Raw genomic sequence first — 64835 nt, 5'->3', positions numbered from 1 at the left:
CTCGTAGGTGACCCATGATTATTCGCACAGTCTTCACGTGATCGTAGCACTTGAGTGTATTTATTTACACCCAGTCTTGTCGTATAGACCACCTTAGGTGGTTCCGACTCATGTGCAGGTATACTTGATGAGATATGGATAAGTCATACAGGTCACTAGAGGTGACTCCCGACTTCTGAGCTATCATATGTGATGAGATATGGATAAGTCGTACAGGTCACTAAAGGTGACTCCCGACTCATGAGCTAGCATATGTGATGAAATATGTTATGAGTTAGCATATGTGATGAGATATGTGATGAGCTATGGATAAGTCATATAGGTCACGTGAGGTGACTCCGTCTGGCATACCATTTCATATTGATTTATTTCACATGGATTACTTATTCTTGTTGAGATATTTGACACGGCAAAACCGTGAGACTGTTATTTTGGTTATGGTTTTGAGTTATAGTCACGCCTATTATTTTCTGGGAAATTATATAGGTGTTATGGCAAGGGGCTACTGACTTTGGTAATTGAAATTGGTTTGAAGAGTTTTGTTTCACTCACTCACATTTTCTATTTTTGCACCCTTCCAGGTTCTAGCAGCAGAGTTCTGTATCGACGAGGATTCGTGACATTTTTCAGCACATAAGTTTTCTTATGATGGCATAACCATTATCTTACTTTACTGTACTATACCTATGCTCTGTATCACGTGTGAAATGGGTCCAGACCCGCTCACCGCGCACTCTTGTATTTAGGCACTTTTAGGTTTCAAATTATTCATCTTTTTCCACATCATCATACTTTATGACTTCGTCACCTTCTAGATGTCAGCCAACACAACTCGATTCGGAGTCCTAGTGGACATTTCGAGTCGAGATGTGTCAGGTGAAATTGCTCTTACAATCACTAAAATACAATGTTTATGTAGCAAGCGAGATATAATTCCACAATGTGAGACGGCTTAAAAGGTCGATTTAGACATGTCATTTCACAAACTTTTACACAACTTAATGAAAATACAAACTTTGGCAAAAAAAAATAATAAATAAATACAAAATAGTCTACTATCTCATTCGGAATTTGACAATTTTTCCGAGTCAAATTATAGTTTTATACATATTAAGGTTGCTCTGCTGAGTCAACTTGTAGTGTTTTAAATTCTTGGCAAGTGAGTTTCTTAATGAATTAAATTAAGAACAAGAAAAAGTTTATTGAGAAGTGATTTTTTAATTAATTGGAGATAACTTTTATTTGCCACTTACCCAAGCAAGATTTGTGAATATGAATCTTTTCCTGCAATGTCGAAAAGTAATCATGTATATGCATTATGGTACGGATTTGATCTCCACTAATTCTCTTATTCCTTAACAATTAACTATTTAAATCAAGGTAATACTAGGGATGTCAAATTCCTAAATCAAATGATGTGGATGTTAGTGATTGGATTATTGTTTAAGTATTGATGAAAATGCTTATTTTCTATTAGGAACACATAATTTGATTTTCCTAACATTATCCTTTAATCCACTAACGCTATCATTTGTCACTATTTAGAAATAATTTTTTGAATTTTTGAAGAAATAAATAAAAGTGGTCCTTGATTAAATTTTGTTACAAGTGAACAAAAAAATATAACTCATAGATTGTATAAGCAGTGGATTTTATTTTAAAGGTTGTGGGAGTGCTTTTTGGTTTGTTATCTACCTTTAGAGAGTGAGGTGCCTTACTAACTCGAGTAATATAGGGCGTGCTTAATACGACCTCACATCCCATGCAATGGTTTGTAAACCGATTTCAAACACATTTATCCACCTGGCTCATATTCCATTACCATCAATCACCTTAATGTCATGCTTAGTTACAAGTCCACCTACTAGACTCAGCCTATGGGAGTGCTTTTGCCACAAGAAGTTTTGATAGGTTAATGAAGGAAAGCTTTGCGCACCTGCTGCTTTGTAGTATTTAAATTACTAGTATGGTGATTTGGTGAATGTACAGTCATTGTGTTCCAACACATAACCTAATACATTAATTATCTTGTGTTATATTGTCTTTACCTCACAACCTTGCATGCCTGCCACATTTTATATCATTTGGAAATTTGGGAACGTTTTCTTGCTTCCTACTTATTCTGAATGATAGCTTTGATCTTATTGGTAGTAAAGTGATTTCATAAATCTAACTTTTTGATCGGTTTTCATGTTTATTCATATTTTTCTTTTTCAATTAACCTCATCATTTTACATGTCTCACTTCTTTTAGCTATAATTTAACTTTCAACGCATGCATAGCATGTGACATTTTAGTATAACTAATAATTAATTTAGTGATGTTTAATATTAAATTAATTTAAATTATAAGAAGAGAGCTTCGAATTCAGGTGCATAGAGAAAATACTAACACATTCGTTCTAACCACTGTAATTACGCATGTCCAATGGTGGATGCATTGAGGGGCATGGAGGGTCAGCTGATCCCCCCCCCCCCCGAACTTTGGTGAACATCCATGGATACCTTGGGTGCTGACCCTCCGAACTTCGGTGAATGTCCATGGATACCTTAGGTGTTGGCCTTTTGAATATTAGAGTTGGCTTCATACATGCCCTCCAACTGTTTGATAAATTGTATGAAAGAAGAGTGAATGAAATGGTGATCTCAGTGAATAACAAAGTATCATCATTCTTGGACAAACATATTGATAGGATGCAATGATATCAAACATTGTTAGTGTGTTCAAGATAAGTGTGTTTCTTTGTTAAGCATCCATATGGGAGCAGCCTTGGAACATGTTAGTTACCCTCGCAAATGAATTATTAGCAGGTGTGCCTTTCCAAATGACTTCAGGTGAATGACGATATACATGCTATTTTTGGTATAAAAAAATTGCGCAATGTGCGCACTATTCTTACTAACCCCCTAATATTATTTCCTGGATACATTGTAAAACAAGTAAGAATATGATTGAGTGATTAGAAAGAAGGTAACAAAAGGAAGGCATCGATTCCTCCTTTGAACTACATAACAAGTAAGAATATGATTGAGTGATTAGAAAGAAGGTAACAAAAGGAAGGCATCGATTCCTCCTTTGAACTACATAAACTATATAGTAAATAATAATATTATCATATGTTTCATGTGATTTGCATGATGCCTACTCTTTCCATGATAAGCACATGCACCAACTAATAATAGTGAACGATGTCGTGTTTGTGGAGAAGAAAGATTTTCCATTAAGATGATCATAAAAACGGTTCTAGTTACATACAACGTTTGAACGGTCAACTCGATGTCATGTTAGTGGAGAAGAAAAACTTTCATCCTTGCTGAAAATGAAGTAGTATCCCCGGATCTGAGATGACCAGACAACTAAAAACAAAAGTAGTCGCGTGGATATACAAGTCTGTATAATGTATAAATTTGGAAGAGACAAGGTAGTATGGTCAAGTACTGAAAAAAAATACTCATTTTCTGATGACTATGAAATTGTTCGTCGTCGGTTTCCCACTAAAATTTGGGTTTCTATTACTTGGCCTCCTTTCATTCCACCTAGCTACTCTATTTTAGTGTGGAGGTTTCTTTTCAATAAGCTTCCAACGGAGGATTAACTTTAGCGAATGGGCATTCTTCTAGTTCCAATTTGCCAACTATGTTGCAATAATTCTAAATCTATTGAGCACTTATTTTTTAAGTTGTTTGCACAATGTGCTTGGTTTTGGCTTGCTACTAAATTTGGCACTATTCTTCCACTTCCGGACTCATTCTCAGATTTATGGCTTGCATTTGGAAGATGTGTAATAAACTGAAGTTTGAGCCTCTTTCCTTTTCACGCTTTTGTCGTTCTCCTTTGACTTGGATTAGGAATGTTGGAGTTTTCACTCTTGGCCATGTATGTGGTATTTAGGGTAAGCAACTTTTAGTTTCTCTTGAAATCTTGGTTGAGTCTTGTAATCTCCTTTTATAGTTCATGCTCATTGGCATCCTCCATTTCCTTGGGTCAAATTGAATATGGATAACTTTGCTAAAGGTAATTGGTTCTCGCCGCTTCTGGTGGGATTTTCCGAGATTATGTGGGTTATTTTTTTGGTGGTTTCTCTTAAAGCTTGGTACTTCTTTCTGTGCGAAATTTCAACCCAAAGCTTGGGACATCATACTTCTTTCTATGTGGAATTTCATGTTGTCATCATTGTTGTGGAGTTGGCCCATGGGCGAGATTTGCAAAATTTATGGCTTGAAAGTGACTCTCCAAATGGATATCTTGCTTTGGTTTTCGTTTTTTCTCCTCCTTGGTCGCTTCAACTTGTTGAAAAAATTGTATTTCTCGATTGTAGCACATGGTTTTTCATTGTTCTCATATATTTTGAGAAGAGAATGCACTTACTGACAAATTAGCCAATTTAGGGATTCTCTCGTCTTCACTTGTTTGGCATGCTGCTTCTCCTATAGAGATTCATCCTTTTATGCATTCAGAATTCTTAGGCATACTGACCTACAAGGTTTATCTCCCCTTCTTTGTGTGGGATTTTCTTTTTCACCTAATCCTTTAGATTTTCTTTTTTTTGGTTTGTAGCTTGTCTTGCAGGTTCTTACCTTTCATGTTTTATTTTGGAGGGGCTTAGTCCTATGTCCCTCCTCTTTTTCTTGTATTATCTTTTTCAAGAAGGGTATGATTTATGTCCTCCCCATCTCTTTACTTTATTTTGTTTTTCTTGTTTTATGAGAGGTAAGATTTATGTCCTCCTCTCTTTCTAGGACCATCGAGATTCTAAACTAAAAACGAAAGAAAAAAGCAGGGTCAAGTACTGAAAAATGTGAGAAAAGTGAACAAATTTACATGTGAAAAATGCATGACTGGAGGAGGGTTGAGGTTCAACGTACGCCAGCTACGAGCTAGCTAGCTATATGTGGAGAGAGCGGAAAGACCAAAGTCCCTTTCGTGGGGAGCACGAAGAAATTAGATATGCTAATTGCTAACCATATATTCCAATGTATCATCCAGAAGTTTACCAAATTCAATGACTTTCCATGAGCCAATACTTTATACATGCTCATGCATGCATGGACAAGTAAGTTCGTAGGGTTTAGGGTCTGGTCTGCTGCAAGCCTGCATATCCACAGCTTACTTAGCAGCCATGCTCAATACTAGGTATATATTTGATAAGAGAGCTTATTTATTTTACGAAATTATTATTAGCAGTCCAAAATATTGTTTTTGTTTTAACTTAATACGTAAGAGAGAGCTTTTGCTTAATTAAAAGTCAAATTATAATAAAAAAAAGGATTAACTGGGAGGACTCGGCATTGCCGTCATGTAGTTGATGCCTGCAAAACTATGTTAAAAAAGGCTTAGCTCGCAACAACAATAACATGGATATATGGCTGCTGCTAAATATGTGCTCATATGAACGACTAGGTTTGAAAAGTTGCGAACTATTATTCTTATGTTTTGATTCTTAGTGTTCAACCATATATTTAAATATTTGCCACTTAGTACTACTATCTTCTTCACTTATAAGTTTAAAGTTTTAAATTCAAATTTTGTGAATAACGAGTTTGATGTTAATTTATTTCTCCATTCTTAATGTACGTATATCTTTGTATTAAAAACTATATACTTATTACAATCATCATCAATCGGTCATATATAATTTATGGGGATATATATATGTAATACATTCATCATCTGACCATTTAGGTAGTGATTGTATTGTAGCCAAATGCTATGTTAATGTTTGACTTTATAATATTTTTTGGCAAAATGTTTGACTTGTATTTCTGTTAGCAGACCTTTTTTCTTTTCAAAACTCATTAGTTAAATACATTTATATTAGATTGCTTTGGTAGAAAATTTCTCTCTTCAAATATATTGGTTTAAGAAATACATGGGTGGTTTGTTTCTTCTGCAGCAACTTGTTTCAAATAATATTTGGGGTTTCCTAGTTTCCCTTATAGAAATCTTATATAAAAAGTTTGAAATTTTTAGTGGAAAGTGAGTTTGAACATCTAAGTACTCATAATATAAACTTGACCATTATTTTATTACTCGTAAACAAATAAACAAGGTTGTTGACATGGCTACAAACTGTGAGTTACATCTTGACTGACTTGTTATTATAAATAAATATAAGTACTCCTATACATAGTGAACTAAATCTTACTCTTAACAGACAAGTTTCGAACAATAAAAAAACTTAAAATACTATTATTTTCCCAACATAGGTTTGGAATTTTCAATCAAAGTTCAAACTCTCAAGTAGGCATTCTTATGACCATAAGCTCTGTTTTGCTGTACTGTTTGACCTTATGGCTAAAAGTACGCTAACGCCTCATGTGGTACCACGACTGTATAAGAGAAAAAATTTTCGTCTGTCATTACATGTGTGATAAAAAAAATTATAAAAGGTTATATATGAAGTAGAAGGATTTGTATTTACCACCCCTCATTTGCTCGCACCACCTTTCTAATATATTTTTTGAATTCGGCACAATACACACATGATACATATGTTTAGAAAAATCAACATCTCAACTGTCATATGGTGAAAATAACCACAAGTATTTTTCTTTGCAACAGTGTAGTATTGACAAATTCTTTATGTTTTTACAATATATTTGATGAAATCAAACCCTTCGCCCAATTTCTTTACCCACCCTTAGTGAATAATGTTTACACGAGTGACTTACCACATTTTCTATTGAAAAGATACAAGATGCCATTCATTGAATAAAGCGCAGAGATTCGTGAATGAAAAATTCAACCCCGAAAGAATTTGCAAACTAGATCCAAAATATACAATAATAAAGCATGACTAATTGCAAAGTAATAAACAGACTTCAAACACTTTGTTGAAAGCTTAGGTCTTAGAAAAATCAATGGAATTGATAAATCTCATATTACATGAAGATCATGTGAGAACGAACTCTCAAATTGTATCGAAATAAGAAATGCGATGCCCATAGGCCTTAAAGCATCTCTAAAAGAGATGTCAAATGTTAAAAATAAATTTTAAATTTGACAGTCTATGTGGCACTTTGCTTTCCACATGATATGTCAAATTAAGTTATTATTTTACTACATGATATTATTATAATAAATGTTTTAAAATAAATAAAATAAAAAAATAAAATGCATTTAATAATTAATTAAAAAAGATTTGAAGTTGCTGCCAATTTGGCAACAAGAGTGATGGCTGATAATTATGTCATATTACATCAGATTTGACTTTTTGATTGGAAAATATTGTTGCCGCCTTTTTTTACTGCTCTGTTATTGATGATTTGAACATTTTGACATTTCTTTTGAAGATGCTCTCATCGCATCCCTCAACCACTGCCATGACCTCATATAACACCAAATGAAGTAGATCCAAGAAAACAAAAGGTCATTCGAGTTAGAACGTTAGATCTCAACGATATTTCTAAAAGATGAGATGTCTACTGTACGTTGTCATTTTTCCTTTTACGATGATAAAAAAAAAGTAAAATAAGTGATAATAATAAATACACTCAATTTTTTTCTCTCATGGGACACATGATACATGCAAATAATCTACAAACGTTATATATATATATAAGAAATAAATTAGCCTTAAATTTACCAAAAGAAGAGGGTAGTAGAGTGCACAAATTACAAAACAAAATGAAGACCAAAGGAGATCAAGCAAAAGTCATCAAAATCAACGGCTAGTATAGCATTGGGCCCACTTCGAAGTGGGATACGGCGCCGCATAGGTAATGTGTAAAACCATACAGTGGAGGTGTTTCCCCAATAAGTATATAAGGAGGAATGAACGGGAGGGACAAGCCACAGACACAGAGTGATCTTCTTCCCATCGTGTTAGATCAAACATTTCATTACCAAATCTCCACGATTTTACTTCTCATTAAATTTTGTTTTTTGAGCAAATTTCTCACTACCCATTTCTCAAAATTTCAAATTTTGCAGCCAGAAATTCAGAAAAAAGAAGAAGTTAAAAAATAGAAAAAGAAGGTGAAAATCTTCATCTTCCCAATTTACAGACTATATATATTCCTCACCAGACCCTCCAAACACCTTATCTTTCTCTCTCTACAGCCTCTGTTTCTCTCTCTAGAAATATACATTTTTTTAATCTCTCACCCATCTGTTTGGTAACTGGATTAGTATTTGGTAATCAAATACCACCATTGAAAGAACAAATACAAAGGTTGGAGGGGGCATATATAGAGAGGAGGTTGAACATGCCCTCTGTTCTTATTCCTAGAGTGCCTCCTCTCAGATCTTGGTTTTCTTCAAGGTTTGGCATCTGGGTTTTTGTTTAATCGGTGGGTATGATGAAAATCTGATTTGGGTTTTTTATTTTTGATCTTTTTCTGAATTGGGTATGTGGATTTGGATCCAGCTGAATTTTTCTGATTGATATTTTCTTTTGGGTTTTCTTCTAGGTGTGCTAAATTGCGGTTCAGTATTTGATCGGTGCAGGATCGGCTGTTTCTGAATTGAATCCGGGATTACTTGTTTTTGAATCGGATTACAATCTGCTCGTTTGAAATATTTCATAGAAGGGTACTGGTCTTTCTACTTTGGATTGTTGTTTATATTAATCCGCATTTGATTTTGATTAAGTGGGTGTTTATTGTGGATAAAGGAGAGATTTTTATTTGAGCTGCTGGTGTTGCTTTGAGATTGGATAATTGTTTGCATCTCATTGTGCTGGAATACCTTCAGCTTCTGTTTCTGATATAGAATTCTATTGGATCATCTGTTAAATGCTCCTTCATTTCCAATTGGGTTTGAGATTGCGATAAAGTTCGATTTCTTTTGAGGTGGATTAAGTGTGATTTGCGTTTGTGGATTTTCTCAAAGCTTGAATTGATGTTGTACTTTTGGCTTGTAGGAAAAAATGCAATCCGATAGTGGTAAGTTATTTATTGGCGGCATATCTTGGGATACAAATGAAGAGCGTCTGAAAGAGTATTTCAGTAGTTTTGGGGACGTGGTAGAAGCAGTGATCATGAAAGATCGGACCACAGGCCGTGCTCGTGGTTTCGGTTTTGTAGTTTTTTCTGACCCAGCAGTTGCGGACAGCGTCATAATGGAGAAGCACAACATTGATGGAAGGATGGTAAGCAAACTACTTCCGTTTGGTTGAAACGAGTAGCCGTCAGTTACATTCTTATGTTCACAGTGTATTATCATGTATCATTATGCTTTTTGTTTTGAATCACTCAAAATGTAAAGGAAAATTCATTTTCTTATAGGAGTTACGGGTCTGAAATTGTAATTGCAGGAATTCATTTTTACTGTGGTTCTGTGTACAACTATATTTCAAATTCAGCAAGAGTAAATCATGCTTCTCATTCTTTTATCTTTCCTTCTATCAGTTTTATTAATGCATTGCTGTATTATTCTAAGCTGATCAATTCATTTGTAGTGCTTGTATCATTTGATCTTCATTTTTAGCGTTGTGTTCTCTATTATCAGGTTGAGGCCAAAAAGGCTGTTCCTAGGGATGACCAAAACATATTGGGTAGAAGCAGTGGCAGCATCCATGGTTCTCCAGGTCCTGGCCGCACAAGAAAGATTTTCGTTGGAGGTTTAGCGTCCACTGTCACAGAGAGTGACTTCAAGAAGTATTTTGAGCAGTTTGGGACAATCACAGATGTTGTAGTGATGTATGATCACAACACCCAGAGACCAAGAGGCTTTGGATTCATCACTTATGATTCAGAAGAGGCAGTGGACAAGGTTTTGCTTAAAACATTTCATGAACTGAACGGGAAGATGGTTGAAGTCAAGCGTGCAGTTCCCAAAGAGTTATCACCTGGCCCCAGTCGTAGCCCTATTGGTGGATACAACTATGGTCTGAGTAGGGTCAATAGCTTCCTTAATGGCTACACTCAGGGGTATACTCCAAATACAGGTGGAGGCTATGGACTTGGTAGATTCAGTCCAGTTGCTGGTGGTCGTAGTGGATTTCCTCCATTTGGTTCTGGTTATGGAATTGGTATGAATTATGAGCCAGGCTTGAGCCCAGGTTTTGGAGGGAATGCAAATTATAATAATAATAATAATAATAATATGAACTATGGACGGGGTGGATTGAGTCCTTATTATATCAATAATTCAAATAGGTTTAGCAATCCCATTGGGTATGATGGTGGTAATGGAGGAAACACATCTTCGTTTTTCAGCTCAATGTCTCGGAACTTGTGGGGGAATGGGGGTGGTGGACCTGATGGTCTTAACTCCACAAATTCTAATGCTTACATCGGATCAGGAAGTGGGACCATTGGAGGAAGTACATTTGGAAATACTGGAGCTAATTGGCCATCTTCAGCAATGTCAGCTCAAGGCGGAGGAAATAATGTTTCTAATAATAGCAGGAATCTTGGTTATGGAGTTGGGGATAACAGTTACGGTCTGGGAACTGGAGGTTATGGAAGAAACAGTGGTGCAAGTGTGCCCCCTGCATCTTCATTTGCTGCATCAAATGGTGGTTTCGATGGGTCCTTGGCTGACTTTTACAGCAGTAATTCAATTTATGGAGACCCTACTTGGAGATCATCAAATTCCGAGCGAGATGGGTCTGTTCCTTTCGGTTATGAGCTTGGCGGCACAGCTTCGGATGTTTCAGCTAAGAGTTCTCCTGGTTATGTGGGTGGTTATAGTGTTAATAAGAGACAGTCAAACACAGGTTAGCGCCACTGAATTAATATCTTAAGCAACTTCTGTTTTTTTATCTATTTTTTGGTATGTTTCTTAGTTTTATTTATTTTATTTTATTTTTGTAAGATAGGGAACTTAATTGTAATTTATTTGAAATTAACTACTTAGGATTTGATCCTAAATTTGTAGGTTTTCTGTGTTATGGTCTATGTTAGGCTTATTAGCTGAAAAAATATGAATAGGAAAAGCTCTTGTTAAGCTCATGGTTGCACTGCAAAATCTGATTGAATTTTGTGACTGGTCTAGTTAGTACGAGTGAAACTTGATATTGCTTGTCTGATTGTTATACTCATCCCAGTTCATCAAGCTGAACTTATGAACTCCTTTATCCTGTTCGTTACATTGAGCGCAATGCCTTCTGTCCTTTAGTGGCTGTTCACATGATACCACATTGCTAGGTTGTGATTCTTACACTAAGTAGAAGTGTCTAGATGGTCCCTTGCTTCATGTTAGTCCCCTAGCTTATTTTCCTCGGAATTCTTCATTTATATCCTTGATTGTTGATACTGGCTGATAAGTTTGTTACCACAGAGATGGCAGCTTTGACTTTCCTATATTATATCATCTATAAAGACTCCTTTGGAGCCAGTTAGGACAAAGAGTAGTGCTTTGGAGTCCTAGGCTTATTCAATTTTATGCGAGTTCAGTTTAGTTAAGGAATAGAAAATTTGGGACTTTGAGATAAAAGGAAAAGGCTTTGAATGTTGGAGTACTGGTGTAATAATTTAAGTTAGCTTTTGTTTGGTGTTGGTAGAAGTTGTAGCTGGGCAATGAGGCTACTTAACTAGATACGACCATCAACCTCATGGTAATTAGGGGGACAATTGTCCCAGATGGGTATTGACTGTGCAGGGTTGAGGAGTCAATCAGCTATATTTTATTTTGTGTTATAGTGTTGGTAGGGCATTTCATCGATTTCTCTTCCTGCTTATGTGATTCTAATGAAACTTCTACTTTTTTGTTTCTGATAAGAAGATTAGGCAGCTTTCATCAATTTCTCATCTGTTCTTGAAGGAAAGGCACTATGACTTTTCCGAGGGGAAGGAGCTCTCATTTCCTTGGATCGTGTTTGTTTGCTTCATATTTTGTTTGACAGATTTTAGTGTTGCTTCTTGTTTATTGGCCGATCTGGATTTTTGAATGAGCTTTCTCATTAATCTGTTGGCGCATGTGTTCTGGGGTCATAAAAAAGTAAAGTGTATGAATTCTTTTTGTTCTGCTAGACCATAGATCTCTCTATCACATTCCCTTGATGATTGAAATATCACGTTGATTCTTTAATTCTCTCATCTAGTATATCTTTACACTTAACTAGTGAAATTGGGTTTTCATAATTTTATCTCTGTGTACTGTTTTCTGTCTCATGGATGCATTAGGATAGCTAACAAAGATACTTAACAACTAACAGATACATAGAGGGATAGAGAATTTAGTCAATCATTGGAATCTCATTTCGCGATCCACGTAGTCTCTTCAAATTTGAGGCAAGATTTGTTATACTTTCCTGCCATCGTTGAACAATCGCAGTTTAGATTATAATGGTGGCATATTGCTTGTTTATCGGAACTTGTTAGCATAAGCTCTCAGTTGGCATCTCATTCTAACTTTACTTTTACCCATTAGTTGGCTAATGGCTACTCACCTCACAGCTTTGTAATCAGTGTCTGAGTAGGAAGTGGTTTGCATGAATTTGATCTTAAATTAAAGTTGTTGGTTGATTCTACATTGTATGCCTTGATTCTAAATTGTATTCTCCGGTGGATGATATTTCGTATAAAATGAAATCTATTTTGCATATATGTATATATAACTGAGAACGTGTTGCTCGTTTGATTAATCTCTGATATTTTGATACCTAAAAGCTCCTCTCCATCTGTTTTTTTCTTCAGGAATTGCTGCCTAGGAGCATCGTTCGTTTCTGATATCACGACATTGTAGGTGAAGATAATCTGGTGAAGCAGGTGAATTGTGAATTTTGCACACCGCCCTCGTTTATACATCTCAGTAAAAGAAATTTGGTTAGTAAGAAGAGCTAACTGGAGTGCCTGTTTGCAGAAGTAAAAGTAGAGAGATAGAAGTTAAGATGGATTTTGTGTTAATGCTTTTGAGTTTTGCGTTACCGATTTTAGGTTTTTTTGTTTTGGTCTTTGAGTGAGATGTAAAATCAGATTGCGGGATGTAGTCAGAAGTGTATCATGCATCTCCGGTGAGGCGACGATACCCGAAAGGCGAAAAGAAAAAAAAAAAAAACGAAAAATGATAGACTGATATATATATTCTTCTTCTTTCCTAGAGTTTTTATCTGTAACATCTCTGGCAATTGGTTATGGTCAGGGAATGCTTTTTTTATATTCTTTTATTTTCCATTTTTCTGTTATTTTCTTTTTGTACCTGAAATTAATGTCGATTTATTAGTGTGAAACGTTTAAGGGTTGCCCAGCTAGGGGACCCCATTAATAAGTCATCGCATATTCTGATTCTTTCTTTGTCTTTGATGACTTGGTATGCAAGCAATTTTTTAAGATTATTTTGTTTTAGTATGTGGTTATGTTTATTGTCTTAGGTTCTTGTTGACAAGTTGATCAACTTTGTTATAAAATCGACGGTGTGTGCAGTAGAATAAATATAAACAAGACACAAAATTTACGAGGTTCCTTTACAGTCAGTGTGATTGGAGTACGTCCTCGGGGTAGCAGTGGTGCTTTCATTATAATCTGAAATAATAGGAGTACAAAGATAACTCTCTTCATTATCTCCTCTCCTCTTCCTCTCCTTTCTCTCTTCCTCTCTTTTTCTTCTTCCTTTCTTTTCTCTCCTTTTTCTTCCTTCCTATCTCTCCCGTGAGTCTTCCCACTTTGATGTTGTGTGGGGTTTGTATTTATATAGAAAATGGGAGTGTGTGTAGCAAGCTTCAGCAACCAAAAGGAAGGGTCAATTATTTAATTATTTGAGTGGACATCCACTGTTCTACAACAAACTTGTCATTTTCTAGCTTTGTTGGGTGGAACAATGTTGCATTGCATTCTAAGGTTATGAAATAGTATCGATTTACAACTTACGTTTGACTATGTGATTGTTTAATTGATGACGTGGTAAATGTGGGATTCGTTTTTGGGTAGATTTAGAAGTCGCATTTGCACAATTGAGATGAAATTGTATGATGTGGAACGTAATTAGCTCTAACACTCTTTTTACCTCTCACACATCCACTGGTAATTTTTGTCCTTTAATTTTTTCATTCCGTTCGCCAATGGTCAGAATAAGTAAAAGGGTAAAAAGATGTGTGTGGAGCGCATCACTCTAATTTATATATATTTGGTGCAAATGTAGCTTCTATGTCAATCTAAAATTATCAATCACATCTTCAATTATTATAGTACTAGACGACCAAATAACTAAATGGCATAAATCAATGCAATCTCATAATCTCAAGGTGCAATAGAAGGGATAAAATGTGGTTAGCCCAAATAATAATGCTTGGTTGTAAGCAGTGTTCTAAAAGGTCTTGTCTAGGGCCGCCTAGGCGTTACGGGGCTTAGACATTGCTACATTAATCCTTAGGCGTTTAATAAATAAGAAAAGATGCCTATACTCGCCTAAACGTCTGTCTAGCTCACCTTTTTGCATTTGTTCTCAATGTTTTCAACATGTTCTACTACTTTATAATTTATATATCATTCTATATTGTAACTTATGTTTCTCAATACAATTATGTGTTTTTTAAATATAAATAGCATTTATTTATATGATAAATAATAAGTTTAAATAAAACAAAAAAAAGGGCCTAGGCCCCGCCCCCTAAGCGCTAGACTCATATCCACGGCCCAACTAACACTTAACAATTTTTAGAACATTGGTAGTAAGAAGTCATTTCTTCTAATTGCAAATGGCAATACCTGTATGCAAAATGTAGCTCATTAAAAACGCAAAAAGAAAAATTTTACATATTATTAAATCGAGACAATACGGTAACGTGTACTGACTCTATCTAAATTAATCTACATGACATTATATTATTGAATCGAGACACTATGATACCATGTAACATGTATTGAATTCATCTAAGTTGCTCTCTCCTCTGCACCGAGAGAAGAATGTGATGGTGGTTCCTGATCAGGCAAAGAGTGCGACATGCATGATAAAAGAAAGGCACTATTTAAGTTTGAAAATCTTTGAAAGTAAAAAAAGGAAAGAGAAAATCCTGAATGATAGAGGACCCCTAAAAGAGAGACCAACATTCCTTCCACTCTCGTTTGCTTCCCTCTACTTTTTATCTCACTCTCTGAGTCTGGATCCTCGTCGGATCTTTTTATGAGAATTCCGAGAATTTGTGAATTATGTTCATTTATGGTACATCAGATATTCATAAATTATTTTAAATATTTTTAGTCAAAAATAAATATAAACAGTACTTGATAAAAACTGTTTGTATAATGTACGATGAACGAACATAATTTACGAATTTTCAGAATCATCGCAAAGAAAATCCGGCAAGATCCTGTTGGCACTCTTCCATGTCTCTCGTGGGAATTTCTGACAGACTCGGAATATTAACAGCCGAAAAGTTCAAAGCACAAAATGTAAAAAGAAAGTAAGAGGATTGGGTAATTGCCACCTTTTACCTTTTTGACTTTCTACTGCCAGATCGATCTCTTTCAACTTTTTACTGACTGCAGTTACTATTCAAGAAGCAAATTCGAGGAACTGGATCCCCTCTTGAGCATAGGGTGGGGATCCTCTTAACTGGATCATTTGAACTATTAAAATTTAATCCAACCACTACAAACAGAAAGATCCTCTAAAAGTTATAATTATTGTAGCCGTTATATCAAATTTCAATGATTCAGATGATCCGGTTAAGAAGATCCCCACCCTATGCTCATGCAGAGATCCGGTTCCGAATTCGACACCAGCAAACAGTGATATGAAAAGTTCATGGGTGGGCAATAATGCTGGATACCCAACTTTTATTTGGAAGTGATATAAATTAAACTCATAGAACACTTGCATCAAGATGCTGCTCTTGAATATTTATGATAAGAGTTTGATTCTCGTCCCTTTATATATATCAAGCCCTATTTTAAAACAAAATATATGAGAGAGTTACTCATGAATTCACTAGACAAACTCAAAAAATATATGAGAGAGTTACCCATGAATTCACTAGACAAACTCACTCCAAGTTGTTTTGATAACAAGTGAATATGATAACGATTATTTCAAAGTTTTACCTAGTAATTGGCTGGAAAAAAATCTTTTGTTAAGTGTGAGATACAGGTTGCCATTCACCCAAGTAGTTGTTCTATCATCAAGTATATCTAAAAGATTGAAAAATTAATCAATTAATGTCAAGATGGCCGAGTTGGTCTAAGGCGCCAGTTTCAGGTACTGGTCCGAAAGGGCATGGGTTCGAATCCCATTCTTGACAAATCTTTTATTTATCTATACAATAGACAAATCTCGCTAAATTATTTTGATGTATTTTTTTTACCATTAATATATTATAGGTTAGAAAAGTAGTTACTTACCCCTTATCTGCTCATTATAACACTTAGATCAATAATATCACGGGCACGCTTAAATATTTCTACTTGAAAAAGTAGTAAAATCATGTAGAATCGATAATATATTAAGATTATTTTTTGTTTATGTATAGCGCATGGCTTAGTAACACCATATGATGGTTTATGTAAAAACAACACTAGATATTTATTCAAGATTACAAAAAGAAATCATGATATTAATTCAAGATTACGAAAGGAAAATCATGTAAAAATGACAAAAAAACAACACTAGATATTTATTCAAGATTACAAAAGGAAAACATGTAAAAATGACAAAAAAAATTTGGACCATTTCTCGATTTATGCGTGTCATCCTTGCGCAGGGGCCATGCTAATCTTCTCTGTATCGTTCCAATTTTATCGGATGTCCCCGAAGGGACAAGCCTTACCTTCAAGTAAGAGTATATAAAGTCGTTTAGAAACCTTGTTTTGGCCGATGTGGGACGCTGGATTCCGTCCTTTTGATGGTCAACTTTTTTTCCCACCTTGGGCTTTCCTCTGTGGACTGAGTATCCTCAATCATAAATAGGGATGGGCAAATACCCATTGGTTATGGGTAACCGCGGTTACCCGCCCATTTAAATTAAATGGTTACGGTTATGGGTAACCGTTTAGATAAATAAACGATTATGGGTATAACAATTTACCCGCAAAATTTAAATGGGCGGTTATAGGTATTAACCGCGATTATAAACAGGTAACTGTTTACCCATTTATTTTATATATGTAAAACTAACACAAACCATGTTCTCGATCCAATAATACTTAGCACCCAATAAGTTAGCAAGGAATTCATCGGTTATTCTCTTAATAACACTGCTACAGGAATGATGATTCTCATCATCAAGGAATTGGCCATATTAACTTAAATTCTTTGCGGGTAACCGTGAAATTGACAGAAATGCTTTGACATAAATGTCTTCTAAACAATTTTTGTAACCCAATAATACTTAGCAAATATTATATTTATCTTCATTGGTAACAGTTAAAAATATCGTTCGTAAACTGTTATTTCAATTATTGGAATGGTATAAGGACTTAAAAAATTAAATATGGAAATGTACGATGAATGTACCTATAACGTTGTTTAATTGTCAAAAAAAAATTATGACAATTTTTTTTAAAATTTTCAAGTTGTTAAAAAACATGTAGATGGGTGAAAAAGGGATAATGGTAAAAAAGAAAAGAAAAGATAAACGGGTTAAAAAGGATAAATGGGTAAACGGGTATTAAATGGTTACGGTTAAATGGATATGCGGTTATGGGTATGGCTAACCGTTTATAAACGGTTATGGGATGAGTATAACCGTTTAAGCAATTACCCAACGGGTAAACGGTTATGCGGGTATGAGCATAAACGGTTATGGGTAAATAACTGCGGTTACCCGTCCGTCATAACCGTTGTCCATCCCTAGTCATAAACCCAATGAAGCAATCGAGTAAAACTGTGAAAGGTAGACAAGTTTTGTACCTAAACAACCTAAGAATCTAAGATTTCAATTCTTCCTTAAAAGATTAAGTAAATTGAGTTAGATAGTTGTTAACCCAGATCGAAAGAATTGGATGGTACCAAGAGTAAAAAACCCGACTTGTAAAGTAGTTGATTGAAACTGTGGTAATGGAACAACATCAACAACAACTTTGTCTATGATCTCACATCTTTACAAAAATATGAAGAAAAAAAAAGAGCAAACCAAAATTGCAGCTATAAATATGATTCTTGAAATTATGATCAAAACAAGAACAAAAAATTATCCTCACACATTAATTAATTAAAAGCAAAAAAAAAAAAAAAAAAAAAAAAAAAAATCCTCAAAGTCGACCTTCGGACAAACAACTTATGTTCGAGGATTGATAAATTTCCATGGGAGAAGCATTGTTTAATACTGTGATGCCTCTGATCATCTGAAGATTCCGCTGCCTTTATCCGACGCTCCAAATATACCTTCCCTCCTCATCTTCTCCTCCTTTGATTTTCTACAAAAAACCACCCAAGAATTCACCTCCAAAGCAATGCAAACCCCAATCAGTGTAGACAATCCCAAGCAATAAACCAGCTTGGCAAAAGACCTCCCTTCTCCCATCACCTCAAAACCTTGGAAAACATTCACCACACCCAGCACCACACATGCATACCCAACTAAATGGTGGTAAGATTTCCAGTACTTCCTGTACTTGTTTGTAGTTTTAGGTCGAAACAGTAGTGCTAGGGTTTGAAGCGCTCCCAAGCAAAATGCTGCGAACCCTAGCTTCCTGTGGAGCCCATACTGGACCCCAGGTGACATATCCCCAAGCCTAATCCCAATAGCAAACCCTACAGTCCCTAGGAAAAAGGCAAACAGTTGGACCCCAGCGTGCACATAGAACCATGTGGGACCTAATGATTGTATGTGCCTGAGGTAGCGTGCAAGCACTGCTCCAATGGGAAGCATGATGCCCCATGCAATGGCGTTCATGATGCCATGCACTGTTCTGAGTGTGCCAATGTTGGAGTGGTGCGTGGCCGTAGTGCCTGACATGACATCGAATGTTGTTATGGATGAAAGGTCGTTAGCGGTGGTTGGGTGTATGGTCGGCGAGTAGCCTTGGACGTAGAGACCACGGTTCCACACGTGGTGGAGCTTTGTCTTGTTCGGCGTGAGTTTCAATGTAGCGAATATTTGGATGGAAGCGCCGCCGTGGACGGTGGCTAATTTTCCGCCGTATAGGGTGGCAGACGAGGCGAGAATGTGGATGTCAAGAGGGCGAGAGAGGAGAGGGCGTTTTTGGAGCTTTGTGGTTGGGTCTAAGAGGTAAGGGAGGACGACTATTTGACCGGTGCTAGGGTCCGGAAAGGCGATCAGAGCACGCGTGCCAGTCATTTCCGCAGAGGTCGGATTGATGCCCCACCCGACCCACCCGGAAGGGGATATGAAAGTACCAAAGAAAACAAGGTCTAGGGTGGCATTGTGGGGATGGAAAGTCCATGCTATGGAGGCTTGTTGGGTAGGGAGTGTGATGCATTTTTGAAAGGTTTTAGTGGGGGTGGTGGTGGTGCAGTGGGCGGAAAATGTGACATAGGGAAAGGAAAAGAGAAGGAAAAGGGACAAGAGGAAGAGCATATTGATGGCTGGGAAGAAGGATTGAATATCAAAGAGAGTGGAAGCTAGGGATGTAGAATTGGTTGGCAAGCTTTTGTTAACATTTATGTGTTTGGTATTGAGGTTGATGTAATTGATCATCATGGCTGTGGAGGACTTAAGTGTTTACTAAGCACTGCTTAGCTTTGAGGTTAAGGCAACCAAAGTATTTGTTTGGTGGAGTAGAAAATGATGCTTCAAGTGGAAGTGGAGGTGTCTTTTTGTGATGAATTATGATGGCTAAAAATATTTCAAGGATTGTGCTTGGCTTTGAAGCAAGGGAATTTTTATTGGCTTATCCTAGAGAGCATCATTATATAGAAAGTAGAAGCTTGAGCACAATTATATATTTCATTTGCTTAACTCAATTAATCAGATCATTAACCAAAGGCCCAAAGACGTTTTCTTTTGGCTAATTCCTTGCCAAAGTTAATCCCTTTTGTATAATTGCCAATTGGTTCTCATTTTCTTTCCTTGAGTGAAAATTACTTGCAATTTATATGCTACTCATACTGCATGTGGTCCAATACTCTAGTGGATAAAATGTTGGGTGGTTTCTACTAATGCGTCTCAGGTTCGAAACTTCCCCCTCTTCTCAATTATTGTATTAATCCTAAGTAGAAGCAGGACAGGCGAGGCTAAGGCTACCTTCCGTCCCCGACCAATCGGACATTCGGGAGCGAGGCATCGTGATCTTGAGATTTTTTAAGGGTTACTTTGATCTAGGAAAATTTGAGTTGTTATTGGAGTGGGGCCTTGGTGGTTACGTGGTGGTGGCTGACAGTCTTCCCAGCTGCCCGCTCTCCATTCCTTTTCTTTTGTCAAAATTTGTAATCACTACCTACCTATTAATAAAATCTTTTTGTTAACCAAACAAAGTAAAAGATAATTTAGTCGTATATTACAAAAAAATAATTGAAGTAATGTAATTTTGCTGCATATTTTTTCTTCCTTCACTAACATATCATGATGTCATATCTTCAAACCTCTATTTACTCCCTCTCTCTTTCACATTTATCTCCAACTCTCTCTTCCATATATTTTCCAAAGAAAAAAAAAACAAATAAAAAAAAATCTAAAGTCAACTTCATTTGGTTGAGAGAATGAACTTTGACTTGTTATTAGTCTTGGTAACCAAACGGCGTCGTCAGGGGTTAATTGATCTCTGACATTGTGACGGTCAGTTTGTAGGTGCGAGTGTGAGAGAAAGGAAGGGAAACCAGCGATGGAGCGAGAGAAAGAGAAAGTGAGCTTGGAGGGAGGGAGAGTGATACTGGTCCCGTACATGAAGGAACACGTCCCTAAATACCACGACTGGATGAAAGACCCAGCTCTCCTCCAAGCCACCGGCTCCGAGCCCCTCACCCTCGACCAGGAATACCAGATGCAGCTCACCTGGACCCAAGACCCCAACAGTACTCTCTCTCTCTCTCTCTCTCTCTGGTGTTTTTGTTGGTTTTTATGTATTTCCTTGCTTTTTCATAACAAAAACTGAACTGGGTTTTGACTAATTGTGGATTTGCAGTTAAAGGTTTGATCTTTTGGGGAAGAAAAAAAGTGTTGAATTTAGTTTTGATAAACGATTGGGGGTTTTTTTGTGTAGTTGTATTACTGGTTTGGTGAATGATTGAAAAGTTGGAACTTGATTTGGGTTTTGCAGAGCAGACTTTCATTGTATTGGATAAGCAATTGGTTGTGGGAGAGTTCAGCCATGGAGAACCCCATGTGGAAGGTTAGCTAAATTTACAGTCTTTCTTCACAAATTACTTTCTGATTGGTTGCTGAGAAAATTAAGGAGAAATTAGAATGATTACTTATCTTAAGGAGAATTAGAATGATTACTTATCTTAAGGAGAAATTAGAATGATTACTTACCTTAGGTATGCAAAGTACATATTTTTAAGAACAGTTGGTTATTAAAAAAGAGTGATGTAAGCCCACCCAGTGTCTTATTTCCACACCCACTATAAAATGATACTCTTATTGACAAATATCCTAGTATAAAATAACCTTTAAAGACCTAAAAACCAATCAATCATATATAAAAAAAACCTAAAATATCATAAATAAGAAAAAGAAAAAAATATAATGAACCCCACAAGCTTTCCTGGGAAAGGAAGTTCAAAAATTAAACTTATCAGGAAGAGGGTGAATTCGGACTTGACAAAGCAAAGCGTCGAGGCTCGCAATAAAGCGCATGTTGTGGAAGGTGTGATCAAGCTTCACCAGATAGTAGAGCAAGTTAGTCTTCAAGACTATTATAATGTTGAGATAGATGAGGAGAGAAGCTCATAGTCCATATTACATTAGGGGACTCACGGATCCGACACTCGTTGAACTCCGATCGTGTTTGGTGTTTTGGAACAATTTGGATGCCTACCATATACTGAATTTAGAGGAATTTGATGTTAGGGAAAGCCAGTACAGCACCAAACTATGAGTGAAGCTCTTCCAATTTAACCACACTCTCTCTTGTGTGGTCTGAATTCAAATTGGAAACGATAGAAATTGGGTACTGGAGCGGTTTTCGAGACATGGTGGTGCCGTGATGGTTGGCGATAGAGGAGGGGCGCTTGGTGTTGGGGATTTGGGGAGTCGGTAGTGACGGTTCTGCAAATTTTCTGGGAAGAGGGTTGCTGCTGGTGATACTTGGAGCTCTTGGGTATTTTCATTTAGTGATAATTGTTTTTTTTTAATTTGTAATAATTTTTTTAAAGCAAGAAAAAATTGAAAAAGAAATATGTAGGGTTATTTTGGAAATAATGGTGGGTGGGAAAAGAGTTGATGTATTTTTTCACTTTTTATGGTGGGTGTAAATATAAGGTGGGTGGGGAAATAAGACATTGGGTTGGGCATATCACCACTCTTAAAAAAATGAACAGTTGGTTGGATGGTTTTGATTGAAATTCCTGAGAAGGTTGTTACTTTTTCTAGTTTTCAGCAAGTAAACTCGGGAATTGTTAAGTTGTATCAGTTTACATGATATTGCTCGTGTTTTTATGATCAGTTTCTTTTTACTAGAAATCGAGGAGGAAACAACGAAAAATATCATATTTTCAAAGGATTTTGTTTTGTGTTATGATTAATGAGTGAGTAACGGTATGATTAATGGTTTGCAGCCATGATTGGTGATGTGAACTTATATATGAATGACCTGGACGATCCCCACATGGGAGAGATTGAAATAATGATTGCTGAACAGAAAAGGTACCTTCCTTTACTTCCTTCTGATGGTAAAAAACAGAAGTGATTGCGTTCGAGTCAATCTGGTTTCCCTTTGTATTCCAGCACCAAATATTTATGCTTCTTCCTCACTTAGTTTTCACTTTAGGGACTATTATATCTATGCTATAATGTAATTTTTCAGTATTTTCTCTTGCTAGTTTAGTCGTGGTAAAGGACTTGGGAAGGAATCGGCCTTGATGATGATGGCCTTTGCAATTGAAAATTTGGCAATCCACATCTTCCGTGCTAAAATTGGGGAACAAAATGGAGCATCTCTTAGCTTGTTTCGGAAATTGGTCTGTCTGTCTGTCTTTCTCCCTCCCTTTCTGATTTTCTCTTATCACAAACTCATGCAATTTATCATGCGATGTTGGCCTCTCATATTCGACTTGCATTTAATTTGCACTTGTTTTCCCTTGTGGCTCACTAAACTCTCATATGGTTGATGTAGGGCTTTAAGGAGATCTCTCGTAGTGAAATCTTCAAAGAGGTGAGTCCAATTATCTTTATGAAATCTGCATATGTGCACAGGCTTTGGATGGTCTATGCAGTCTACATCCCGACTCTTGGGATTCTTAATGGAAATACTCTTTCTAATCTTCTGATACTCTGTATGATCTTGGAGTGGCTCAGACTATCGTTATTACTTATAACAGATGTCTATTTACAATTTATATGCACTGCCCAGCTTCACATCATAAAAGTTTCCAATAGTTTCATGTTCTTAAAAGGGCCCTGATACCTGTATTGTAAAGAATAGGAACCGTTTTTTCTTTGATGATTTCGAGAATTATCTTTTGAATAATTTCTTCAAAATCCACAAACAGTGGAAATTTAAACGTTCTACTGGAGAAAAAAGTTCAAGTTGCTTGGTTAATTTTATACTACATTCAGTGTTGGAGCATCATCCGTCCATTTTAACAAATTTCTTGTCATATATGACAGGTGACATTGGAGTTACATGTAACAAAGGACAAGCATGAGGAGTTGCTGCAGATAGGTAGCTTCGTGACTCATACCTAGCCGTCAAGGGCCTATGATCATGCTAATTCTCCACTTCACAATCAACTTTCAACACTTTTGCTAGTGCTTGGTATGCAGAAAAGCTACAATGTTGTTTAGACTCGACCGTATCATAGAACTTAACCTTACTGAACAGGGCTATGTCAAAATGTTCGGGCTAGAATTCACATTCAATCCTATTTTGAAGATGATTCATGCTGGTTTACTAATTTTCTATCCATTTTTCACCCTTCTTTATCTTACTTATTTCTTTTCACCAGCTGGTTTATTAGTAAACTGTTGCTGTAAACAAATACAGAGAAAACAAGGGGAGAGGGGAAGCAAGCAAAGCGCATGACTTTAGAATGTACAAATGTGGTCGAATTATTGGTAGTAAAGACGAGTAGAGTAGTTCATCCCGACGGTTTGAATATTTGGCCCAGGAGTTGGGTGAGTCTGAGGGGGTATTCTTTGAAACTGAATCCCCAGCTTGCCATATAAGATTGAAAGTGGTGTGTAACTGCTGTTAGCTAGTCTGCAGAGATGTTTGAAACTTGAAAGCAAGAGCTCCTGTTTGATACATGGGCTGTAACTGGTTGTAGGTGTTGTATAAACTGCCATACTCCCGATACAACTGCGCAAAGAGCGATGATAGCCTTCCGGTTGGATCGACTGCCAAATGCAATCCATCCTGTCGAAGCTTGAGTAGTTCTGCTAGCAAAATTTGGACGCGTCTGGTGGATGGGATGAAGTTCCTATGAGGGTAGGGTTGTAGTACCTGGACGTCACTGCAAGAACCGAAGATTCAGTTGGTCGAAAAGGTCAAAATCAGAGCAGGTTTTAGTTTTAGCAGACGAAGTAAGCACAAGAAAATGGTGAAACTGAAAATTTTCAAAAAATACAAAAATAAAAAGGTCTTGCAGTTATTGCCATGGATGAATGGATATTGAGCTTGAAGTACAACATTAATCAATGAAGATAATGCGTGATTAAGTTATTAATTTGAAGTATAGAATCAAGGGGACAACAACAGCTAGGTATATGCATTCCTCTTTCAAGTACAAAACTAGAATATGTAGGTGTATGCTTACAGGGAATGGGTCCTCGTTCCTTTTTTTTTTAAACGAATTAGTTGTGGGGCCTCTACTACGTTACGATATGAATCGTTTATTTTTTTAAGTTGCATCTCAAAGATATCCTTGCAAATTATTAGCTAAATAAAAAATATTTGAGACATCTAATTGAGTTCAAAAAAATTGACGAGCACTATGTTAAGAAAAACATTCAAATTTCATCATGACAATTAAATGGGTAAAAAGTTTTAGATTTAATTGAATTTTCATAAGGATGATGTGTGAATCAAGAATTACAAAACAAACGGATCGGATCCCTAAAGTTCGATGCAAAGCGGGTTCAATAACTAATCTCCATTTTTATCAAAAAATGGGAATCCCTTTCCTTTTGCCCTGAGACAGAGGCTTATGGCAAAAGAGGTAGAGAAAGACTTTGAAAGAGACTCTAATAAAAGTCATTGAATACTTAGAGCTAACGGAATACTTGACGCAAAATCGAGCACAGTGACGTTTTAGAATTTATACAGCCGACCTCACTAGTGGAACAAGGCTTTTTTGTTGTTGTCGGGGAACCCTTTCTCAAAGGGGCTTGATATACATATATACACACAGACATAATAATACATGTATCAAATATAATAATATAATTTTGCATGCATGTGATGGCATGATGGCTCCTCGGATCCCATCATCACACATGAACTAACCATTAGATCGATCGACTTTGGATATAAAATGGCCATATTAATCTCTTGCCTTGTAAAAGTTGTCAATATAAATACACATGAATGATATTTATTAAAAGTTGTTCTTTTTCAAAATTATCATTATTTATAGGAGTAGTTTGAATTTGAACTTAGGTCTCTTTAGACTTTAGAAAGAGGAATATCATTAGGTTAAGAGTCAACTAATTAAAGAGTTGTAGAAGCTAAAAACACGATAAGTTGAAGAAATTATTAAACTCCAAAGAGGAACCACGAATTTTTCTTTTCTTTTTAAATATGACACCCACAACTCACACAACTACGTAATATTACTAATTCACATTTTTTAATATAATATAAGTAAACACGACGTTAATATGTCGCCAACGTGTTAATAATATTAGGTAGCGTTTTATGATGGGAAACCCTTCAATAACGAAAAGGGTAGTGTAAATGTTAGAGATACGTGGAGGTTGTAGTGTAGGCCAGTAAGCAGTAACGATCGAGTGGAAGGACCAAACTCCCTTTCGTGGGGAGCACGAAGAAAGATGCTGATTGCTAATCATATTCCATGATCCCAATCTTACTAAATTTAATTCATCCAAACCCCTTTCTTATTGTATTAAGTTTCTGAAAGTGACCTTCTTTAAGTTAAACACATGAAATTCTTTGCTCTTGTTAAAAGCAAATGGAGGCTTTATTTTTCCTTCCATTTCAGTGTTGAAATTTTGAAATTATGAGCAAGGGTACCTAAATTAACATTCAACTTTGAATTAGAGCAGCGTTGTCTTTTACATGCGAGTTCGAATTCTTATTTATAGATCCTAAAATATCGTCTTGTCCAATAAAATATATCATCGATTGCAAAAAAGTCTGCTGGAATAGTATGATACCTTTATTTTATATTGAATTATTCATGAAAAAGAAGTAATTTTAAACTTCTTATATGAACCTTCTTTCTCTCTAAAAACCTTTATTCTCTCTTTTTTTTCTTTCTCCTTATATTCTTTTCATATTTGCTTGAAGCTTTAAAGTGTTATTGGGTGGTGGTGATAATGTGAAATAATAAATAAGGTCGGTGGTATTTTTGGGTGATGAAATTGAGTTGAAATTTTGTGTGTGGCTTCTTTGCAGTCATTATCATTAATTGACACATGTTAATAAAATTAATCATCTTTAACTTTGTTATCATGAACTTAATATGTGTCAATCAATAATAAATGTCACAAAAAAGACACACACAAAATGGGTGCAGAACATTTGATCTCGATGAACTTGATGATGTTTATGTGCGTGTGTTTTTCAAAAGGGTGTTTGTGTGTTTTCTTTAATTGTTAAACTGTCATCAAAACTTAAACTATAGGGTTCTATTTGTAGTAGTGAACTTTTGATCTCATTGATAAATAAGGCTTCAAAACTTCTAGTTTCAATAAATGCTTGTTAATTTAAAAATGGTTGAATTCTAATTAAGTAATATTTTTGTGTACTTAGTTTGAAAAATTCAAAACAATATTTAAATCATGTAAAATGGGACAAGAAAAAGGATGATTAATTTACTTTAAGTGATATAAAGGGGGAATAGTAATCATGGCCAACAATATCAATGGATGGTCAACAACCATCCCCATTTACAAAACGTACAGAGGAAAGTCGATTGGTATAGAAGATTAATAAATTAAATGTAGATTTTATTTTTGTTTGATTATTTCTAATTTAATATTTGGGTTTTGTAGTACCTTTTCTTTCAATGAAAAGTCAACATTTGGCTTTGGAACATGCCAAGTCGTTTTAAATTTTACATTTTATGAATGATGCTACTCACTCACCAACTCCATGTTGCTCACTCCCTCTTTTTAAATATTTTCATTATATTTTAATGTTTGCATCAAGTTATTTTAATGCATAGTATTCAAAAGAAAAATATATAAAGGGTGTAGTCAAATTAGGATTTGATGGAATTTTAATAGACTTTAAAATCAATATATAGTCAGTTATGAATTAAAAAGATGATTTTAAAAGATTTTGAAATCATAGTATAGTCAAATTTGAATTTAAGAGGATTTTAAAGAATACATCCAAATCCAGAGGTAGTTGATTAGGGTTTTAAACAATACATCCAAATATAAGTATAAAATGCCATAGATTTGTTAGGATTTTAATGAGTGAAGGATTTTGATGAATTTGAAGGTGAGTGATATAAATACCAAATGCCATCAAAACTCCAACCATCTCCACTGTAATTTCGTTTCACGCTCCATAAGCTCAGACAAAAAAGAACTTGCCAACCTCTTCGTCTAATGATCTTTAGGGTTAGCCGCCCCTCATCCCTCTTCGCAACCGATCCACTGCTACCCTAACAATGGTACATTCCCAATTGCACTGCTTCCATGGTTAAATTTGGTCATGCAATAATTCCATCATCCGCAACAACAACCTTCTCTCAATTAGTCTCGTTGACTTTCAATTTGGTTAAGAGCTTCTTAGTTTTCTAAAGCATGCCAATTATCTTCCAAGCGTCAAATTTTCCACTATTATTGTGTGAGCTTTCTCTGCTTGAATAGACAAAAAGTTGAGCTAACGAAATACGTTTTCAAGATGCTTGAAACTTGATAGGAAGTTTATACATCAAATCAAAACAAAGTCCCAAATTCAGGTGCGTTGTCTGGGCAAACAAAATAATCAAGAATAAAAAAACTCAAATAAAAAAAATTATAACTCAGTTGGTTAAAAATATTCTACTTCCTTCAGTTATCCCTCTCTAATATCTTGTATTAGGTAAAAAAAGGTCCTCAAAATCAAAGGGCTTGTGGCCTCCTAGAATGGTGTTGGGGGCAGGCTTTAGTGTGGTTTCAAATTTCCTAAACGGCACCGTTTTTGTCAATACTATAAAAGGAATGACATTGGGCCAGATAAAACCATAAAAGGAATGAACGGCGACGGGAACGACATGGTAACGTAATCCTTCCCATTTTATGACAGCAGAGAAAACCATATATTTCCATGACTAATTTCTCCAATTTTTTTTTCTTCTAGATTTTTTTTTTTTTTTTTTTTTGCATTTCTATGAATTTTCGAATCAAATTGTTCGTAAAATAAAAAAAAAGCCTGTAAAAGATAATATAATAGAAAAAAAAAGAGAAAAACTGAAAATCTTGAGCTTCCCATTTTCCGCAGTGGCTATATATTCTTCCGAGACCTTCAATGCCCTCCCTTTCTCTCTCACAAACCTCTCCTTCTCTCTCTGGAAAGACACATTTTTTAATCTCGTAATACTCATCTGTTTGGTAACTGAATTTGCATTGGTTAATCACCATCGAAAGAACAAACAAAAGGATTGGAGGGGGCGTATATGGGGAGGAGGTTGAACATGCCCTCTGTTCTTATTCTTACAGTGCCTCCTCTCAGATCTTAATTTTCTGCGCGATTTGGCATCTGGGTTTTCGTTAATCTGCCGGTATGGGGGGAAATCTGATTTGGGTTTTTTTTTTTTTGCTTTTTCTGAATTTGTTTTGGGTTCGGATCCTGGTGATTTTTCTGATGGAAAATTCTCTCTGGTTTATGTTTTTTTTTTCTTCTTTCTTCTTCTGGTAGGTGTGCATAATTCTGGGTCCTGTATTTGATCGGTGAAGGATCGGATGCTTCTAAATTAAATCCAGGAACACTTGTTTTTGAATCGGACTACAATCTGTGTTCTTAATATTTAAAAAATAAGGTACTATTCTTTCTAGTTTGGTTGGTTATCTATTTTCTGCATTTGGTTCTAGTTAGGTGGATTGATAAAAAAAAAAAATATAGACTTTGAGCTGCCGGTGTTGATGTTGGATTGGATTGGTGATTGTGTGCATTTTGTTTTTTGGAATCGGTCTACTTATATTGTAGAATTCTATCGGATCCATTGTAAAATGCTCCATCTTTATCGGGTTGGGATTGAGATTTTGATTTGACGTTTACATTTTTCCGTGGGTTGGGTTTGATTTGTGAAGCTTAATTGATGACGTGCTTGTGGCCTGCAGTGAAAATGCAATCCGATAGTGGTAAGTTGTTTATCGGCGGCATATCTTGGGATACAAATGAGGAGCGGCTAAAAGAGTATTTCAGCAGTTTCGGGGAGGTGGTAGAAGCAGTGATAATGAAGGATCGGACCACAGGCCGTGCTCGTGGTTTTGGTTTTGTAGTTTTTTCTGACCCAGCTGTGGCGGACAGTGTCATAATGGAGAAGCACAACATCGATGGAAGGATGGTAATCAAAATAATTTGTTTTTGATGAATGTAGTTTTGTCCTTCAGTTGCACTTTAATGTTTACACAATGACCAAGCATCATTGTGCTTTCTTTTTGGATAGCAGAAATGGCGAAGCAAATTCATTTCCTTGTTACAGTTTGGAGTCTGCGAATGTATCTGCACAAATTCATTTCCTATGGTTCTGTGTTAAGCTAAATTTCAAATTGAGCTAGAGTAAATCACGGTTGTCATTATTTTATTTTTCTCCAGCGATCATTTTAGTTGATGCATTACTTTGCTCTTCACTTCTTATACTCTGTTAAATTAATCCAGGTGCTTATATAATTTGATCTTGATTTTAACCCTTGCATTCTCTATTCTCAGGTTGAAGCGAAAAAGGCTGTTCCCAGGGATGACCAGAATATTTTGGGTAGAAGCAGTGGCAGCATCCAGGGTTCTCCAGGTCCAGGTCGCACAAGAAAGATTTTTGTTGGAGGTTTAGCATCCACTGTCACGGAGAGTGACTTTAAGAAGTACTTTGAACAGTTTGGAACAATCACGGATGTTGTGGTGATGTATGATCACAACACCCAGAGGCCGAGAGGCTTTGGATTCATCACTTATGATTCAGAGGAGGCAGTGGACAGGGTTTTGCTTAAGACATTTCATGAACTGAACGGGAAAATGGTTGAGGTAAAGCGAGCAGTTCCGAAAGAGTTATCACCTGGTCCCAGTCGCAGCCCTCTTGCAGGATACAACTATGGTCTCAGTAGGGTCAGTAGCTTCCTTAGTGGCTACACTCAGGGGTATAATCCAAGTACAGTTGGAGGCTATGGCCTTGGTAGATTCAGTTCAGTTGCAGGTGGTCGAAGTGGATTTCCTCCATATGGTTCTGGTTATGGAATTGGTATGAATTATGAGCCAGGCTTGAGTCCAGGATTTAGTGGAAATGCAAATTTTAATAGTACTATGAGCTATGGGCGGGGTTTGAGTCCTTATTATATCAATAATTCAAATAGGTTTAGCAGCCCCGTTGGGTATGATGGCGGTAATGGAGGAAACACATCTTCGTTTTTCAGCTCAGTGACTCGGAACTTGTGGGAGAATGGGAATGGGAATGAGGGTGGTCTTAATTATGGAACAAACTCCACAAATGCCAATTCTTACATCGGATCAGGAAGTGGGACCATTGGAGGAAGTACGTTTGGAAATACTGGAAATAATTGGCCTTCTTCAGCAATGTCAGCTCAAGTCGGAGGAAATAATGTTTCTAACAATAGCAGGAATCTTGGTTATGGAGTTGGGGATAACAGTTACAATCTGGGAACTGGAGGGTATGGAAGAAACAGTGGTGCAAGTGTGGCCCCTACATCTTCATTTGCTGCATCAAATGGTGGTTTTGATGGGACCTTCACTGACTTTTACAGTAGCGGTTCAGTATATGGAGATCCTACTTGGCGTTCATCAAATTCCGATCGAGATGGACCTGGTCCCTTTGGTTATGGGCTTGGCGGTGCAGGCTCTGATGTATCAGCTAAAAGTTCTCCTGGTTATGTTGGTGGTTATAGTGTTAATAAGAGACAGCCAAATACAGGTACGGGATCAATATCTGACGTAGATTATATTTTCATCTTTTTTGTTTTTATCTTTAGTTTCTTTTTTATAGAAATATAGGGAACTTTCTTTTTTCTAGTAATTCGCATGGGTCCATACAAATTTGGATAAGTTTATATTGCTAACATACAACTCACTACCTTATTGAGCTTGCTTATTTGGCTGGCTATGCTGCTGTTGATCCACAATATTTAACTGATTCGAATTTTTGCATTCAAGCAATAGGTTCATGAAATCTATTTTTTCTCTAGCTGATGTTCCATCGAGCTGATTACTGTAGTATTGGATTATATTTAGTTTAGCATACCATCCAAGAGAGAAACGGCGCTGCAGCTTCTGATGTATAGTGCAGTTGATTTAGGTGACTGTCTAGTCAGCAGTTCAGTAGACTTAGGTTGGACTCATCACAATTCCTCTAGCTTGTTTTACACTCAATTCTGTTTAGTTGCCTTATTAGGATTATACATAATGGTCATGAAGTGTATTGCTGTGGAGTCCTGGGTTTGTTAGGATTTTTGGCAAGTTTACTAAAGGAATGGGGAAAATATGGGATGGACTATTAATGGAAAAGGTTTTCAATTTTGTTGTATCGGTCAATTAAGTTTATTTGGATTTTGTTTGTGTTGGTGGAGGTTGTAGCTGGTCAGTGACTTTTGATAACTAATATGATTATCAACGTCTTAGTAATTAAGGGGATGATGGTCCCAAATGATTATTGATTGTGGAGTGTGCAGGGGCATGGAGACAGTTGACAATATCTTATATTCTGACATGGCTTTGATACTTGATAAGGCATTATGTGATCTCCTGTGTTCTTGTACATCTATCTTATGCTCCCTTTTGCATGTGGTAGGAAGATTATGCATCTTACCTCAATGACTCGTATGTGCTGGAATGAAAGGCATATGAATATTTTTGAGGATGTTGCTCTCTTAGTCTCATTCCAATACATTGAGTTTATTTGTTTTTTTTTTTCCCTGTTTTTTCACCAGATTTTCAAGTTCTTTCTTTTTTCTCTGTAGGCGTGTGTGTTTTTGGATCATAAATATTGTTTTTCTTTTGTATGAGAAATATGTATAAAATTGTGTTTTCCCCTTTAATCCGCTGCACTGCTTATCTCTCTATTTTGAAATCTCTAGCCCTTAATGGTTGAAAATATCTGTTGTTGTAAGGACTTGTTCACCTTGTCTTTACTGAGATCCAGCATCTGTGCCATTGACAAAATAAAGTTGCTTCTTTTCCTTCTTCGTTGTAGGTTATCTTCACTAGTAAAGTGGCTTTGATGTTCATAACTTGAGCTTGAAGGCATGCATATTAAAGTATGAGCTTTCTTTTTCCTACACCTTTGGCACACAATAAGTATACTCAATGGTGTGTAAGTTTATTGTTTCTATACAAGCGTTACTTAGGGAGGGAGAATTAAACTCAAGACCTAAGGTGTTGGGATAAATGCTACTTGAGCTACAAGGTCCTTGCAGATTAGTATACTGTAATATGATGCTTTGAGTATTATCTTTTACCCTTAAGGAAGAAAATGAGAAATCTAGAAATCTAAATGATTCTATGATGAAGATTGTTGAGTCTATAAAATACAAATTCAGCTCAGCCTATGGTTAAAATGTGTCTAGGCTCTCTCTATTTCTCTCTTACCTATGTGTGTTTCCTCACCAAATGGCAGCGATTACCCCTGTACCTAACCTTTAAACTCCATCTGTCAGTTTCAAGTTTATTTATGGCATGAAACAAATCAAAGTATGGGTCTGGCTTATTATTACGTTAGTAATAAAATCACTAATCAGGGCATGAAATGGAGAGGGAAGATGTAGTTGGGCTAAAAAGTATGCTGTCTCATGGACGTTCAACTGCTGCAATTAGGAGTGTGTATCAAAGTAACAATGGAGAGATAAATAAGAAGGACAGAGATTAGGCTATCATTGAAAGTATCATTTCTTGATCCTCGTCTCTTCAGATTTGAGGTCAGATTAGTTGTGCAGTGTTTCCATCAGTGCACAATTAACAGCTTAGATTATGATGGCTGCATATTGCTTGTTTGCTGGAATCTTGCAACAGTTCTAAAAGATAAAGCATTTTGTTATAATTACATAGCTTAATCACTTGTATGAGCGCCCGTTCTAAGTTAGTGATATTTTGTATTGCTTAGGATACTGTTTTACTCAATATTTCTTTGGCTGTGTACCCATGAGTTGGCTTATGGCTAGTGGTTCGCAATTTGTGTGTTAGACTGCAAATATCTTTGTTTTCATAGCTTAGTTTTGTTGGAAGTCGGAGCCATTGATATTATTATGTTCAACTTAAAGTGTGTGTGCATGCACGTTTGTATATAACTGAAAAGGTGTTGCTGCCGACCCTTACAAGTTCCGTTCCTATTGTTTTTCAGGAATTGCTGCCTAGGATCGTCATGTCTGATATCACGACATTGTAGGTGAAGATAATGAAGCAGGTGAACTGTGAATTTTGCACACCACCGCCGTTTATATATCTCAGTAAGAGAGATTTGGTTAGTAAGAGCTAACTGGGAGTGGCTGTTTTAAAGAAGTTAGAGTTAGAAGCTAAAAATGGATTTTGTGTTAATGCATTGAGTTTTGAGTTACCAATTTTAGGGTTTTTCGGTTTTGTTTTGGTCTATGAGTGAGATGTAAAATCAGATTGCGGGATATAGTCAGAAGTGTATCATGCATCTCCGGTGAGGCGGTGATACCCAAAAGAAAAAGAGAGAAAAGGAAAGAAAAAAAAGAGAGAAACTGATATATATTTTTTTCCCTCTTAGAATTTTATCTGTAAAATCTTCCGGCCAAGTTGTGGGTTCTGGTCAGGGAATGCTTCTTCTTCTTCTTTTTTTCCCAATCATTTGGTTTGTTTTTATTGTACCTGAGCTGAGATTAATGTTGATTTACTATTAGTGTGAAACATTTTAAGGGTTTACCCATCTAGGGACCCCCATCAATAAGTAATCGCATATCCTGATCTTTTTATGTTGTATTTTTACCCTTTTGAAATCCTTTTTATTTTACCTCTTCATAAGATTTTGGAATTAAAAAAACTATGGTTAAAAGGAAATTATGATGCAGCCATGGCCGCTGCTGTGGCCGTGGCGCAAGTGGCGGCAATGGCCGTTACCGGTGGTTGTGGTTAACCTCTTTTTCTTTTTGTTATTGAACTTCCGAAGTTTGATAAAAGTAGGAAGGACTTCAAAATTGGGGAGGAAAAGCTTAGGATTGTTTGGTCTTCTATTATTTTTTAATACAGAAAAAAAAATCTCAAGATTTGAGGGCAACAAATTGGGAAGTAATTGTTATTTAATTATTTAATTATTTTGTTACATGTAAAAATAAAATTAGTTAAGAGCCAATGACACATGTCACATTTAGAATGAGTGGTAATGCTCATTACCTGGTAAGGATGGTGCAAATTCAAATTCCAAGTAAAAAGAAGGCAAAATCTTTAAAATATTATATGAACTTATAAAAGTCTTTTAATTTGTAATTTAAACTAAAATATTAAGTGAGTTGTTATATTAATTTGCAAATATCACTTAGAAACAATAGTTTAACATATTTGAAGAAGAAAGAAGGGAATAAATGCAGCTTATTAAAATTCTCATGCAAAATTGAGAACAAATATATATTTTTATTAGAATTTCAGAGAAGATAGGTCCAACATTGGGCTACATCTTCTGTTTACACTCAATTATATTAATTACTAATACAATATGAAATTATGGGCTCAATTTGCAGATTACTTCGGGAAGAGAAAATTTGACTCACATCCACCATCTTAATTAAAGTTTTAATACAACGTAGCATCTAAGATTAATTCTGTTTATTTTTTCGTTCAAAATATTGAATTTCCATGACCCTTCAAAAAAATATGTTAAAGATATTTTAATGCACATCAAAATATCTTTGAAAAAGGGTCAAGTGCAACATTTTGGACGGAACAATAGACGGAGTTAAGCTGTAGGTGGTATATGGAAACAAAACTTTAATTGATCAGTGATAGTGAAATTCAGTTTTTCTTTTCAAATCGAGTTTTGAAACCAGGCTTATAGGCTTATAGCTCAACCGTACAATTTTAGCATCGAACCTCACAGTTGGTTCTAAAGCTGAAGAGTGATGACATCTTGGGATTGCACGGTTTGAGTTCAAGAACAGAAATCTCGTTGATAACTTGAGCTTTGTTTGCTTCAAACTGCTCATCCTCTGCATATAAATTGTAGTTTGATTTTATTAAAAATGAGTTCGAAGGAGAAAGACGAACGACAAGGAGTAAATTTTGAATCGAAACAAAGAAACCCTACCTTTCTCAATGGTGAAGTCGTTAAAGAAACGAAGAAGCTTGGTTCTATTTGTGACAAGTACATTAACAATCTCAGGAGGCTTATTTTGGTTTGCAACAAATAACTGTCATTAACAAAAACAAGAAATTAATCGCATTTTAAATACACTTGTGAGAAGTGAAAAATTAGATTTTTTGAGTGCTAATAATAGTTCTATCTTTATTGCACTAAAAGGTTAAAAGTTGGTATTCTGGACAAACCTTGAAGACCTGAAAGGTTTCTAACTTGATTGTCTTCTTTGGATCCTGCAAACATGTGATTTATAAACAAAAACACGTAAAGGAATTAAATAAGTGCTATATAATATATGTAGAGATGGCCATGCATGATACAGGTGCATGTGTTTGTACTTTGCACGAACATAACGTGCGTCTGCGTGTAAATAGAGGAGAAATTCTGCTATATCACTGTGTATATTTCTGGTTATACGACAAGTTCTCGTGTGAGAAAGAGGGAGGGATTCTATACCCTGAGAAGGTTCATTAGGATTATCATGTTATCCAGAGAGCACACATATCGAACCATCACATCGGAATTTGAGCGATCCAATAACATATCTCCTAACAACTGAAACAAAATTTCAAGATGCATGTCAATAATAACAATTATGGTTCTCAAGACGAAAATAACATAGAGAAACAAATTGAATGGTATGCAAGAAAATCAACTGAAAAATAATCTGTAAATTGTAATACCTTGATGGCCTGGCGTTTGGTGATATAATTGGGAGACTCCAACAACTGGGAATTGTACTCTTGGAAAAACTGTAATCAAAATCACAGAAAAAGATAAATTAAGAATTCAAATATTGAAACTTATAGTCTGCAAAAAGTAAAACATGATAGATATAGAAATTTAAGTAATTATTATCTGATATTTGCTGACTGCCCAAATTGCTAAAAGCATCTAAATAGTTGCCAAATTCCAAACAACCAGAAATTTTTTTCATGAAGATTATGAATCCTTACCCACTCATAGTTTTCAGAAAGGAATTCAGCAACAGTTGATTTGTGCCTAGTCATGAGCTCCTATTCAAAGTATGACAAAGAGTTAATGATCAAGCTAGTGAAATGATCATTCGATAAAATCTGTTAAGTGTTTGAAGTTGACCAAACCTTGAAAGTAGCCGCAGCATCCGACGCTATGTCGAAATTTGGAGTTTGAATGTAGTAAAAAAACTTCTTCATGTGGTCTGATTCGAGGACATACCTGTGACATTAACCAACAATAATGATTCATTATATAATATACAAGCTCATTTAAAAAGATAAGTTTTGACACTCAATTAATTACAAAACAAAACGTTACCTTGCAATATTCTGATGACGAATGCATTCCCTTGAAATTGCACCATAAGATAGAGCAATATCACCACTGTCTTCATAGCTAAACCAAACCAAAACAAACGGTTCATTACGATTAACTCCAGTAATGGACATATACATTTTTGAACTTCATTACTGGTACATTCTTACCCTTTTATCAGAATGTCCATAATATCAATATTATTCTCCAAGTACTCTAATGCGATCGAACGCGACTGAACCTTTTGCCTTTGTAAATTTGCAATGACGTGGGTAGCGTTTTTACGATCCTACAACACATGTACTCAAGTATTAACACAAATGTAACATGCTTAAATAATGCAATAGGGCATATAAACTCATTTAATTATCGCTTACCCCCAAGTTGAGCTTTGAAAGACAAACAATGAGGAGCCTGAAAGTGTTCTCCCTAAAAAACTCTTGTGTTAGTTGTGCACAAGAATCTTTATTTGGTTCTGAATCATCATCTCCATATACAACAGTTCTTATCTCCAATATTGCTTTTGTCAATTCTTCCATCTATCACAAAGTCCAAACAAAATGTCATTAACCTAACAATTTCATTAATTTCAAAACCATACTCACTCTATAAGCTTATTAAGCTACACAACCCAAAAAAATTTAAATTCCATGTCTAAGTGCATTGCAAAATAATTCTGCGTTGTAGGGTTCAATTTTTCAAAACCCAATAAGAAAAACCAATCAAACAATCATGCTCCATAAACAAATCTACAATACAAATGAAAAATGCAAACCTTTTCTTTGCGTTTTTGCTCGCGCACATCATTATTTTGATCAACGAATATTAGAAGCTCACGCATGTGCTTTACAAGCTCTATTGGCGTTCTCGCCTTAGGCTTAAAAAGACCCTTGATTGTCAACTTTTTCGCCATTACAATAGACTCTTCATTCAAACCACCCCTACTTTTCTTACTTTACATTTGGAATTCGACTTCAGTTAGGGTTTAAGAGGAAGGCAGGAAGAAAGAGAAGAGATTGAAAATTTTAGAATCTACAATCCATACCGGTTTTTTTGGGACAACAAAGAGTTGTTGGAATCTATAAATATAGGAACCGTTGATAAAGGGAATAAACTTGCTAATCAATTCGTGACACGTGGAATCTAAATGAGAGTAGGGGCCAATTTTCTTGGAAGGATATATGTGCTGCCAGAGGATTAAGGTTCTAGAGGCACAGAAAGCTAGATGTAGGTTGGATTTACAACTACTACAACCAGAAAATAGTAAATACAGGCTTAGAATGCAAGGGCAAAAAGGATAAGAAGAAGATAAAACTAGAGGAGCATTTGTTTTTTCGCTGTATCGGTATGTTTTTAGCTTAAATTTATAAGTTACACAATAATTAAGAATGTTTTCCGTCGTTTTAGGTTTTGTGTTAAGTTCTTGTAGACACAAGATTACCTAGCACATAACATAGAGTGCGACGATGGTCTTTTCTTTGGACAACCCCTAACTTTCATGAACTGGTCTCGAAACCCTAGTTAGAGTTATTTTGCCTTAATTTGTCGACAAATCTAGTCCGACTTGGAGATGGTTCGAGTCGAACCCTAAGGTTGTAAATCGGCATGAAATACTTGAGTTTACTTAAGGTTGGATTTGTGTTTGGCTCATTGAAGCTCAGCTCATGAAAGAAACAAGTCAAGTCTAGGTTTGACTGTATAAGAAACAAGCTCGCACATTCGTACGTTTGAGTGGTAAACCGTGAGTAGCTGTAACTTTTTATGAGACAACTCGAACTAGATTCTATTCAAAAAGTTTGCTTGGAATAGGAAGTTATGTTTGAAATTTTGTTTTTGATGAATTATGTTTAATACTTTATCTCTAAGTTTAGATTGACCATCTTCGGTTTGTTTTTTTCTTATTAAGATGGAGATTGATATTATGTTGTCTTATTTTGTTTCTAAAGATAGACTCGTATAACAATTGAAAGTAAAACAATCTAATTTGAGCTTGAAAAATAAATTAAACAAGTTACGATCTCAGTTTGGCTAGACTCTTGTTTATAGTCCCATAAAAGCGAATATGAGTAAAATTCCTCAGGCGTGTGAAACTATTGTTTACCCAATTCTCCTCAAAAGATGTAAAATTTCATCATGATAGTATTTTCTTAAATTTTGAATCCTAAATTTTTATTTTTATTTTCACTATATTTCATTTCTTATTATAAAACGCATCATTTGACTTCATTTGTTATTTAGGAAAACTAATAAAAAGGGTTTCAATATTTTGAATTTTAATAAAAAACCAGGTAATAGTTTTATTTAATGGTTAGGACAAAACTTAATGTCAAACCAGCCCATTAAGATTGGCCCAAACAAAATAATTTATCGAACTACCGGTTTTACCCCCTAACATCAGTCTTGCTCCAACGTTAGGTTTGATGAATGTCGTTGCTAAGCTCTGCGCGACTGCGCCCATGGAGGTCGTTTCCATACTATGCCCATTCAAAAGAAGTATGTAATGGATATACATCTGATCCTCCATTTCAAATTTCTCCAAGTACTCCCGTACAAATTGATCCAATTGCTATCTATTTTCACACTCGACAACCTAATTCCCGTCCACCCCCTCTCTCCCTCTCTCTCCGCTCACCTTCTTCCCTCTCTAAAATCCCCAATTCCAAGTCCGATTCCGATCGAAGCCTCATCAATCAACAAAAAGGTACTCAAAATTCTCAAACTGTTGCTAAATTAGGATTGATATTATGTAATTCTTCTTCCTCTCTGTTTTGTTTTTTTCGATTTTTCAAGAATTATTCTGTAAAAACATTTTCCATTTTAGTTGATATTATGTAATCCAACTAAATTAGGATACTAAATATGTTCCATCTTCGTGTAAAAACCTGTTCCATCTTCGTGTTCATGGATACTAAATCTGTTTTTGTATTAGTGGAGTGTTTCACGAATAAAAATGGGGAAGCTAAGTTATATCAAGTATCACAACCCAACGGTGGTGGTGATTGTGGCAAGCATGGTGATCAAGACAAGGGTAGATACAGTTGGATTTTCCCCTCAGGTCGTGTCTTGTTAAGTCATTGGTTCAAGGGGAAGTTATATATGTTGTTACCTGTATGGGAAAGCGATTTGGGAACAGGCACCTCCACCAAGTGGTTGTCTATGGGACGTACTTTTGACCCTCATCACAAGTTAACAGGTAAATTCAAGGCCCCCGATTCACTGGAACCATGTGGAGCTCTCATTTCTGCCTATGACAACTGTTATTACCTTGCACAGCCAAGGGTCCATGGGGAGCTGTCGAGCCCCTTTCAGTGTTATCATCTCGGTTCTGACACTTGGAAAGATCTGCCAAGAATTCCCCCCGATCTTCGTCATAATCTACATGACACTGTAGCTGGTTATACAGTCTGCAGCGGTCATATTTTGGTTTCGATTAGCAACAGATTATTTGCCTATCATGTGCATGAGAAAAAATGGCATTGTGTATCTAAACCCAACAGGTTTTTTGGTATTTCCGGTAGGGCAGTGGTTTTAGGCGACTATATCTATGATGTAGATTCAATGTCTGGTCTGGTTTGCGAAATTACATTTGACTGCACTGACTATAATCTGAGCACACATGTGTTTTTGGAAGGTTTGACATCTTATTGTGAATGAAAATCATGGATTTGTGCATGAAAATTTATGTGGTGTTATTGTTGTATCTGTAGGTGCCCTGTAATTGTGTTTTTGTTTCATGCATGTTCAGTTTAAGAAATAGTGATAGTACTCGTGCTCAGTTCTAGGTTCAGTTTAAGAAATAATAATAATATAATGTTCAGTTTAAGAATAGTATATCTGATAACCCTCTCAATGATGCATGCTCACACTTTATCTTTTAACTATCTTGGAAAATTGCAAGGGTGAAGTGCTTTCCTTGTAGCTCAATTCATCTCAACTTTGGTTTTTGTTCCTTGTCAATTATTCTTAGTATTATGTTTTCGTTTTGTAAATTTTCTTTTCATATTGCCACTGTTTCGGTGGTCTCTTCTTTGCAGCCCTTTACAGCTTGAGTATGGAGTGCTTCCGTATCAAAAGTTGAATTGTTCGTTGCTTCCTAATCTCTGTTTTCATTTTCAATTCCATTCGAATTCACCATTTTTTTCGAATCACCATATTAAGAGTCTTTGATTCACTAGTACTATCACTGTTTCGTAAACTAAACACTGACTATTTATTAAACGAAACACTAGTACTATCACTGTTTCGTAAACTAAACACTAACTATTTCTTAACTGTTTCGTAAACTAAACACTGACTATTTCTTAAACGGAACACTAGTACTATCATTGTTTCGTAAACTAAACACTGACTATTTATCAAACGAACAATAGTACTATCATTGTTTTGTAAACTAAACATTGACTAATTCTTAAACAGAACACTAGTACTATCACTGTTTCGTAAATTAAACACTGACTATTTATTAAACGGAACACTAGTACTATCACTGTTTCATAAACAAAACACTGATTATTTCTCAAACGGAACACTAGTACTATCATTGTTTTGTAAACTAAACACTGACTATTTCTTAAACGGAACACTAGTACTATCATTGTTTCGTATACTAAACATTGACTATTAATCAAACGAACAATAGTACTATCACTGTTTCGTAAACTAAAAACTGACTATTTCTTAAACGGAACAATAATACTATCACTATTTCGTAAACTAAACACTGACTATTTATCAAACGAACAACAGTACTATCACTGTTTCGTAAACTAAACACTGACTATTTCTAAAACCGAACACTAGTACTATCACTGTTTCGTAAACTAAACACTGACTATTTCTTAAACGGAACACTAGTACTATCACTGTTTCGTAAACTAAACATTGATTATTTATCAAATGAACACTAGTACTATCACTGTTTTGTAAACTAAACACTAACTATTTATCAAACAGAACACTAGTACTATCACTGTTTCGTAAACTAAACATTGACTATTTATTAAACGGAATACTAGTACTATCACTCTAACATTGACTATTTATTAAACAGAACACTAGTACTATCACTGTTTCGTAAAACTAAACACTGATTTTTCTCAAACGGAACACTATACACACACACACACACATGCGTTCAATTTTATAATGAGATAGATCCAAGGCAATTGCATGAGACTTCCAAACATAATTCAGACCAAACATAATAAAAAAAAAAACATAATCATAAACGTTGATGTGAGTCTCGCACTTTAAGTTTCACTGATCTAAGAAATCTTCCCTTAACCTTCATTATTTTGTAGTGATTTGTGTAGAAGTTTGGATTATACAAGTGAATGTGCAATGTGATACACTCGGTGAAATTATGTCATTTTCCAATCTAAAGTTCATTATTGTGTAGTGATTTGTGGAATTTAAATTTTTTTGAATTTATTTGATGAGAGGCGAGGCGAGGAATTGGAGATACTTAATTATGTTGGGGGTTAATTGGTATCGACTGGCAAAAGTTTTTTTTTTTTTTTTTTGACGAATCCTCTAGAAAATTGCATATTTGTAAATAAATGAAAGTTTAATTCTAACAAAAGTGGGCTGACGGAAGGCAGGGGCATGGATGCAAAATGAATTTCTTATTTTGCACGTAAGGCTTCCTTGTTCTGGTTGTTCTTTCTAGTTTTTGTCATTTTTCATTAAAGTTTAAGTCCTTTTTATTAAATAAAGTTAGTAAATGATTTTTGGTTAATAAAAGTTTGAAAAAACCTTTTTCATTAAAGCTCGGGTCAAAGGTGAATAAATATTTGGAATAAACAACATGGCAATTTTTATTCCTAAAGAATGTTAAACACGACTTGTAAATAAAAAAAGTTAATTGCAGATCTATGGCAGTTATGGTCTAGTGAATAGTTATTTTGTTCTAGCTATTCTCGAGTAACAAAAGTGGGTTGCCTGGAGCAAATGTTAAAATAAATTATCAAATTAGGAATAAAAATTGTCATGATATGGGTTTTCAATTGGTGGAATGATTGCAACCGTTTCAGGAAAAAAAGAAGAAGTTGAAAATGAATTAGTTTTTGTTTTATTTGACTTTTGGGCTCGATGGCAATTTCATAAATAATATGAAGTTATATTAACAGATTTTGGTTAACATCTGTCAGGGACAAAGCTGGAAGAAAAATTTGATGTTGCATGTTGGGCTTTGCTTCAGCCCGTGGGACTTTTGTTTTTTTTGGCCTGTTGTATGTTACTTGTGTCATTTTCATTAAATGTCAAACCCTTTTCATTAAATGTCAAGCCATTTTCATTAAAACTCCCTTGTTATTTTGGGTCCTAAGATTTGGCTCTAAAAATTCGTTTAAAAATGTTTTTAAAATAACTGAAAATATTTTTGATCAAAATATTTTTAAAATTACTCTTTTAAAAAAATACAATTTCTTTTGAAACACGTATTATTCCTTAAAAAATACAAATACTTTTAGGACTAAAAAATATATCCTTTAAACGAGTCCGTGGAGAAAACCCAAAGCCAAACCTCCACCACAAAGTCACAAACACGACTCTCACTCACCCTCCACCGTCGCACACAAACACAACCATAATTCTGAAATTCAAACGCAACCCAAATGTTAATTCTTCAGAGAATGGCAATGGCCACTTCTTCTTCCTTCCTCTCAATCCCTCTCCTGAAGACCCCCCCTTCTTTCCTTTCCCCGATTAAACACTGCGTTTCGCCACCGAGCTCCGAGTTCAGGGCTCTGGCCCTCTACGGCGGCAGAAATGGAGTCTCCACCTCCTCAGCGGTGGCCACGGAGGCTCAGGTCTCGACCCAAGACGACAAATTGAAGGATGCCCAGATGGAGGTAACTGATAAGCCTGAGAAAGTCGTGCTTCCAACCAACGAGTCCTCGGAGAGCCTGCTCAGAATTCGACACACGGTATTTTTCTTTGCGCATTGAAATTTCATTTTTTTGATTGGATTTATGATTGTGTTATGTTAAATTGAAGTAGGAGGTGCTTACGTGTCGAAATATATGAATCCTTAGGTTCTTCGGAACTTTTTTTTTTTTTTTTTGAAACTTGATGCTTTTGTGCAACTATTTCAAGTTCTACGTTACTGCTTGTTATTTAATTCTATTGTGAAGAGCAAGGAAGTGGGATAGAAGAAAAAAGAACATTACTTTTCGGTAATTTGATCGAATAGGACCCGGAAAAATGGGTTTACAGCAGTAGATAAGATGGGAAATTTTTCTTCCTGTTGTTGGGAATGTGAGAAGTTACCTGGGTTTCTGTCTTTCAATAAAGTGTTGAGCTTGAGCTATGCTCCTTTGTATGAATTTCCTCGGAATTTGGTATCGATGGTGCCTTTCCAGTTACTATGAGGATGAACCATTTATGTGTATGACTGCAGTGTGCACACGTGATGGCCATGGCTGTTCAAAAGCTCTTCCCGGATGCAAAAGTGACAATTGGTCCGTGGATAGAAAATGGGTTCTATTATGATTTTGATATGGAGCCTTTGACGGACAAAGAGTTGAAGAGGATCAAGAAGGAAATGGTAAGTAAAATTTATGTTTCAGTTACTATATTTTTTTTCAAAAGTTGGGAACCATGAAAGCATTGACAAGTATTCATTAGTTTTTTATGTCATCTGTAGGATCGCATCATTGGTAGGAATTTACCACTTATAAGAGAGGAAGTTTCAAGAGATGAAGCTCACAGAAGAATAACTGCTCTCAACGAACCATACAAATTGGAAATTTTGAATAGTATTAAGGAAGATCCCATTACCATATATCACATTGGTAAGGTTTTCTACATTTCTCAATGTAGCATGAAAGATGATGATTTCATATGCACGAACTGTGCTTAAATGATCTACCATATGCATAATGCATGTACTGGGATTTGATCTTGTTTTGAACTGGCATCTAGTTGGAGTAAAATGTTTTCATGTCATAGTACCTTATATCTAAATTATTCATAGGCGATGAATGGTGGGACCTGTGTGCTGGACCTCATGTTGAAAAAACTGGAAAAATTAACAGAAAAGCTGTCGAACTTGAGTCTATTGCTGGTGCTTACTGGAGAGGTGATGAAAAGAAACCCATGCTGCAGAGGATTTATGGCACTGCATGGGAGAGCGAAGAACAATTGAAGGCATATCTTCATTTCAAAGTGGAAGCTAAACGTAGAGATCACAGGCGCCTTGGTCAAGTTCTTGATCTGTTTTCTATACAGGTAGTCAAGTTGAAGTGGATTGCCTCTCTTTTTGTTGTTTACACAGATTTATCATTAGCAGTTCCATTAATGGCAATTATTTGGTATGAGGGTTCTTGCATTGAACATTTTAGTTGGTGAATTTTACAGAATGATGCCGGTGGGGGTTTAGTGTTCTGGCATCCAAAGGGTGCTATTGTGAGGCATGTAATAGAAGATTTGTGGAAAAAGATCCACATAGAATGTGGTTATGATTTGCTGTATACTCCACATGTTGCAAAGGCAAACCTTTGGCAGATAAGTGGTCATCTGGATTATTACAGAGAGAATATGTATGATCAGATGAATGTTGAGGATGAACTTTATCAGCTTCGACCGATGAACTGCCCCTATCATATCTTGGTTTACAAAAGAAAGCGTCACTCGTATCATGAATTCCCTATTCGAGTTGCTGAGTTGGGAACTGTATATAGGTATGAGTTATCTGGAAGCTTGCATGGCCTTTTTCGTGTAAGAGGTTTTACTCAGGTATGGTGTGAGTATCTCATTCCCGAACTGTTAGTCTATACTCCTAGATCTACGAAGTGTTTTTTGTTTAACCTGAGTACCATTTTGCAGGATGATGCACACATATTTTGTCTAGAAGATCAGATCAAAGATGAAATCAGGGGTGTCCTAGATCTTACCGAAGAACTTTTGTTGCAATTTGGCTTCAGTAATTATGAAGTCAATCTATCTACGAGGCCAGAGAAAGCTGTTGGAGATGATGATATATGGGTGAAAGCAACATCTGCCCTTAGAGATGCTTTGGATGATAAAGGTTGGAGCTATCAAATTGATGAAGGTGGTGGTGCCTTTTATGGTCCAAAGATTGATCTTAAGATTGAGGATGCCCTTGGAAGGAAGTGGCAGTGCTCAACTATACAGGTAAGTCCTGAACGGGCAAAATTTTAATGCATGTTTTTAATTTGGTATTGTCTCTCTGTCTCTCTCTCTATCACTTTGTAAAATGTTCATAGGAGATTTTAAGCATATTTCTGAGTGGAGTGAATTACATTGATTTTTTTTTTTTGATAAACTAAAGCCACTTTATTTGTCTTTTACAATTGTTTGATATTTTATTTCCCAAACTGTACAGGTTGATTTTAACCTACCACAGCGTTTTGACATAACATATGTTGACTCAAACTCGGAAAAGAAGCGGCCTATCATGATCCATAGAGCTGTTCTTGGGTCATTGGAGAGATTCTTTGGAGTCCTTATAGAGCATTATGCGGGGGATTTTCCATTATGGCTTTCGCCAGTGCAAGCTCATGTTTTACCAGTTACCGACACTCAGGTATGTAAAGAACTCGTTTATGTTTCATTTAACTCAAGAAACCGTTAACACACCTACGTAGGGCCTCTTTGGTTGCCCCATGAAGTTTGAATGGCTCATCATACCTTGGATTACCATACCTTTTCATTGATAAAATGGGTATATTTTTTCATACATCTCATTGCTGATTATCCATGCCATGAATTGTACACCTGTAATTCTTTCAATATGCTATTATTTTTTAAGGGTTTTCGCTCCAACACTTTCAAAAGTGATGGATCCATTTAAGATGACAGAATTTATGCATTGCGAAGGGACATTCAAATTTCTCTAGACAAGCAAACGAACCTTAGATAAATGTATTTTTTTGTTTGGTTACCAGAGATGATTATCTTTGCACTAAAGCAGAAATTTGAATGTGTGCAGCTTGATTACTGCAAAGAGGTAACCAACAAACTGAAAGCAAATGGTATCCGCGGCGAACTTTGCCAGGGTGAACGCCTTCCAAAACTGATTAGAAATTCAGAGATGCAGAAAATTCCATTAATGGCTGTTGTCGGTGCCAAGGAAGTTGAAACTGGCACTGTTACAGTAAGATCCAGGTTTGGTGGCGATCTTGGCACCATGCCAATTGATGATTTTGTCAGTACAATCAAGTCGGCCATTGAAAGCAAAGCGTCAATTTGAAGTGCTTGCAGTTGGCGAAGGGTGGTCATCCTATAGATTTTGAAAGATGTCTAATCACAGGGAAACAAAAAAATGAAACAAATTAGATAACTTAAAAGCACTTTGTTGCATTTGTCATGTACCATAGTAGCATATACTCGTTTATTGTTCAGTCAGTGCCAAGATTGATTCATCAATTGGAGGTTGATTTGGAGAGAGCTTGAGGTCGGTATCGACGCAAAGTTCATGACTGGCTGCACTTTTATTTGTATATATTCATAGACCAAGGGCAATAATGTCAGCCGGAAGGCCATCAACACTTAACCTGGGTTGCATATGAAATTGTTTTGCAGTGATTAAACATCTTTTTTCATACTGCTAACTGATGACAAAGAAATCTCTCTCTCTCTCTCTCTCTCTCTCACACACACACACACACACCCCCACCCATCCAAACTGGATGGTATGGATTAAATAAAATATGAATTTGAGTACTGACTTGGAGGGGAAGCATGGAGAACAAGAAAATATGTTAAAGAGGGTTTTAGACAATGAAAATCCCAATGAAGAATGGCTTTATATAGTACTAATTAGAAAATTAATTATATTTTTAACATAGAAAGACTATTTATATCCTTATTGAGCTCAAGAGAAGGTCCAAATATGATGTTAGAATATAATTATCTAAACCAATATTATTTGTACCATATTTTTTCTAACTATATTACTATCACGTCTATAATAGGTGGACTTTTCATGTTGATTATGTACTGGATATGGAAAAAAATTATTTTGTTTTGGTTAACATATGCACTAAATTTGGATATACATGGTTGATGGCATAGTACGTTCGTGTTTTGATTTAAAATCATCCTTTCTTCAGTCTCTTGTTTTCAATCATCCTGTTTTGAACATCTTTCGTGCAAATTAGACACTGAACTAGCCAAGAACCATACATAGTGGTGGTAAGGATAATACTTAGGTACTCTTTGAGTAATGCGTATACTCACTTTCTAATTTGGCCAATTAAAAGATGTTATGTGTTCATTATTTTTTAAAGTTAAAAAAATTAATTAACATGTCTATTATTTTTTACATCAATAAAACATTTGTTAAGATATAATTGAGCCTTCTCAAAAAGTGAGTATATAAGGTACTCATTAGTAAGTGCCTAGGTATTAGTTGGTAATCTAAAACTATAAGCCGCTTAATTAATTACTAATATAGGATATAATTCTAAAACTATAAACAGCTTAATTAATCTAAAACTATAATGCTAGGGAAACTAAATTTGTAGATAAAATTTTGTAAACTAAATGACATGAAAGTTGATAATTAGAGTATTACTTAAACATTGATAAATGTGTTCATTCTTATTGGTGACACATCATTTAATTTGCAGATTTTATCTACAAATTTAGTCTTCCTAGCATTACGGTTTATAAAGACATCTTAATTCGGGCATATTTCCCTGTTTCTTGGAAATGTTGTGAGGGAGGAAATTTCAAGCTCTTAATTAAGCTTTTTTTTTTTAAGCAATTTTGAAATATTTTGACTACTTCAATGACAGCTAGGTTTTTTAGTGCACGGCTTTTTGGGGTAAGGCATCTTGCATAAAAAAAGGTTGTAATTGGCTAAATAATTTGATGGTGTTAAGCGTCCCAATCCAAGTATAAAATTGCGCTAAAACCAAAATAAAGTTTACATCCAACTTTCAAACAAAAGGTTTTCAAAAAAAAAAAAAAAAAAAAAAAGAAAAAAAAGAAAAAAAACTTTCAAACAAAAGAAACTAATTCTGAATTGAAAACTCAAGATGGATTTGAAATTGAAAAGTATCTTGCCCATGTTTGTGTTCATGTTGTTAGTATCCACATCTAACGCCAAATCCAGTATCTATGATGTCACTAGTGCAAAATATGGTGGAAAGGCAAACTCTGATATATCCCAGGTAGGCATTATATATGCTTATTTAATTCTTCTTGAAATGCTAAACTAATATATTTAGATGAGAAATTACTCCTGCACACACTCTTTAGTCTTTGCACATTCTTGTTTACTTTCTTGATTTTTTTCGTTGATTTGTTTAACCAAGAAATAAGAAATAAATATGCATGGGAGAAAATGAGCATACGAAAAATCATTTCCGTTTTAAAATTGTTTGGTAATTAAACTGAATCATTTCCGTTTTAATGTTTATCTAGGCTTTTAGCAAAGCTTGGACAGATGCATGTGCATCGACATTGGCAAGTAAAATTGTTGTTCCAAGAGGGACATACAAGTTTGTAGGGGCAACTTTCAAAGGACCATGCAAAGCTCCTATTGAGATTCAGCTCCAAGGCACACTGCAGGCTCCAGCAGATGGCAGCAAACTCCCAAAAGCAGATACCTGGGTAGGTTTTGAGCGCATTGATGGGCTCACCTTATCCGGTGGTGGAACTTTCGATGGCCAAGGAGCAACTGCTTGGAAGCAAAATGATTGCAACAAAAACAAAAATTGCAAATCTATTGCTATCGTAAGAAAATTTAAATCTTGTTCTTTTATAATTTAAATCTATTGCTTGATTGTGAAACTAAACGGCTGATGCCGGACCATATATTTGAAAAGGGTATGTGTCGGGCATCAAATCTAAGTCATCGATCATGTTAATAATCTGCAATTTTGATACACAATCTGACAATATAAGAATTTTTTTTATGACAAAACGTAACTTTGGCATGAGACATTATTCGCAGAATCTGAGGTTCAATTTTGTCACCAATTCCATAATTCGGGACATAACAACAAAAGACAGCAAAAATTTCCACGTCAATGTTTTGGGTTGCAACAATGTGGTATTCCAACATTTTACCGTCTCAGCGCCTAAAGAGAGCATGAACACAGATGGAATTCATATCGGACGTTCAACTGGGATCAACATCACAGATTCAACCATTGGAACAGGGGATGATTGCATCTCTATAGGTGATGGCACCAAGCAACTCCATGTAACCAAAGTTACTTGCGGACCCGGCCATGGCATAAGCATCGGGAGTCTCGGAAGATATCAGAATGAAGAACCTGTGTCCGGAATCTTTATCAAGAACTGCACAATTAAAAATACAGATAATGGTGTGAGAATCAAAACATGGCCTGCTTCTCCATCAAATGGTGTAGTCTCAGATGTTCACTTTGAGGATATTATTATGGACAATGTTGGAAACCCTGTCATCATAGACCAAGAGTATTGTCCATGGAATCAGTGCACACTTAAGGTATACTATTTTGCACAAAAATTAACATCATAATTTCTTTATCATTGAGTCAAATACTTAATCTTGAATAATAGAATACAACCGATGGCCATCTGATCTATTGACACCAACCTCCACTACTTTGAATGACTACCTACCTGAGTTCATTCTGGAATAGTACATGTCTTCAGGAAGCACTCCGGTTTTTCGAAAAACCACTTGAATTTTTTGATCTATTTATTAAATATATTTATGAGAAAAAGTGTTTTCTAATAATACTATTATTGCATGCAGGTTCCATCCAAAGTTAAGATCAGCAATGTCAGCTTCAAAAACATAAAGGGCTCATCTTCAACCCCAGTCGGTATTAAGATTGTATGCAGTGGAGGGCTGCCATGTGAGAATGTGCAACTAAGTGACATTGATCTCACATACAGTGGAAACAAAGGCCCTATTACCTCTCACTGTAAGCATGTCAAGCCCACCATTAACAACGTGGCACGGGCTCTTGCTTGCGCGACCTCTTCTTGAAAAGAAACCAATTATTCCTTATAAACAAGTGTTTATTTATTTATTTAAATTTTTGTTGTACGTCGTAAATAAGCTACCCATGAGACTTTTCTCAAATGGCATGAGATGACTGTGGGTTGACGGTTGAGATTTTTGTTCAAATCTCACTTTATAAAAAAATGACAAGAATTGTGTTCATTACTCCATTGTTCTCTAACTTGTAGTGAATAGTCTAAAATATTTCATTTACAAGCTAAAAGAAGAATACATAGTATTATGTGTTAATTTTTATTTATTTTTAAATAAATAAAAATGAATTTTACTTTAGTGTAATTTGTGACAGGGTTATTGGGTAATTATCGAACTTTTTTCATTTTTTTTAACGAAAACAAAAATTACAAGGACATCCAAGTTTTTGGAATATGACATTCTCTGTTTAGTCTGTTTAGACCTTCTAACGACAGTTATTTCCTTATAACTGTGTTGACCCTAAAAACTACCAAGCCTACGTGGCGCACATGCCGAGTAATTAATAAGCTAACTACGTCCTTCGGTTATGTGCGGGCGTACCAACTCGTCAGCCGAGGAGTAAATTTTGTTGATGTTGCGTTGGGTACGCTGCTGACTTCTGAATCTCGCGACTGCGGTCGAGGAAGGAACACTCTCGGCCTTCGGGTTCTAGAGCCTGAAGACAAGGCTGCTAGTTCCGCGAAGTTCAATATCAAATTCAGCTTTCAATGTGCCGAATGTAATAACTTATAACACCTCACTTCGCCGAAAAGACTAATGAGATGATCTCTGCCAATAAGGATTCGAAAATCCTTCTCGACCGAGACTTGAATAGATAACCAGTCGGCCCTATCGCAGTGCTGTTTATCCAAACTAAAGGTGCTTCACGGTCGGCTGATTCTACGGCAACAGTGCTGTTTATCTAAACTGAAGATGTTCGCCGGTTGCCTTCACAGTGCTGTTTATCTAAACTGAAGATGTGTTGGCGAAAAAGGAAAATAAAAATCTCAAGGTTGTTGAGAGGTTTCGCGTAGAGCGAGGGTTTGCGCATGGCAGTTTGTGTGTTGAGTTGGAGTTGTCCTCAATGCTGCACAGCCTTTATGTATTTATAGCGTTTGATATCTACCTGGCACAGCCTGATGGTGCTTGTAGAGTCCAACTGCAATTATTTTCCACGGAACTGAAATTAATCCGCATCAGAGAACTACCATATCCTTCAGATAGATGTTCACGATTTTCCAAACCTCACAAAAGCCTATTCAAATAAAAGTCTTATCATTATAGCCTAGCCTACCTAGGCTTGTCATCATTATCTACGACTATTAAATCTTAGACTTATCACATCACCACCAAAGCCAAGCCTATCTAGACTTCTCCATAATCCATCTGTGCATGCACCATGACTTTTCAAACCTCATCTACCAAGTTTCTCCAGTCTGATAGCAGTAATCCCAAGTTCACTCGAACTGTACTTGTTCGAAGATATAATGCTAAGATAATCCAAAATAAAAAATAATTACTATGACAAAAACCATAATATTATCCTTTAATAAAAATATCTTCACTTTTTCATCCGACGGTTGAGAACTATGCTTACTTAATGACCCTGATTACACGGGCCGATGGTGTAAATTTGGGTCCAAACAAACTGATGCACTAAAGTAGCTAGTCAAATTTTATTTACTAGAACCCTAGACTTTTACAAAAGTTTTTTATGCAAGCAAATATTGGGAGAAGTGGGAATAGAACTTGAGATCTTGAGTATATAGGGTAGATGCTTTTAGTCAATTGAGTTACATGGAAGTCAAAAGAATAATACATATATAAAGGTAGCACGGGCATAGTTTGAAGCAGTACATAAAAATGATCTCAACATCAAATTTACTTGATCCACTAGACAAGGCTTCATCAGTTCCATTGTTTGACATCTCAACCCTGACAATCACAATCAACCCTCAACAGTAGGGTTGGGTTCCGTTTTTTTGCTAAAACGAAATTGAATTCAAATTTCGGTTTTTTTTTTTCCGATTTCAGTTCGGTTCGATTTTTTTTTCTTCAATGGCGAAAAAATTCCTAAAAAATTCCAATTAGTGTAGAACAATCACATTCCAATCGGTTTGGGGTTTTTAGATTATTCTTTGCTCTGAACACTCTTGCATTGCTCTAATCTTCATCATTGCAATTTTGGGTACATAAAATTTTAGATTTTAATGGACCCTGCATCTTCAAGATCTGCCATTTGTTTTCTTCCTCTTTTCTGCAACAATTTCTTTTAATTATGATGGAGAGTGGAGGAACAAGAACCATTCAGAAAGGGAGGCATGCACAATCAAGAAAAGCAAAACAGGTGCAGCATAACCTAATCAGAACCAATTTTCACAAAAATGCACATTGCACACAGATGCATCATAACCCAATCAGAACCAATTTGCACAAAAAATGCACATTTCAAAATTTGCATCAAAAGGGTTCTGAGTTCTGGTCAGGTTACATATAAGAAAACTCCACGTTTGTGCATTGCTTATCAGCATTGCAGGGGTAATGATTCTGAACCCAATCATTCAATCACAAATTAAACAAATTTACAAGATTGGGAACAAAATAGATGAAATTGATACAGCGAGAGCACCGTTTTCAAACTTGAACTTCTTGAATTTGGCATCGCTGCGGTGACCCACCTGAAAATGATGAATGGATTGCTCCAAATCCTTGTATAAATCGCTTGTAGTTGCAAACATTCGAGCGTTCAACGAAGAAATTATGGAGATGCAAGAATTCAAAGGTCGAAGAGAGAGGCTGAGAAGTCAGAACAAGGAGATGAAATGGGAGTAAATGGGACGGCTAGGGTTTTGTGTTTAGAAATCTTATAAAGAATTAAAGATCTAGAATCAGTATAAACATTTTACTAATACGATTATAACAACACAAAGCTTGTTATCAAGTTGGCTGAAGCAAAAAACTCTCAACCAGGAGGTATAAGGGGTTCGAAAACTTTTGCCTCTAGATTTTGAGTATTTGTATATAATTTATATAATTAATATATATTAAATAGGGTTAATCTCAGTTTACTACCTTGAAATTCTTGGTTTTCAACATTTAATACATGATTTTTTTTCATCCTAGAGTGGTACGTAAAGTCACAATTTTGGGACACTTTCATATATCCATTAAGTTTGCTGTTAAATCAGCCATTAACTGGTGACATGGCACTCACGTGGACAGTGACTAGGTGCCACGTGTCATCGGGGCCCATATAAATATTAAAAAAATAAAAAATAAAAATGTTTTTGGGCCTTCCAGCTCAACCCTGACTCCCTTCTTCATTTCTCTCCACCGAGCCTTCCAGCTCCCACTTCCTCCACGCCGCTGGCGATCACCAAGGCTGCATCGCCCTCCTCGACCTCCGCCTCAAGTCTCCCATCCTCTGGTTCGATATTGACTCCTCCCCTTTCAAACTCGCCATCCAGGACCTCGCATGGGTCTAGGCCCGACCCGACTCCTACCTCTTTGCCTTCATCTCCGGATTATCTTCCCTTTCCCTCTACAACAGCTTCACCAGCCGACATCAGATTTGGCTTGAATCTGAAGCTTCTTGATGACGACATCGAATTCCTTTCTTATTCTGGTTCTGAATCCAAGTACTTTTATCCCAGAGATGAGCCTCATAATGACCTGTCCACCTGTGCCTACATTTCCGTACCCAAATTCCCAATCAAATTTGTTTGTACCATACTTGACCAACCTCGAAACTACTAAGCACCGGTCAACATTATACCGCCAAGGACCCACAAGAGTCTCCCTCCAATCAGGAGGCCAATCATAACGCGAAGCATGTCAACATCAGAGGCCAATCATAACGTGACACGTGTCGACATCAGAGGCCAATCACAACACGACACATGTCAATGTCAGAATGAAACTAGAAACTCTCTTCTATAAATAGAGATCATTCTGTCACAATATTTCCTTATGTCATTTGTACTAAATCATTCACTAGTACTCACTAAAGGAGAGCTTGAACCTATGTACTTGTGTAAACCCTTCACAATTAATGAGAACTCCTCTACTCTGTGGACGTAGCCAATCTGGGTGAACCACGTACATCTTGTGTTTGCTTCCCTGTCTTTATCCATTTACATACTTATCCACACTAGTGACCGGAGTAATCTAGCGAAGGTCACAAACTTAACACTTTTTGTTGTATCAAAGTTCCCACTGATTTTGTGCATCAACAAAATCTAATCAAAATTTCTTTCTTTTTTTTTCTCAGCAACCAAACAGAAAGAGAAAGAGGAGCTTAATTACCGAGTGTCTCCACGGTAAATGGAGCTACATTTTCCAGTAGCGCACAAAGGCATTTTGCTGATGTGCTCTTTTGCCGTACATCTTTTCTCTTTCTTCGCCCCTCTGTATACCATTGGCTGATCGGTCACCATCACCTCCTCCGATGCCTCTGCTTCCCCACCTCCACTGCCGCCATTTTTGATATTCGGACCACTCCAATTGAACCCAAACTAAAACCTTAAAGAGAGAAATGGAGAGAGAGGGGGAAATAGATGAGTGACTGAGTGTGAGTGAGTTGTTTGGGTTCGTTTCAGTGAATCACCATGGAGGGGAAAAACTACAGTGAGAAGATGAAGAGGAGTTGCAATACGAACCGTGGAGGGGAAAAGCAAGCTCCTTGCTAGTGGAGTTGTTGTAGACGGAGATGGAGGAGATGTAGTAGGAGTTAGGTCGGGCCTGGACCCATGCGAGGTCCTGGATGGCGAGTTTGGAGGGGGAGGAGTCGGTATCGAACCAGAGGACGGGAGACAGGTGGAGGTCAAGGAGGACGATGCAGCCTTGGCGATTGCCGGCGGTTAGGAGGAGGTGGGAGCTGGAAGGCTTAGTGGAGAGAAGGGAGGGAGGGGGTCGGGGGTTAAGTTGGAAGGCCCAAAAACATTTTTTTTAATTTTTTTTTAATTTTTTAATTTTTTTAATATTTATGTGGGCCCCAATGACACGTGGTGCCTAGTCACTGTCCATATGAGTGCTATGTCACCAGTTAACCATTGATTTAACAGAAAACTTAACGGATATATGAAAGTGTCCCAAAATTATGACTTTATATACCACTCTGGGATGAAACAAACTTCATGTATTAAATGTTGAAAACCAAGAAGCTTCAGGATAGTAAACTGAGATTAACCCAATTAAATAATTAAATATAAATCGGTTCGGTTTCTGGACCATCAAAACCGAAACCAAACTAACCTATTTCGATTCGGTTCACTTGGTTTGATTCGTTTTTTCTTTCGGCTTTGGTTCGGTGTTCAGTTCGATTTTTTTTTAGTTTTTGGTTTTTTAAACCCACCCCTACTCAACAGCCTACTCACGGAATGCGATCCTCTTTCCACACCCTAAAAGCACCCTACACTGCCACGTCGAACCCCACGTTTCCATCCCTCAAATCCTCAAACATAGCAGCCACAACTAGATCCTTGACAAACACCGACGAGGCAGAAGCACTGGCATGCACTTGCGTCTCATTCTTCAGACGAATTGGATCTTGGTACAACCGTTAGCGACGACATTAGTCATGGAGAGAAACTCCTTGTGATAGAAAACCGAGACTTGCATGAGTAAGTCATAGTAGATGCTCATGTCTTTGTAATTGAGTCAAGTGATGTACCAATTTGCGGTCAGTGAAGAGGAGTAGACTATAACGGGAGAGACCGAGATGGAGTTGAGCTGGAATATTATGCTATGATGTGATGAATTGTTGAAGATTCCCACAAGTAATGCCGTCAAGTTTAAACAAGTTGTAGTTGTGTCGCGGTGGTGGAGTTGGCGTTGATCAGGGTGCTGGTGGCTGCAGCAACTAGGGTTTGCTTGGAAGAAACAATTTTAGTACTGACTTGGAGGGGCAGCATGGAGAACAATATGTTAAAGAAGTGGTAATGAACACTGAACTAGCCGAGGGCCATACGTAGTGGTGGTAATTGATGTTCTAAAACTATAAGCAGCTTAATTAATTACTAATTATAGGATACAATTCTTGAACTACATTGCAATTAAACATCTTAATTAAGGCATCTTAATTCGGGGTTATTTCCCTGTTTCTTGGAAGAAATTTTGTGAGGAATTTCAAGCTCTTAATTAAGCTTTTCTTTTGAATAAATCAACGGCGGCTAGTTTTTTTCGTGCACGGTTTTTGGGGTTGAGGCATCTTCCCTAAAAATAGCTAATAATTGGTTGAGTAATTTGAGGGCGTTAAGCTTTCCAATCTGAGAATAAAGTTCTGATGAAACCAAAATAAAGTTTTCATCGAACTTCCAAACGTAAGAAACTAATTCCGAATTGAAAACTCAAGATGGATTTGAAACTGAAAAATATCTTGCCAATGTTTGTGTCCTTGTTGTTAGTATCCACATCTAATGCCCAATCTGGTGTCTATGATGTAACAAGTGCAAATTATGGTGGAAAAGCAAACTCTGATATTACCCAGGTAGGCATTATATATGTATGCATGTAATTCTTCTTGAATTTTTAAACTAATATTTCGAGTTAGAATAGAAATTACTTCCGTACACACTCTTTGGTCTTTGCACATTGTTGTTCTTGTTTATTGATTTTTCTTTTGATTTGTTTAATTTAGAAGTAGGAAATAAATATGCTTGGGGAAAATTAATAAGTGGAAAATCATTTCCGTTCTAGAATTGTTTGGTAATTAAACAGAATCATTTCAATTTTTAATTTTTATTCAATGTTTTAATTAGGCTTTGAGCAAAGCTTGGACAGATGCATGTGCATCGACATCGGCAAGTAAAATTGTGGTTCCAAGTGGGACATACAAGTTTGTAGGGGCAACTTTCAAAGGACCATGCAAAGCCCCTATTGAGTTTCAGCTTCAGGGCACATTGCAGGCTCCAGAAGATGGCAGCCAACTCCCAAAAGCAGATACTTGGATAGGTTTTGAGCGCATTGATGGGCTCACCTTATCCGGTGGTGGAACTTTCGATGGCCTAGGAGCAACTGCTTGGAAGCAAAATGACTGCAACAAAAACAAAAATTGCAAATCTATTGCTATCGTAAGATAATTTAAATCTTGTTCTTTTATAATTAAAATCTATTGCTAGATTGTGAAACTATACGGTTGATCATACTCTTCTATGAATATATGGTGCCTGATAGCTGATCCCATATATGTGAAAAAGGTGTATATGTCAGGGAGCAAATCTAAGCCATCGAACATGTTGGTAATCTGCAATATTTATTCACAGTATGATAATATAAGAATTTTTCCTGACAACATAACTTTGGCAAGAAACATTACTCGTCTTGTTTGTATATGTTTTAACTTTTTCACACTATTCGCAGAATCTGAGATTCAATTTTGTCACCAATTCCATAATTCGAGACATAACAACAAAAGACAGCAAAAATTTCCACGTAAATCTTTTGGGTTGCAACAATGTGGCATTCCAACATTTTACCGTCTCAGCGCCTAAAGAAAGCATCAATACCGATGGAATTCATATCGGACGTTCAACTGGGATCAACATCACAGATACGACCATTGGAACTGGGGATGATTGCATCTCTATTGGTGATGGCACCAAGCAACTCCATGTAACCAACGTTACTTGTGGACCAGGCCACGGCATAAGCATCGGGAGCCTCGGAAAGTATGAGAATGAAGAACCTGTGTCTGGAATATTTATCAAGAACTGCACAATTACAAATACAGATAATGGTGTGAGGATCAAAACATGGCCTGCTTCCCCTGCAAATGGCGTTGTCTCAGATGTTCACTTTGAGGATATTGTCATGGATAATGTTAAAAACCCTGTCATCATAGACCAAGAGTATTGCCCATATAATCAGTGCACACTTCAGGTATACTATTTTACAGTACCAAAGTTACACCATATTTTCTTTATTACTTAGTCAAATACTTAATCTTGAATAATAGAATACAACCGACGACCGTTTGATCACTTGACCCCAATCTCAACTATTTTGAATAAATACCTGAGTGCACCGTTTGATTGTTTCTGAAAGGGTTTTAAAAATTTTCTATCAACCAAACACACTTCTAGCATTTTTCAAAAAAAAAAAAAAAAAAAAAAAAAAACTGAATTTGTAATAACTTCTTCGACATATTTATAATAACAATTTTATATAAAATATTTAACAGTAAAAGTGCTTTATAATAATACTATTATTGTATCATTGTATGCAGGTTCCATCCAAAGTTAAGATCAGCAATGTCAGCTTCAAGAACATAAAGGGTTCATCTTCAACCCCAGTTGGTATTAAGCTTGTATGCAGTGGAGGGCTGCCATGTGAGAATGTGGAATTGAGTAACATTGATCTCACATACACTGGAAAAGAAGGCTCTATTACGTCTGAATGTAAACATATCAAGCCCACCATCAACAACGTGGCGCAGCCTCTTGCTTGTGCTACATCTTCTTGAAAATAAACCAATTACTCGTTGTGAATAAATTTTGGGATACTTTGGATGCGGCTCCTAATCCTTAACATTTTTTGATTAAAACCTTAATAGTATTCAAAGTTTGATCAAGGTCCCTTAACTTTGTACACCTCATTATATGACTATTAATATTAATATTTTTATAGTTGTGACATTAATTGTTTGATATTTTTTGAGATTTATAATCTTATAAATTTAAAATCCCTCATTATAATACTATTAGAAACGGTTACAATAAAAAAAGTCAAACATTTTGATTGAATAAATGGATAAAAAAAATAAGAAATAATAAATGGCAAAAGAATGTATCCATAGTGTTAAAAAAATTGGTACATTTTACATTTCACATATAACAAAGTGGTACATTAATAAAGAAGAATGGGTACATTTTAAATAAATTAGGGTACAGATAAAAGATTAAAAATTATAAGTACAAATGAATTTTTAAAAAATATAGGCGCTAAAAGAAATTAATACATGGGTACAAAATAAAACTAAAAAGAAAATACTACAAATTTAAAAAAAAATGTTGCAAATTAAAAGTGGGTACAAACTAAAAATATAAATATATGATACAAAGTTTAGGCATAAAACATAAATATACCATATGTAATGTTTCTATCATTGATTAAATATACAATGTTACGTGACGGTATACACATGGGTACAAACACAAATAAAACTTTAAAAAATATGGGCACAAAAGGAAACTAATATATGGGTACAAATTAAAAATGAAAAGAAAATTGGTACAAATTAAAAAATATTTGCAAATTAAAAATAGGTACAAACTAAAAAAAAATATATGATAAAAAATTTAGCCATAAATATAAATATACTAATTGTAACATTTTTAACACTAAAGGAATATATTTAAAAATAAAAAATATTTTATCATTCAAATAATTAATGATGTTATTAATACCCAAGGACTCTGATCAAAAATTGAAAATGAATAGAATCTTAATCAATGGAGTAACAAAAAAAAGGATGTGAACCTAATTTTCCCATAAATTTTTGTTTTTGTTTTTTGGTTTTGTCGTGCGTTGTAAATAAGTTACCCATGAGACTTTCTCAAATGGCATGAGATGAGTGTGGGTTGACGATTGAGATTTTTGTTCAAACTTATCTTAATGAAAAAATGACAAAAGAAATCTTGTATTCATTACTCTAGAGCTCCCTAGCTAGTAATGAATTTTTACAAGGGATTTGAATCTAAAACATTTCACTTACAAGTTAAGAAGAATATTTTGAATCACATAAATTTTTTTATTTTTTATTTTTAAATAAATTAAAATTAATTTTACTTTCGTCTAATGTGTAACAGTGTTATTGGGTGATTGTCGAACTTTTTCATTTATCTTTTAAACGAAAATAAAAATTACAAGGACATCCAAGTTGTTGGAATATGACACTTTTTAGTTTGTTTAGACCTTCTAACGATAGCTATTTCCTTATAACTGATGCACTTAAGTAGTCACATTTATTTACTAGAAACTTAGACTTTTACAAGAGTTTTTTATGCAAGCAAATATTGGGGGAAGTGGGAATAGAACTTATGACTTCGAGTGTACGATACTACTACAAAATACACTTTGCGCGACGAAATAAGATTTGTTGCGCAAAGTAAGATTTCGTCGCTTAAAACCTTGCGCAACAAAATTTTGTCGCGCATGGTTCGTTGCGCTAAGCTCGTGAAGATAGTGTTTGCGTGACGAAAATTAATCTTTGTCATGTGATGGTACTTTGTGCGACGAAACATTTTGTTGCGCAAAGTTTTTGATTTTTTTATTTAATTGAATTAATTTAATATATTGCGTGATGAAATATTTGGTAGCGCAAGATTTTGCGTGACGAAAGTTTTAGGTTTTTATTTTTTGTTTAATTAAATTAACTTTTTGTTTTATTATTTCTATTATTAATTTAATTATAGTAATTGTTTGTGTGACGTAATATTTGGTAGCGCAAGATGTTTTGAATTTTTACTTTTTAAATTTAATTTAATTATATGGCTTTATTTTTTATAATTACTTTAATTTAAATTGACATATTTAAAATAAAATTGCATATGAAAAATAATGATCAAATTATCCATAATATACATTTTATTAAAAAGGTACATATAAATTAACAAATTACAATAATAAAATCCTAATACAAGTCTATTGTAGTGGTGGTGGTGGCGGGGGATATGGTCTGATAGCGTCATAATCCTCAACTGCTCAACTTTCACCGTCAAAGTCCAGACGATTCCCAACAAAAAAAAAAACATGGTCAAATAACCAAAAGAACAACATAAAATAATACCAAAAAATGGACATAACCTCCTCTAAAATTGGCATACCCCAAACTCCACCCCTCACCCTATACTCGACCCCAAACCCCACCCAAACCTAAAATTAACTCCAAAAACACATATTAATGAGAAATAAATTAAAGTTTAGAGAGAAAATACCTTTTGGCAAGATTGAGAGTGAGTGAGAGATAGGGAAAAAGGAGTAAGTGAGAGATAGGGAAAAAGGAGAGAGAGAGAGAGAGAGAGAGAGAGAGAGAGAGAGAGAGAGAGAGAGAGAGAGGGGGGGTCGGATTTGGGGTGAGGGAAAGAGAGAAGAGGTAAGAGAACTATAGAGATACATTGAGAAAATTTTGGAGGAGTTATTTTGGTTTTAAAATCTGTATCACTGTGCGCGATGAAGGATACGATTTTGCGCGACGAAAGATTGGTCGCACAAAGTCTTAAAAAAAATTATAAAAAAAAAATTCCCGCACCCCATTTTTGGTGCCCACCCAAATTTTTTGGGTTTTGTGTGACGAAATATTGGTTCGTCATGCAAAATTTATAGAAATAAATTTTATTTGACTATTTAAAATATAAAATTAAATAAAAATTAAATAAACAGGGTTTTTGTGATGAAATATTAGTATTTGTCGCGCAAGTTTAAAATTTTTATTTTATTTTACAATTTAAAATATAAATAAAATAAAATAAATAGGGTTTAGGCGACAAAATGTTGATTCGTCACGCAAAGAAAATGCTAAAAAGTAAAGAAAATAATTTAGGTTAACAATATAAAATATAAAAATAAAATAAATAGGATTTAGGCGACGAAACATTAATATTCGTCGCACAAAGTTAAAAAAAAAAAAACTATAAAAATAATTTATTTTACAATTTAAAATATAAAGTTAAATAAAAAGAAAATAAATTGGGTTTAGGCGACGAAATATTTAGATTTCGTCACGTAAAAGTTTAAATTTTTATTTTATTTTATTTATTTTTGTAAAGACTTTGCTTGATGAAGTTTAAATTTTCGTCGAACAAAGTGACTTTGCATGACGATGTGTGTTTCGTCGCATAAAATTTCATCGTGCAGGACTTTGCTCAACGAAGTTTAAAATTTCGTCACACAAAATAACTTTGCGCGATAATGTGTGCTTCGTTGCGCAAGGGATTTTTTTTACTAGTGTGAATAAATGCTTTTAGTCAAGTGAGCTACATCGCAAGTCAAAAGAATACATATATAAAAGTAGCACGAGTATAGTTTGAAGCAAATACATAAAAATGAACGATCATTTTTAATTACCCTCAACATCACATTTACTTGATCCACCAAACAATGCCCCGTCAGTTCCATTCTCAAGGCTGACAAAATCACAATCAACCCTCAATTGCTTTGTAAACACGAGATTCCTGCGATAAATAACACAAGAATATGAGTACAAAGTAATAATTTGTGTTAATAAATTTAAAGTTACAATCTCTTTACAAAACTTGAATCCACAGATTCAATCTTCGGAGTGAAAAATGGGGGTGTTTTTGATCCGAGGATCACGATAACTTGATCTTGAATGAACGGATGCCGCAAGGGTTTGGCTAGTGGCGATGGAAGAATGGACATGTGTAGGGGTGCTTCACAAGTGTGGCGAAGAATGCAAGAGCTTTCTGAGTCTTCTGAGTGTTTGGTAATTTGGGAGTTTGAGCATCTGTGTGTTTGGATGTATTTCTGACCCTTTTATTTGTCTTGAAGTCGCGTATTTATAGGTTCTCCAAGTCTTTGCCTACGACTAGATTTGACATTGATTGTGGACTTGATTAATTGACGAAAGAACACAAGACTTGATTTTGGGTTTGGTTGACATTTTAAATCAATTAATTTGTTTTGATTTAAATTAAAATTAATTAAATAATTAATAAAGATAATTCCTTAATTACTTTCCTTAATGACTCGTCTGGTTTTGATGAGTCACATGTAATGTGTACAATATGTGAGACCCAACGGTGCATGCCACGTAAGCCCATGCATGTCAAAATTTAAGGTGTTGGTGAGCATTTATTTTACTGAAATTTCAACGTCTACAAGCCTACTCACGGAATGCGATCCTCTTTCGACCCTAAAACCACCCTGCATTGCCACATTTGAACCCCACAATTCCGTCCCTCAAATCCTCAACCACAACTAGGGATGGGCAAAATACCTATGGGTTTGGGTAACCGCGGTTACCAGCCCATTTAAAGTTCACTGTTACAGTTATGGGTAACCGTTTAGACGAATAAACGGTTATGGGTATAACCGTTTATCTGTGAAATTTAAATGGGTGGTTATGGGTATTATCTACGGTTATAACGGGTATCCACCGATTATGGGTGTTACCTGCGATTATACGGGTATCTATTTACCCATTTAATTTAATATATGTAAAAAAAAAAAATTATCGCAAGCGTTTGAAATTATTAAATAAAAAAAAAGGACTTTATAGCGTAAATGCTTTTTTTCCAAATTTACTCTTGACAAAACCTACAATTACTCAGGGATTTTGAAAACACAGACACAGACACACATACACAAAACAACAACAAAAAAAATATTTTTTTTTTAAAAAAAGGTAACTGACAGTGGTGGGTGTGGAAAATGGGGCAACCGCAACACCAAAAGCCCCATATGCGACAGAAAAAGGCAAAGACAGTGAACTGGCTTGGTTAGGTTCTGTCAGGTGTAAATTTGGAAAAAAAAACATTTACTATTAGTTGGGCTTTTAATTCAGTCCGTGAGTTTTTTTTATAGGGCTTTTAATACATCAAAACATTTACTATTAGGTTATACAGTTATATGAGTATTACCCGCTGTTATAACGAGTTGATGATACTTTGTCATTGAATGTGTTCGAAAGTGTTTAGTTTCGGAATATTTTGTAGCTTTGGATCATCTAGTATTCAAGATAATGACTACTTTTTGTTTTTAGAAGCTTTACTTTGTAATCATATGGATTATAATTAAAGACTTGCTTGGATGTAGAAGAAAAATATTGTTCGTAAACTATTATTTCAATTTATTGAAATTGTATGAGGATTTAAATGATTAAAATAGGAAAATGCATGCTAAAATGTACCTATAACGGTGTTTAATTGTCAGAAAACGAAAATTATGGCAATTTTTTTCTTTTGTAATTTTCAAGTTGTTAAAAAAAAACATGTAGACGTGTGAAAAAGGGGTAAATGAGTAAAAAAAGGATAAATGGGTAAATGATTATGGTTAA

The 64835-nt window shown here is 35.6% G+C and overlaps 9 protein-coding genes and 2 non-coding genes across 16 annotated transcripts; 8 read left to right on the top strand and 3 right to left on the bottom strand.

The window, feature by feature from the left end:
- Nucleotides 1–7807: 7807 nt before the first annotated feature.
- Nucleotides 7808–34217, top strand: LOC126634467 (heterogeneous nuclear ribonucleoprotein 1-like). 3 transcript variants are annotated; one of them, XM_050304996.1, is made up of 5 exons: nt 7808–8291; nt 8412–8532; nt 8864–9091; nt 9451–10663; nt 33616–34217. In XM_050304996.1, exons 3-5 carry the CDS (start codon nt 8870–8872, stop codon nt 33627–33629), a joined length of 1449 nt encoding a protein of 482 aa, XP_050160953.1. In that variant the 5' UTR covers nt 7808–8291; nt 8412–8532; nt 8864–8869; the 3' UTR covers nt 33630–34217. The 3 variants fall into 3 exon arrangements, with proteins under 3 accessions (XP_050160953.1, XP_050160950.1, XP_050160951.1); XM_050304993.1 differs by lacking the exon at nt 33616–34217 and adding an exon at nt 12585–13175 and having other exon boundaries at nt 7809–8291; XM_050304994.1 differs by lacking the exon at nt 33616–34217 and adding an exon at nt 12585–13175 and having other exon boundaries at nt 7809–8295.
- Nucleotides 16043–16123, top strand: TRNAL-CAG (transfer RNA leucine (anticodon CAG)). Its single transcript has one exon. It is a non-coding gene; the product is annotated as a tRNA-Leu (tRNA).
- On the bottom strand, nt 16537–16639 carry LOC126584012 (U6 spliceosomal RNA). The gene has a single exon (XR_007609934.1). It is a non-coding gene; the product is annotated as a U6 spliceosomal RNA (small nuclear RNA).
- LOC126634469 (cytochrome b561 and DOMON domain-containing protein At2g04850-like) lies at nt 17836–19483 on the bottom strand. Its single transcript, XM_050304999.1, has one exon. It carries the CDS (start codon nt 19481–19483, stop codon nt 18161–18163), a length of 1323 nt encoding a protein of 440 aa, XP_050160956.1. The 3' UTR covers nt 17836–18160.
- Nucleotides 20530–23835, top strand: LOC126634470 (uncharacterized). The gene is made up of 6 exons (XM_050305000.1): nt 20530–20793; nt 21039–21110; nt 22498–22585; nt 22767–22899; nt 23055–23093; nt 23549–23835. Exons 1-6 carry the CDS (start codon nt 20604–20606, stop codon nt 23624–23626), a joined length of 600 nt encoding a protein of 199 aa, XP_050160957.1. The 5' UTR covers nt 20530–20603; the 3' UTR covers nt 23627–23835.
- LOC126634468 (heterogeneous nuclear ribonucleoprotein 1-like) lies at nt 28500–34217 on the top strand. Of its 3 annotated transcripts, XR_007627350.1 has the most exons (6): nt 28501–28836; nt 28974–29094; nt 29396–29622; nt 29988–31197; nt 32473–32536; nt 33616–34217. XR_007627350.1 is itself a non-coding variant. In XM_050304997.1 (5 exons), the coding sequence occupies exons 3-5, from the start codon at nt 29401–29403 to the stop codon at nt 33627–33629; spliced, it is 1446 nt and encodes a 481-aa protein (XP_050160954.1). In that variant the 5' UTR covers nt 28504–28836; nt 28974–29094; nt 29396–29400; the 3' UTR covers nt 33630–34217. The 3 variants fall into 3 exon arrangements, 2 of the variants coding, with proteins under 2 accessions (XP_050160955.1, XP_050160954.1); XM_050304997.1 differs by lacking the exon at nt 32473–32536 and having other exon boundaries at nt 28504–28836; XM_050304998.1 differs by lacking the exons at nt 28974–29094; nt 32473–32536 and having other exon boundaries at nt 28500–28836.
- Nucleotides 34218–35261: 1044 nt separating this feature from the next.
- LOC126633763 (putative MO25-like protein At5g47540) lies at nt 35262–37792 on the bottom strand. The gene is made up of 11 exons (XM_050304327.1): nt 37655–37792; nt 37257–37418; nt 37050–37168; nt 36883–36960; nt 36690–36783; nt 36543–36602; nt 36270–36338; nt 36043–36141; nt 35775–35819; nt 35536–35638; nt 35262–35437 (listed from the first exon to the last, which is right to left on the bottom strand). The coding sequence occupies exons 1-11, from the start codon at nt 37790–37792 to the stop codon at nt 35310–35312; spliced, it is 1095 nt and encodes a 364-aa protein (XP_050160284.1). The 3' UTR covers nt 35262–35309.
- A 1406-nt stretch (nt 37793–39198) lies between these two features.
- Nucleotides 39199–40649, top strand: LOC126583204 (uncharacterized). 2 transcript variants are annotated; one of them, XM_050247526.1, is made up of 3 exons: nt 39199–39580; nt 39809–40072; nt 40153–40296. In XM_050247526.1, the coding sequence occupies exons 1-3, from the start codon at nt 39304–39306 to the stop codon at nt 40206–40208; spliced, it is 597 nt and encodes a 198-aa protein (XP_050103483.1). In that variant the 5' UTR covers nt 39199–39303; the 3' UTR covers nt 40209–40296. The 2 variants fall into 2 exon arrangements, with proteins under 2 accessions (XP_050103483.1, XP_050103482.1); XM_050247525.1 differs by having other exon boundaries at nt 39809–40649.
- Nucleotides 40650–43379: 2730 nt separating this feature from the next.
- Nucleotides 43380–47432, top strand: LOC126582766 (threonine--tRNA ligase, chloroplastic/mitochondrial 2-like). The gene is made up of 8 exons (XM_050246951.1): nt 43380–43805; nt 44279–44425; nt 44525–44672; nt 44855–45108; nt 45238–45615; nt 45706–46014; nt 46226–46426; nt 46832–47432. The coding sequence occupies exons 1-8, from the start codon at nt 43494–43496 to the stop codon at nt 47090–47092; spliced, it is 2010 nt and encodes a 669-aa protein (XP_050102908.1). The 5' UTR covers nt 43380–43493; the 3' UTR covers nt 47093–47432.
- A 1357-nt stretch (nt 47433–48789) lies between these two features.
- On the top strand, nt 48790–51013 carry LOC126634073 (exopolygalacturonase-like). The gene is made up of 4 exons (XM_050304555.1): nt 48790–49019; nt 49273–49584; nt 49805–50323; nt 50597–51013. Exons 1-4 carry the CDS (start codon nt 48885–48887, stop codon nt 50831–50833), a joined length of 1203 nt encoding a protein of 400 aa, XP_050160512.1. The 5' UTR covers nt 48790–48884; the 3' UTR covers nt 50834–51013.
- A 6081-nt stretch (nt 51014–57094) lies between these two features.
- Nucleotides 57095–59458, top strand: LOC126634074 (exopolygalacturonase-like). The gene is made up of 4 exons (XM_050304556.1): nt 57095–57308; nt 57580–57891; nt 58181–58699; nt 59046–59458. Exons 1-4 carry the CDS (start codon nt 57174–57176, stop codon nt 59280–59282), a joined length of 1203 nt encoding a protein of 400 aa, XP_050160513.1. The 5' UTR covers nt 57095–57173; the 3' UTR covers nt 59283–59458.
- The last annotated feature ends 5377 nt before the right edge of the window (nt 59459–64835 follow it).

The sequence above is a fragment of the Malus sylvestris genome, chromosome 9 (assembly GCF_916048215.2).
Source record: "Malus sylvestris chromosome 9, drMalSylv7.2, whole genome shotgun sequence".
Lineage (NCBI taxonomy): Eukaryota > Viridiplantae > Streptophyta > Magnoliopsida > Rosales > Rosaceae > Malus > Malus sylvestris.
The sequence above is the reverse complement of the archived record's forward strand: the minus strand, read 5'-3'. Positions and strand labels throughout refer to the sequence as shown.

Excerpts from the sequence above, each read along its gene's own strand:
- LOC126634467 (XM_050304996.1), top strand. The coding sequence starts at position 8,870 with ATGCAATCCGATAGTGGTAAGTTATTTATTGGCGGCATATCTTGGGAT. Across the intron at positions 9,092-9,450 it reads ACAACATTGATGGAAGGATG|GTTGAGGCCAAAAAGGCTGT; the intron begins GTAAGCAAACTA and ends CTCTATTATCAG.
- LOC126634469 (XM_050304999.1), bottom strand. The coding sequence starts at position 19,483 with ATGATGATCAATTACATCAACCTCAATACCAAACACATAAATGTTAAC.
- LOC126634470 (XM_050305000.1), top strand. The coding sequence starts at position 20,604 with ATGGAGCGAGAGAAAGAGAAAGTGAGCTTGGAGGGAGGGAGAGTGATA. Across the intron at positions 22,586-22,766 it reads ATGATTGCTGAACAGAAAAG|TCGTGGTAAAGGACTTGGGA; the intron begins GTACCTTCCTTT and ends TTGCTAGTTTAG. Across the intron at positions 23,094-23,548 it reads GTAGTGAAATCTTCAAAGAG|GTGACATTGGAGTTACATGT; the intron begins GTGAGTCCAATT and ends CATATATGACAG.
- LOC126634468 (XM_050304998.1), top strand. The coding sequence starts at position 29,401 with ATGCAATCCGATAGTGGTAAGTTGTTTATCGGCGGCATATCTTGGGAT. Across the intron at positions 29,623-29,987 it reads ACAACATCGATGGAAGGATG|GTTGAAGCGAAAAAGGCTGT; the intron begins GTAATCAAAATA and ends CTCTATTCTCAG.
- LOC126633763 (XM_050304327.1), bottom strand. The coding sequence starts at position 37,792 with ATGGCGAAAAAGTTGACAATCAAGGGTCTTTTTAAGCCTAAGGCGAGA. Across the intron at positions 37,169-37,256 it reads TTTCAAAGCTCAACTTGGGG|GATCGTAAAAACGCTACCCA; the intron begins GTAAGCGATAAT and ends CATGTGTTGTAG. Across the intron at positions 35,820-36,042 it reads TCCTAATGAACCTTCTCAGG|GATCCAAAGAAGACAATCAA; the intron begins GTATAGAATCCC and ends ACATGTTTGCAG.
- LOC126583204 (XM_050247525.1), top strand. The coding sequence starts at position 39,304 with ATGTCGTTGCTAAGCTCTGCGCGACTGCGCCCATGGAGGTCGTTTCCA. Across the intron at positions 39,581-39,808 it reads CCTCATCAATCAACAAAAAG|TGGAGTGTTTCACGAATAAA; the intron begins GTACTCAAAATT and ends TTTTTGTATTAG.
- LOC126582766 (XM_050246951.1), top strand. The coding sequence starts at position 43,494 with ATGTTAATTCTTCAGAGAATGGCAATGGCCACTTCTTCTTCCTTCCTC. Across the intron at positions 44,673-44,854 it reads CATTACCATATATCACATTG|GCGATGAATGGTGGGACCTG; the intron begins GTAAGGTTTTCT and ends AATTATTCATAG. Across the intron at positions 46,427-46,831 it reads TACCAGTTACCGACACTCAG|CTTGATTACTGCAAAGAGGT; the intron begins GTATGTAAAGAA and ends GAATGTGTGCAG.
- LOC126634073 (XM_050304555.1), top strand. The coding sequence starts at position 48,885 with ATGGATTTGAAATTGAAAAGTATCTTGCCCATGTTTGTGTTCATGTTG. Across the intron at positions 49,020-49,272 it reads CAAACTCTGATATATCCCAG|GCTTTTAGCAAAGCTTGGAC; the intron begins GTAGGCATTATA and ends ATGTTTATCTAG. Across the intron at positions 50,324-50,596 it reads GGAATCAGTGCACACTTAAG|GTTCCATCCAAAGTTAAGAT; the intron begins GTATACTATTTT and ends TATTGCATGCAG.
- LOC126634074 (XM_050304556.1), top strand. The coding sequence starts at position 57,174 with ATGGATTTGAAACTGAAAAATATCTTGCCAATGTTTGTGTCCTTGTTG. Across the intron at positions 57,892-58,180 it reads ATTGCAAATCTATTGCTATC|AATCTGAGATTCAATTTTGT; the intron begins GTAAGATAATTT and ends CACTATTCGCAG. Across the intron at positions 58,700-59,045 it reads ATAATCAGTGCACACTTCAG|GTTCCATCCAAAGTTAAGAT; the intron begins GTATACTATTTT and ends CATTGTATGCAG.